This window comes from Maylandia zebra, linkage group LG14 (genome assembly GCF_041146795.1).
Source record: "Maylandia zebra isolate NMK-2024a linkage group LG14, Mzebra_GT3a, whole genome shotgun sequence".
NCBI lineage: Eukaryota > Metazoa > Chordata > Actinopteri > Cichliformes > Cichlidae > Maylandia > Maylandia zebra.
The window spans coordinates 484,521-556,034 of NC_135180.1; the positions used below are offsets into that span (position 1 = coordinate 484,521).

The 71,514-nt window shown below is 44.6% G+C and overlaps 2 protein-coding genes and 1 pseudogene across 5 annotated transcripts; 2 read left to right on the forward strand and 1 right to left on the reverse strand.

The window, feature by feature from the left end:
- The first annotated feature begins 2,671 nt into the window (after positions 1 to 2,671).
- On the forward strand, positions 2,672 to 4,094 carry LOC143412526 (uncharacterized; annotated as a pseudogene).
- Positions 4,095 to 13,805: 9,711 nt separating this feature from the next.
- Positions 13,806 to 26,449, reverse strand: LOC101465784 (porphobilinogen deaminase). 4 transcript variants are annotated; one of them, XM_004537930.6, is made up of 15 exons: positions 26,327 to 26,449; positions 22,452 to 22,718; positions 20,722 to 20,775; positions 20,391 to 20,463; positions 19,255 to 19,304; positions 19,038 to 19,093; positions 18,637 to 18,714; positions 17,958 to 18,035; positions 17,797 to 17,872; positions 17,191 to 17,304; positions 17,079 to 17,117; positions 16,873 to 16,992; positions 16,726 to 16,779; positions 15,701 to 15,787; positions 13,806 to 15,612 (listed from the first exon to the last, which is right to left on the reverse strand). In XM_004537930.6, the coding sequence occupies exons 2-15, from the start codon at positions 22,473 to 22,475 to the stop codon at positions 15,439 to 15,441; spliced, it is 1,077 nt and encodes a 358-aa protein (XP_004537987.1). In that variant the 5' UTR covers positions 22,476 to 22,718; positions 26,327 to 26,449; the 3' UTR covers positions 13,806 to 15,438. The 4 variants fall into 4 exon arrangements, with proteins under 4 accessions (XP_004537987.1, XP_076748183.1, XP_004537988.1 ...); XM_076892068.1 differs by lacking the exon at positions 26,327 to 26,449 and having other exon boundaries at positions 22,452 to 22,779; XM_004537931.5 differs by lacking the exons at positions 22,452 to 22,718; positions 26,327 to 26,449 and adding an exon at positions 21,857 to 22,287.
- arcn1b (archain 1b) lies at positions 25,898 to 37,209 on the forward strand. The gene is made up of 10 exons (XM_004537926.6): positions 25,898 to 26,098; positions 27,749 to 28,012; positions 29,571 to 29,750; positions 30,133 to 30,338; positions 30,432 to 30,593; positions 31,288 to 31,453; positions 32,114 to 32,261; positions 34,601 to 34,709; positions 34,806 to 35,010; positions 35,704 to 37,209. The coding sequence occupies exons 1-10, from the start codon at positions 26,096 to 26,098 to the stop codon at positions 35,791 to 35,793; spliced, it is 1,533 nt and encodes a 510-aa protein (XP_004537983.1). The 5' UTR covers positions 25,898 to 26,095; the 3' UTR covers positions 35,794 to 37,209.
- Positions 37,210 to 71,514: the final 34,305 nt, after the last annotated feature.

Genomic DNA, 71,514 nt, shown 5'->3' on the forward strand with positions numbered 1-71,514 from the left:
TGGATGTAAAAGAAGAGAAGTCTATGGAAAACCAGCCACACTCGCTTTGGAGCCTCGGTAATGGCTTTCCTGTTCAAACAGTCCTATCGAATAAATGTTCTTTTGGTAATTATTGTCCCCAGTAGAGTCACAGAGCATGATGGCTATGTTTCAGGCCTATCTTGGCATTGACACGCCGCTAGCCCACAAGCATGCAGAATCCCTCAGTTCTCTTTCATAGCATTCGTTTCGTGTCTCACTATGGGAACGCCTCCTGCGTGACCTCATCAGAAGCTCAAATACCATTACGCCAGCCCTTACAGGCTGGCTAGGTGACGCCCATGTCAGGAGGGGCCAGTGCCTCCCTATATAATAGGCTGACATAGCGTCAGATGTCATTCAAAAACCTCTTCTCGCTTCTCACAGAAGCCTGTAGACAACTGTGCTATTGGGTGCTAAAGCTAAACTGTCCACAGATTCGAGTGAACAACTCGGTCGCCGGGCGCTTTGTTCCCAGCTTTTCAGTTGTCCACTAGCATACAAGCAGTAGCAATACTGTTCTGTAGCTAGTGCTGGTGCCAAGTAGCAATACTTTCACCCAGGGAAGTAGCAATACTTTCACCCAGGGAAGTAGCAATACTTTCCGAAAGCGAAGTAGCAACACTTTGCTAATAAAGGTACCCCTAGCTTCACCATCAGGTAGCGATACCCTTCGACGCTAGCGGTTTTACACATTAGGTAGCAATACCTGTAGAAAAGTAGCAACACTTTTCAACCCACGTTAGCGAGGAATAGCAATATTCTCCGCACTCAGTGTCAGTCTCGCTAACGTGCGCAACCCTCTAGCTAACCATGGCTACGACGGCCAACGAAGTTGCAAAACTTTGTCCTTGCGGCAAGAAGATTCTGCCTGGGATACACACCCCGTGTGTGCGGCATGCCTGGGCTTATCTCACGCTCAGGCTGCCCTGACACCTGCACACGACTGTATCCACTGCGCGGCTTTCCCACGCAAACTACTCCGCCGCAGGCTAGCTCGCCAGGCTAACCTGTCGGGCGGCGACCCTTTGCTGTGTGAGGCTGCTGCGGCGCAAGGAGAAACTGAGATGCCCGATGATTTGGCCGCAACGCCAGGGCCGAGCTGGGCAGAGGCAGACCCTCAGCCCATCGCGACCGCTTTCCCGTCGCTGGAGGCACACGGAGATCGTGTGTTTTTCCGCGATGCTGGAGTCACCTGGGGAGGAGATGCTAACGAGGACGGAGATGAGTCGGCTGACTTGGAGCTCCTGCTGTCTGACGACGGCGAGGAGGAAGATTCCACCTCCTTGGCTAGCATCAGCTGGGCTGCAAAGCCCTCGGCTACCGGCGAGGTTGAAAAACCGACACCGCCGTCTCCCCTGGATCTCGACATGCAGGACATGTGCAAGCGCGCAGCCGCTAGGCTCAACATCCCGTGGCCCGCCATACAAACAGAGGTTGTAAAGTCTCGTTTTGACGGTAAGAAATTGCCGAAGGCGAAAAAGACGGGGAAGCATGTGTTGCCTGTTTTCCCTGAGCTACTCGATGAGATAGCGGTGACGTGGAAAGCAAAACCTTGCAGCGAGAAACACCCCGTCGTGGGGAGCTCCCTGCTGGATTGTGAGGGGATGGAGTCTATCGGCCTCCGCCGGATGCCACAAGTGGAGCCGTTGGTGGCGAGCCATCTTCACCCGAAGACGTCTCTGTCCTCATCGGCCCCATCTCTCCCCTCCAAAACAGACCGCTTCCAGTCTAGCCTTACAGATAAGTGCTACAAGGCAGCGGCTCTGTCAGTAAGAGCCCACAATGCCTCTTCTATGCTAATGGCTTACCAAGCTGAGCTAGAAGAGGACATGACAGCTAACACAGATACCACAGTGTGGAAAGAAACCTGCGTTATAACTGACCACGTCCTCCGCCTCCACAAGGTAGCCATACAGGCTACTGGGAGAGCCACAGGCCTCATGGTTCTTCAGGAGCGAGCACGCTGGCTCGGGCTCACCAACCTGACGACTAAGGAAAAAGAGGAACTCCTCGACCCCCCTGTCGTCCCTCACGGTCTCTTCGGTGCGGCTGTTACATCCATGCAGAAGAGATGTGAGGAGAAAAAGAGAGATGATGAGGCTCTGAAACTCTGCCTGCCGAGGAGGGCCCAGCACGCCACCCCAGCAGCGCCGCGCCAGTCATTCGCGCAGGCAGCGTCTCGCCCGGTCCCCGCTTTCAGGATTCCCAAAGTGCCTAAGACGCAAGCAGCCCCCCAGGCTGCCGGGGCCCCTAAGAATCCATGGACTCGGAAGCAGTCTCCCCAGGCCAGACCTCAAGCGGCCCCTCCTCCTCCCCCCGCTGCCGCGATCGTGAGGAGGAAGAAGCGGCCGGCCTGACAGCCTCTCCTCTAGGCGGGAGCGAACCCAGTTTCCCCCCTTCATGGGCCACCCTCCCGCCTCCCAGCTCCATTCCAGAGCAAGTTCAACGGGACATGTTCCACACAGAGTGTTTGACTCGGGCCGGCGTTCCTGTCACCGGACCCGCCAGAGGGAAAGAGAGCCAAAGTTCGCAGTGTTGTTTCACGAGCACTTCTCTCATGCATTCTGTATTAAAAAAGCCCCGACACGAGCATCCAGGCAGTTTGCCGAGGGCGCTGTCGAGTGTTGCAAAACACATGAGAAAATCAAACATGCTGAAAAACGGAGCACCGTCTGCCATAACGCAGCCCGTGGAGACTCGCGTTTCCACGGCTGTGATGATGCAGATGAGCCCGTCACCTCGCTCGCCTGTGAGAGAGGTGACGGGATGCCGAAATGGCGTATGTTTCGCGCTGCGACCACAAGGGGGCGCCAAAACGCCATATTCGGTGAAGTGGCCAGTGAGCGCTCTGTCTCTCCACATGAAGAGCTGGGCCACCTGCACTCAGTCAGCATGGGTGCTGAGGACATTGAAAAAGGGCTACAGGCTGCAATTCAGTGTCGCTCCACCACAATTCAAAGAAATTGTTTACTCTCGTGCTCCGAGCGAGTCTGCCAGTTTTCTCCTGGAGGAAATTTCCACCTTGAGAGACAAAGGAGCTATAAGAATTGTCCCTCCCGAGGAAATGCACAGCAGATTTTATTCAAGGTATTTCCTTGTGCCAAAGAAAGGGGGGAGGGGGATGAGAGCCATTCTGGATCTCCGTGCCCTGAACCGGCATTTGAGGACATACAAGTTCAGGATGTTGACGCACGCCTCGCTGCTACGGTTTGTACGAGCGGGCGACTGGTTCACATCAATCGACCTGAGGGATGCTTATTTCCACATCCCCATATATCCCCCACACCGAAAGTATCTGAGATTTGCTTTCCAGGGGATGGCATACGAGTTTGTAGTCCTGCCTTTTGGTCTCTCACTGAGCCCAAGGGTGTTTGTGAAATGCACCGAGGCAGCAGTGGCCCCGCTCAGGAAAAAGGGCATTCGGGTGGCCACGTACATCGACGATTGGCTGGTGGCAGCCCCAACCCGCCAGGGAGCGACTTGTCACACAAATGCTCTCATACAGGGGTCCCCCAAGTTACACACGCTGGCACACAGACTGATAGTCTGGAGCAGTGTTCACCAGCTGTCACTGAGAGCAACTCACGTGCCGGGGATCTTGAACTTTGGAGCAGATCTTCTCTCCAGGGGCAACCCGCTGTATGGGGACTGGAAGCTTCACCCGGAGGTGGTGAAGCAGATCTGGCTGCGATTCGGTCTGGCGACCGTGGACGTTTATGCATCCAGGGAGGATGCTCAGTGTCCCCTGTTTTACTCGCTGAACGATCAGAGAGCTCCACTCGGGGTGGATGCTCTAGCTCACGAGTGGCCGAGAACCCTCCTCTATGCTTTTCCCCCAGTGGCCCTCATTTCTCCAACTCTGGCCAGAGTGAGGGAGAGAAGTCACTATATGATCCTGATAGCCCCGCACTGGCCAGGGAAACACTGGCTGGCGGAGATTTTTCAGCAGCTGTGCAGCCCACCTTGGCTGTTACCACTACGCAGAGACCTCCTGTCTCAGGCACAGGGGGAGATATTCCACCCCCACCCAGAGGCTGGCTCTGTGGGCTTGGCCCGTGAGTGGTTTAACCTGAACACGGTGGGGCTCCCTCATAGTGTTATCGACACTATTCAGTGTTCTAGAGCATCGTCTACTCGGACGCTAAGTGGCATGTGTTTGAAAGCTGGTGCTTAGAATCACAGGCCATCTCTTTTCAGTGCTCGGTGGCTGTGATTCTGTCATTTCTTCAGGCCCTGATTGATAAGGGTAAAGCCTTCTCCACCATCAAGGTGTATTTGGCAGCAATTTCAGCCTGCCATATTGGTTTTGAGGGAAAGACTGTTGGCCAGCATCCCTTAATATGCCGTTTCATGAAGGGTGCACGGCGTAAATTGCCTACGTCTAGGCCATTGGCTCCATCATGGGACCTTCCCACAGTATTGGCTGCGCTCTCCTGTTGCCCATTCGAACCCCTGGAACAGGTTGAGTTGAAATTTCTGTCCTTGAAGACGGCTCTTTTAATTGCTTTAGCTTCTGCTAAACGTGTGGGAGAGATACACGCTCTCTCAGTGCATCAGTCATGCATTCAGTTCTCCTCGGATAATACGTGGGTCTGTATGCGGCTCAACCCTGCCTTTGTCCCGAAGGTTGTCGGCACATGTTCCCCTATAGAACTGCCGGCCTTTTGCCCACCGCCTTTCTTCTCAGAGGAGCAACGGCGGCTGCATACCTTGTGTCCAGTCCGTGCTCTGCGCATTTACATGGACCGAACCCAGAGTGTCAGACAAAGTGACCAGCTGTTCGTGTCCTGGGCTAAACCACATATGGGAAAGCCTGTGTCTAAACAGCGCCTCTCCCATTGGATAGTAGGGGCAATTGCCTTGGCCTATACTAGCAGGGGCCTTCAGCCCCCTGCTGGCTTACGTGTGCATTCCACTAGAGGTCTGGTGACCTCATGGGCTCTCTTTAGGGGAGTTTCTATTCAGGAGGTGTGTGCAGCTGCATGCTGGACCTCACCTCATACATTTGCTAGGTTTTACAGGTTAGATGTGACAGCACCTAACCTAGCACATTCGGTCCTCAGTGCAGGTTCTTCCCGGGTGGGGGCCTCTCCCCTGTGAAGTGCTGTTGGGGACAGTTGTCTTCTTAACAGGCATGTCTGGCAATCCGGGAGTCAGTATTTCTCCCATAGTGAGACACGAAACGAATGCTATGAAAGAGAACTTAAGGTTATGTATATAACCCCGGTTCTCTGAGTAGCATGAATGAGTGTCTCACCAGACTGCCCTCCTTGCTATGGAAGCGAGGAAGAGGTGGGCTTGTTTTGAATGACATGTGACGCTATGTCAGCCTATTATATAGGGAGGCACTGGCCCCTCCTGACATGGGCGTCACCTAGCCAGCCTGTAAGGGCTGGCGTAATGGTATTTGAGCTTCTGATGAGGTCACGCAGGAGGCGTTCCCATAGTGAGACACTCACTCATGCTACTCAGAGAACCGGGGTTATATACATAACCTTAAGTTTCAACCTGAGTTTCATGTGACGTCAGAGAACGACGGCTAAACAGTCAGCTGGAGGTCTGACTAACCTGCACGCGTACGTGACATCAGAGGCTGCGTCCGTTTATATGACGCCTAAGCCATCACTCAAACTTATCTCAGGACACACGCTTTTTTGCTCACAGTCATTTGTGGTGTCGCTGACTTCCTGTGGTCTCCACATCACTGCTAGCTGTTTCCTACATGGACGCAGTTTAAGTCCACATTCTAGTAAAAGTGTGTTTTTCTGTTACATTTGTCAATATAACACTACAAATCTCTGTTTCTACGATACAGTTTCAACTGAGGGAAACGACTTTTCTATGTTAAACTGTATAAAAGCGACCACGACGCTATTTCTGAAGTCCAAATCCCTGAGAGAGGAGTGTTCCTGCCTCCACCATCCTGGTTACAAAACCAGGATGTGACGAGGAGGGGCAAGTCTGACTGTGAGACCACATCCCGGCTGGTTGGGTTGTTAATCATGAGCTGCTAACATAGTATGTCCAAGCTTTATTAAAAATAGTTCACATGTGTATTCAGGCGGACAGTGATCACTGAGGCTGAGACAGAAACCTGTTTCACAGAGTCTCCTGTAGAAGCAGACTGCTTTTCTTCACAGCTGTTACCTCACAAAGATTGCAGGCTTAAGCATTTCCACACTGGCTTCATTTGTCCCACCCAGAAGCTCCGTCCATGTTTTATATACCATCTATGGTCCATATGGCATTATTAGTGTGTTACTATGGCAGCTTCCTTACAGTCAGTTTTCATTCGCAGTGAATGATGTGAGCGAGAGGAAGGATGAGGGGCAGCCCGACCAAACAAGAAAAGTACGTTGAGAAAATGATTCCCCGTCAGAAGTATTAGAAGTCAGCAATACTTCTGTGAACATCAAATTCAAATTCAAATTCAAATTCAAATTTTTATTTGTCACGTACACAGTCATACACAGTACGATATGCAGTGAAATGCTTGGACAACTGCTCGTGACCTAAAGAAAACAAAAAAGGAAAAGGCTATGAATAAGAAAGGAAATAAATATGAAAAATTAAAAAGGGTAAATTTAACTAGGAAGGAATAAGATAAAATATATAAATTAAAGTTGAAAATAAAATAACTGTACAACAAAATACACAATATAGAACTATATAAGAATGTATGAAGAAATCTAAATAAATATATACACAATAACAGCAGCTGTACAAGTATTAACTGGAAATGAAGAATATAATGTCCAGTGTTGTGCGATCCACATTATGTCTTGTGCAGTGCAAATATGCTTAAAGTGATTTAAGTAATGAAGTGAAACAATGTCCAGAATGTCCAGTGTGTGTGTAAGAACCATATGTGTGGGTCAGTACTGTGTGGTGGTGTGATTGAGAGACCGTATCGCCTGCGGGAAGAAGCTCCTCCTCAGTCTCTCTGTGTTGGTCTTCAGGGAGCGGAATCGCTTTCTTGACCTCAACAGAGAGAACAGTCTGTTGTTGGGATGGCTGAGGTCCTTCACCATCTTCCTGGCCTTGGTCCAGCACCGCCTGCTGTAGATTGAGTGCAGGTCAGGGAGCTCGGAGCGGATGGTGCGCTCAGCTGACCGCACAACCCTCTGTAGAGCTCGTCTGTCCTGCATGGTGCTGTTCCCGAACCAGGTTAAGATGTTTCCCGTCAGGATGCTCTCTATGGTGCACGAGTAAAAGTTCCTGAGCACCTTGGAGGGCAGTTGGAAGTCTCTCAAGCGTCTGAGGTGGTAGAGACGCTGACGGGCCTTCACTCCAACAAACGTCACTCGTTGGCTGATATTAGTTGTTTTGTGTTGACTGTGATGTGTTCAGAGGAAAGAGAGCGAGCAGGAGAAAACAGGCAGAACAGAACGACCAGGTAAGGTAGAGTTTTACAGGGACAAATATTGATCATTTTTACTGTTATTAAACCAACCTAAGATGGATTCTGTGTAAAATGTGAATAAATCTAGGATACAGTGATTTGAAGATTTCATAAATGCATTTTGTATTTCCAATCGAACGTGGAAAGAAAACCAAATGTTTAAAAATTTGATACAGCAGCATCAAATCGTAAGACGGCTGGAAAAGGTATGAAAAAAACAAAGAGCTTGAGAAACGTAAACATGAGCAGAGGTTTACCAATCAAAGGAAACAAGAATAATGTTCAGTGTGAAGACTTAAACTCATGTGGCTGTAGCAGAAGTCAACACTGGGCACCCCCAGAAGGCCCTCACTCCATAGCTCTGGGGGACTAGTTGTGTTTTGTGCAGTTGAAATAGGAACAGCTAATGTGGTCATAAAAAGCTTTTTAACCATTTTATGGCCCTTTTCATGTTCGTAGAGCTGCAAAATGAAACCTACTCTCCACTGCTGGCTCCAGAGGATCCTCAACCACAACCAGAACCGTCACCAATCAAGGATCAAAGGTTCCTCCTTTTCTCACACAAATACAACAGCATAGCTAACCATGTGCAGGCTGGCCTCGATAACAGAGTGCTGGCCCTCTACAAGAAGTCCAAAGTCTTCAAAAACAACTTGCCACATCTTGGAAAACTCTGTGTCCCCTCTGAGCACCATCCTAACCCACAGTCCTGCTCCTCCACACTTCAGACTAATGCTGCTGAGAGCGGGTTGAAAGGTGGACTGTACAGCTCCCCTGCCAATGTGCCCTCACGCTCCATAGTCCAGGCCACTTGTCTGGGGGGAAGTCTAAGCAGTGACTTGGGTGGTGACCCAACATTTAATAGTACAGTGTCCGCTGCTCATATTCAGCGCTCCACACAGCTGCTCCAAACCTCGGGACCAAGCATGGCCGAGTGGAGAAACAACCTGTACAAACTCATCTCTCTGCATGGATTCCAGTCTGCACGGGCAGCACGTTTACACATTTCAGAGCACGCACACACATTTGCTACTGACGTGCAGCTCGTGGCAGATATTCCCCCACCTCAACCTCAGCTGGCAGCAGCACATCAGAGGGTGGTTCAGAAAATCGAGCTGAAAGACACCGTAGAGACAGCCGGCGGTTGCTTCTACCGTATCATTCCAGTGAGTTCCCAGCACAACTTTGTCACTGCACAGCTCTGCGGAAAGACCCGGTATGGACGCCTGGAGTTTGGTTGGACGAGGGGATGTGAGGAAGAAAAGCTGCTCAGGGTGTCATCACGCAAGTCGAGGGACCACAGAGCGGAAGATTAAAACTGTGTTGTCCCATTAAATGTGAACATAACATGCGGTACATTCGATTTTGTCTAAATGTGCTGATTCTGATGCTGTTAGCTTCACTTTCTTTATCAACACAACACAGGATACATCCTAGGGACTAATCCTGCCGCTTTTCTGTCAAACCCAAATCTTCCACAGCAAACTCCCACGAAATGTAGACACCACAGAATGGCACTGTTTATGTTTCCAAGATAATATATCGGGAGGTTTTTGTTCGTTTGTCCTCGAACCACCAGCGGGTATCCATTTGGAGCTCTGAGTGAAATGTGTCTTAGACGCTGCGCTCTGGACTTACATTCACATCGTCAGTGAATGAAAACAGCACCTTACAGGTGTGACATTATTGTCAAGTGCTACCAGGTAAATATTAAGCCACAGAATAACTTGACGTCCCTCCTAGGATACATGTTTGACAGATTGTAGTCTAATAAGTCATTCACAGCAGTTTAAATATGGGCAGTCGTTTGTAGGCAAATACCTAAAATCCCTTTTTGGCACAACAGCAGAAATACCGAGCGGAAGATCAACATGTAGAAAGTCATCTAACAGGTGAAAGGCAGAGAGCCTCAGGGACTAGACTGAACGTGGCTGCTTTTGCACCCAAACGTTCAAAAACTGCCAAACAGAATTTGGAACGTGTGGACAAACTGAGCCGGTCACAGCGTTTCAATCAGGATGGACCAAGTTTACCTTCTTGTGCACCGAAGACACCAAAAATGTCAAAGTTACTTTTGAATTGAATTTATTTATTTAATAATGCCGCTGAGCTCTCATACGGTGGTAGCAATAGCACGGTGGTGCTACTCACACGGTAGCACTTTATGACAATGTCACACAATTAAGCATTAGTCAGGTATTAGTAAGCACTTAATACATCATATATATGTCATGACTCCTCCTTAGTATGTCATTCATAAATACAGGCATGTTTGCCAATCTGTTACAGCATTTACAGCTATCAGCGCTGCTCGCAATAACCACAGTCATAATTATAGTCATAGTGATAAGTCTGTATTTAAAAATGGCATACTAAGGAAGAGTAATGGCATAAAAATCATGAATTACAAACTTACTAATACCTGACTAATGATTAATAGTGTGACATTATTATAAAGTGATACGATTTATCCGAGTGAAAAGTGCCTTTAACATTAAATGTGCCTTAAGTGAGATCTGAGAAAGAGAATTGCTCAAATACAACATCACAGGGCTATAAATATATTATAGATATATAATAGGTCGGTGATTCTTGAGATAAGGGACAAAACATGTTCGCCAGATAAAACCCAATTTTTGGGGTTAAAAATATGCATACAAGTGTTACCCAACTGACTAAGAGACAAACCAAGGCAATGTTTACACAACAAAAGTATGATTTAGCATTTTTTATACATATATATTTATTTTAAATGGTACAATTCATTACCAGTACCTTAAAAATCCATTCTCCAGAAGCAGGTGTGATAATATTAAAATACAGAAAAAAATTAAAAGTAATGTCAAATTAAACATCACGGCTCTCGTCACTAAGCATTTACCTTATATAATATCAAAATATGCAATTGAAATTTTATTTTTACGTATTTTTTAAGTGATTAAAATCATGTCCAGAGTTTTTCTCAACACCATCTGATTTTTTTAAAAGTACAAAAAACTCGGGAATTATTGTGGGCAGCTTACACTCTGAGGACCCCTTTACCACTTCCTGTTTGATACTCATGCCATGAGGTCTTTTTATTTTTATTTCATTTATGACACACCTTTAAAACTGTGTCACAACCACAGTGCGTCAACACCAAAGTCGATGAAATGCAAGATTTAATTATTGTTTTTGTGAAAAGAGCTTCATTTAGGTAGACTGTAGAGGCCGTAAGCAGCTGATGAAAAACAAGATGGCTTCTGTCAGAAAAACATGTGTTTTGAGAGAAAGTTGGGTATTTTGTCAGCACCATCAGGATTTTTGTCTGACGGTGTTGACCCTTTTTCTAATGGTGTTGACAGAAAGTGTACTATTCATCATTCATTCATTCATATTAAGTTATTTTTATTAATATTTCAGTCATATTACTTCCTGTGTATTTCACTGATATTTCTGCTTTACAGATGTGTCGAATATTATCGAATTTGCCATATCCTGAATCTCATTGTTTATGTATACATTATTAATCCTGTAATGCTTAGTCCTCTGCATTTAACCCATTCACTCATTCATGCAGTGGGCAGCTACCAATCCAGGATAGCCACTATTCATTGGATTTGAACATTCAACCTTCCAATCATGTGGCATCTACTGAGCTATCTCTGCCCCGAGAGCTGGTCTTTAAGTGCTGATGTATGAATCCTGCTTCCGGACCCAAACTACTCTGTGTTTATTAAGCCTGTTGTGCTGCTAAAATGTTTTAATGCTTTTTATCTTGTTCTATTTAATCTGAACAAGCCCCTAAAAACAGTCAGTGATCAGCCTAACCATCAGAAACCCTGCATTAACTTTTATCTGGTGGAAAAAAAGTTGGTGTTCATCCTCCAGCTTCACTGTGTTTATGCTAACATAGCTGTGTCGCTAGCACATCACTATATAGCAGCTAGCCCAACTTCAGTAACCCGACAAACGTCACTGCTGTTTAGTTTTCTAGAAAACTAAACAGCAGTGACGTTTGACGTTTGACAGCTGTCTTCATTCATGTTGGAATGTAGGAGGAAACCAGCGAGCTAACTTCTAACTCACTGATCATTTTATTAAAGATGAAAGAATTTAGACAGTTTGTAACTCTCAGTGATGCCACAGAGCTCCTTTGACTTTGGGATCTGCAGCCGAGTTTCAACCTGGATTATTGCTTAATACATAATTGTGTTGTGAATATTCATCCTTAATCTGTATAAATGCATATGGTTCAGAAAAATTATAGTAATTACAAGATGGTACATTTCAGGCTAGAATGGCAAAGGGGAAGCTGTCAGAGGAACGAAAGAGAAGGAACAGGGAGGATCAAAAAAGGAGAAAAAATTTACAGCCAACCTGAGTTGAAGAAAGACTTTCTCATAAAGGGAAAGATGGAGAAAGAGAGTGAAAGAGGGAAAAATAAAGAAAGAAAAAGGGCAGAAGAGAAGGTTTTGGAAACAAGCACAGAGACGAAAGGAGAGAAAGTCCAGCAGCGTCTAAACACAACCACAGAGAACTTTAGGAATCAGCAGCAGGCGGCTGCTTGCTGGTGAACTATTAAGATGCAGAACTTGACGTGTGCAAAAACAGAATTGTTATGATGCGTCTTGTGATATTACAAAGGTTGTTAAGGTTTAATGGTCATTTTGAAAGAAATAATATCTTGCTTTCTACTAGTGTGTCATCACCACCGTCAGCACCTTGTCAACTCCATAATATGGAGTTTTTGTTTATTTTTCTCTTTTGGAGAAACATATATTTTCCTCCCTCATGATCTTCCAATAAAAATACTCAATTTTCTCAATAAATGTGTAATTTGCATGCTGCTAAATATGATTGTTTCTTATAGAGATTAAATACAAGCTTCTGAAAATATGTATGACTGTAACTCTAATAATAAAAAGCCAAAACCATCTTACTTTTAAACCTGGTATAATTAGTTTGAAAACACATGTGCATAAGCAATAGAACAAAGAAGCTGCTAATAGTCAAAATAGCTGAAACAACTTCATTTAAAATATATATATTTGCATTTCTTTGTGTCTGACCGTGTTGACAAAAACCTTGCACTTCTCCAGCAAAAACATAAATTATTAAAACATCTTACACCTGGGAGACCAAAACATGGTGAGACAGACACAACTTTGTGTAACAACTATATGTAAATATGTTTTTGAAAAATCAAAAAATATATTTTAGAAAATTAAAACCTGTTTTGTCCCTAATCTCAGGAATCACTGAGATATATTTTGAGTAGCCAAAGGCACTAATTTCATAACGGACTCATTGTGAGATTATCCAATGTTTCACAACACACAGAAGGTTTAGCATCTTTAGACTGATTTCAAGTAGGAAATACTTGCTTCCTTCTCAGTTAGCACGCCCTTCACCCCGTCCTCATTTCTACACATTTATATGTCAGTGTAAAGATGTAAAAACTCTGACGCCTCCTTCCATTCAGAGTTTAATTGCTGGGATACAGTGAAGTGCAACATGTAAAGATCCAGGGTTTCTAGTCCTTCTCTAAAACAGCTGCTTACAGGTTTAGGCCATGTCACAGTTCCTCACAGTGGGCAGCTGAAAACAGCATGCTCCCAGTACAGATGCAGAATCGGAGTCCAGTTTAATTCATCCCATGCTCCCATCCGCGATTCAAGAAAACCCCAAACATCCAGCAGTGGCTGGGAATCCTCTGATCCTCACCTCTGATGTCCCTTTTCTGAAATGCTGCGTTACTTTTATTCCAGATGTTTGTGTCCCACAAAGGTTCTGCTTTTGCCTCGTCAGTGCACAGAATGTTCTCCCAAAGTTAAACCTTCTGGTTCTTCCTCTGAGCACTTCACACAACATTCACCCAAACACTTGTTTCTGTGCTCTGTCCAACATTCATTCATCATCAAGGTGGTTTTTTGGGAGACGAGCCTTTATGTTGGACTATCCGTCCACCCCGTCACATATGCAGTGGAGAGATCGTCGGAGTTATGGGTCTGTTGTGACCTGCTTGATAATTCATTGACGCACTCAATGTAATTTTGGTGAGCCGCTTACTTTTGATAGTTTCCAGGTTTTCTCCACGTGTGGATCCTGGCTCTGACTGTGGGCCTGTAAATCCTGTCAGGCTGATAGATGTCCGTCATCGTGTTCCTTGGCTGTTTCTTTAGATCGGGCCACAGCACGTCGCTCTGTGAGATCGTCACCTTTCACGTGAGACATTAATAAGACCTGGTCGTGGCTGATAACACTGAACTCGTTACTTTTCCCCATTAATAGAGTAACATTTAAAAACTGCATTTTGCATTTACTCGAGTTATCATTGTCTAATATTAAAATGTATCTGATGATCTGAAATGTGCATGATAAAAAAATAAGAAGGAGCAAATACTTTTTCACAGCACAGTAACTTTATTGCTTCTTGATGACGACCTTTTGTTTTGAACAGTCGGCGCTGTGGGAAAATTACTGAGTACAACAGTCTTCTATGTTATAAAGAAATTAAAGCTGAAAACAAATATGGCTAACATGACCTCTCATTGTCTCAGGAGGTTTAAATCAGATATGCAACAAAAACCTAGAAAAAGAACATTGAATTCCATGAACACTGGATATATGATGCAGAGTGAAGACTGCTGCATGTAAGGCAGGTGTGCAGTTTGTAGGCAAAATGAGATAATACTTAGACAATCACAGTAAAAATCATTAACACATTGTGATATATGGGGGGGGTACAGCATGTTGCAGCGTAAACCTTCTATGTGCCGCTAACCTGACGTCTGTGAGCTGATGAGTCCTGATCAGTAAAACCTTCAAACCAACTCATCAGCTTTCAGATACTTAAAGTGATCGTGACATACAGACTCCATAAATATAACAGAGGTGCTCTAATAATCAATCTACTGTCAATATTACATAATGATCTAAATCCAGAAAGTCAGAACAACGTAACAGGACGAAGGCCGTCACCACAGCATGAGTCTTCATCATGACAAAAACTGGGAACTTTTCTAATCACGTGTGTTTTCTTGTTGATGATGCGTGTCCAGCTTTGGGGAGTCTTCAAGCATCGCTCACAGGAATGAAGCTCACAGTTCATCCCCATCATCGGCTTCCAGCAGGGATGCACTGGCCTGTCTGAGAGCTCATACAGGAAGCTTCCTTTGTGTCGTTTTGTTATTCTCCTTGAACTTACAGCTCCGCATCACACCATCACTGAACGTCGACTAATGTGAGAAAACAGAAATGTCAATCTGACACACATCAGTGAGTACAGTATGGATATCAGTGCATCCCTGTGGCCAGCAAAGCACTACAAAAGACCACAGTGCATGCTTTAAGAATCAGAGCAGGACAGTGAAAACGTGCAGGCGCTGGAGCTGCAGTCATATTAAACCCACACACACGCCACATGTGCATTACTACCAGTGTTAAAGAACGCACTCCTGAAGCCCAGTGTGTGGATCAAATATGCTCTCTCTGCTAATGAGGAAGCAAGCAGCCCTCCACAGCTGGATGTCACCTCTTCTTTCGTGATGGCAACAAATGGGTGTGCCAAAGTGAACATAAGCGTGAACTGAAATTTTGCAGACAGTCCGCCTTAATGAACAGCGCTCGTCTTTGGCACCGTCGAAACGAGAAGATGCTGTGTGAGTTACGACAGCAGATGTGGATGAAACGGTCTGAGCTTTGGGAACAAATGATTAGACGAAGGCAGTGCTGACAGACTGATATCAGCCAGCACTGGTGCTGTTAAGTGTTGACAACAACGTCTGAAGGCCACTGCGTGTTTCTTACCAAACGTGGCTCAGGTTCCATGAGGTTCTCTGCGTGAGAACGCACAGGAACCGAGACAGCGGGGACTCTCAGTGAGCGGATAATAGCAGCCAGTTTAGCAGCTTTCTACAACCCTGACCACAGGTCCTGACCTCATGCAGCAAACAGTCAGCAGACCAACATTAGATGGAGCTCAGGTTGCGACTGCCTGCATGCTCTGGAGCCCCGCTGTCAGCCAGGAAGACCTATCTGACGTCGTTGAGTTGCCGGGCCACCGTCAGGATCTCCTTGGCTCCTTTGCTGAGCAGTAAGTCGGCCAGGTCGACGCCGAGCTTCTCGGCCTCGTCCTGGACGCTACCTGGGATCTTGTTGGCCGTGACTCCCACTCGCTGGACCTGCTCGTCCACCTTTTCTGAGCTCTGTGGCAGAAAAGCACGTTATTATGAAAACAGGTTCCTATGTGCAACGAAGGTAACGTGGCAGAAACACAATGCACGCAGCTCTTACCTGGGTCCCCACAGCGATGCTGACCTGCATGGTTTCCTTCAGGCTGTTTGAGCCATCCAGACTGTATACCGCCCCCGTCAGGTACAGCTGCAAAAGCATACAGGATTTCTCCGGGTTACTCACACGTTCAAACAACAAGCTTTTAAAATCAGATGAGAGCGGGCCGCTGCTGCAGAATCAAATAGGTACCAGTACAGGACTTGGTTTGTCTCCATATTCATGCGACTGCTAATGATTTAAGGATAGTGATCAGTCACAGTTAAACTTCTGATTATCATATCCCTGCATTTATAGTTCAGTCGTCTTGCAGAAGCCTGCTGAGGCCCAGCATGCAGCGCCCATCAGCTGTGACCTGAAGCACGCCACTGCATCAACAGAACCTAAAACTGTGAAGCCACAGCAGATACAACAGAGCAGTTTTCTTTGATGAGTTAAACTGAGCAGGAAACATAGCAGCTGTTTGATATCATCACTTGTGTATTAGGGGCGATCGTGGCTCAAGAGTTGGGAGTTCGCCTTATAATCAGAAGGTTGCCGGTTCGAGCCCCGACTCCGACAGTCTCGGTCGTTGTGTCCTTGGGCAAGACACTTCACCCGTTGCCTACTGGTGGTGGTCAGAGGGCCCGGTGGCGCCAGTGTCCGGCAGCCTCGCCTCTGTCAGTGCGCCCCAGGGTGGCTGTGGCTACAATGTAGCTGCCATCACCAGTGTGTGTGTGAATGTGTGTGTGAATGGGTGGATGACTGGATGTGTAAAGTGCTTTGGGGGCCTTAGGGACGAGTAAAGCGCTATACAAATACAGGCCATTTACCATTTATTATTGATACTGTTGTGATACTTCTGGCCATTAGTATAAAATATGAGTATTTGCCACTTGGTGCCAATAGTCTGTTGAGACACAGCAGAGTGGCAGGAAATACTCCCACAGCTGCTACGAGTGGCAGATAAAGTGTGTACAGGGCTGGATCTGTAGCTAACAAGAGCACGATGTATAACAGTGCTGAGCCACAGTCACTAACACTCTTACCTGGGAGTCCTTTACTTGGGTGTGCACAGCCACTGGGACACTACAGCCACCCTCCTGCAAAAATAACACACAAATAAATGATAGAGTCATCACAGATTCACACAAGTGTGTGTGTGTGTGTGTGTGTGTGTGTGTGTGTGTGTGTACCAGGCGTCTGAGGAAGGCTCTTTCAGCTATGCAGCGCAGCACAGTGTCAGGGTCATGAAGGATGGACACCATCTCTAGGATGTCTGCATCTCTGGCCCGAACCTCCACTGCCAGGGCCCCCTTAAAAACACACATGCACCTTATTGGGAGCCATGAACAACCACCCGCCCTGTGGATTCCTGACCTTTCCACTCGGCAGTTCCTACCTGTCCCACAGCATACATACAGTCGTCGGGCTCCAGGATCTACCAGGGGGAAAGAATCACACTGTAAGACTAGAAGTGCCACCCACATGCTGCATATAACCACACAGTGTACCTGGCTGATGCGGCTTTCCCAGCCCATCCTCCTGAGGCCGGCAGCTGCCAGGATAATGGCGGCAAAGTCTTTTTTCTCATCCAGCTTCTTCAGCCGTGTATTCAGGTTCCCACGCTGAACACTGCAGCTCAGGAAAAGCCCACCAAACCCAGAAACTGCCCACTCAAAACCCACTGGATAATGGCCGTCATCATCATCAACACAAGCGCAGTGTGATCACAGTTTGGGACTGTTAGCAGCTGGATATATTTCCTAAACATCAGCTGATGTTAGCCTCTAGCTTGGCCTCTTTGTGTGTACTTGTTTAGCCCGACTCTGTTCACACACTAGTCAAAACCAGTTTGTGAGTGTTTGTGACCTGCACTCCAGCGTCTGTAATAAAAATAGTATTCGCTAACACTACACAGTAACCACACGTGAGAAAATGATCATTTACCCAGAAGATTATGGCTGCTTGTGGTGTAGTAACATCCAGGTAATTATTGTCCTTCTAATTAGCCATTATGGTGTTGAGACAGCAGAAGGTTGTGTGTATGGGGAGCTGGTTTCCTCTGTGCAAACAGCTGATAAACACAGGAACAGCGCGACTGCTCTCAGGAAGGATACGATGTCTTTGAAGTCCAGGTGGGGGAACCTCTTCTTCAGCTGAGCAGCTCGGCGCAGCGAGCTGGTGCCAATCACACTGCACAAACGAAGTCCAGTGTGTTAGCCGTGAGGAAAGTGTAAGCAGATATAAGAATGCATCAATCAGGTCCCTCTGACTGCACCTGTTCTCTGGCAGCGTGTCCAGAGTCTTCCCTGCATGGCTCGGATGGAGGACCACTGCATCGTGGGGGTTTTCTCTCCTGTAAGACGCACAGATCACAACCACAAATGCTGCAACGATCTATGACCCCAAGCATTATTTGACTTATTGTCCCAACAAAGGACGAGCTGGTGCTCCGCACACTGCGTGGCACCTTTGGTACACCTAATCCTCGAAATAACTTGTTTTTCATCGATTTTAAACTGGCACAGTGTAACTGCACACACTACACCAGGGGTGCCCAGTCCCCGAGAGTTACCGTCCTGCAGCTTTGAGATGCATCTTTGTTCTGACACACCTCAATCAAATGAATGGCTTGTTATCAGGCCTTTGCCACACTTGATGGCATGCTGAAGAGGTAATCAAACCATTTGATTCGGCTGTGCTGGAGTAGGGACGCATCTAAAAGCTGCAGGACAGTAGCTCTCGAAGACTGGGACTGGGCCCCTTGTACTATACCCTTCATCCTGTGAATCAAAAGCATGAAGTGGAGCCCCGGAGTCATAAAAGGTTATCTAAGAGCAGAACGTATTCGATTACCCGTGTGAAGACCTCGAGGTGCCGGGTGCACTGAAATTGTCCTGAAAAGAGTAAATGCATCCAAAGTAACTGTAAGAGTCAGAAGTGTGTGAGTGACTCACTTCAGCACAGCTCCGATGGTGAACCCCGGAGGCAGAGTGGTGGGAAGGTCTTTGAGGGAGTGAACAACCAGGTCGACCCTGAAGCACACACAGGATATGCACTCGCATGTATGAGCTCCACAATGCAGCCATTTACGCAGCAACCAGAGCCCACCTGCTACATCTGAGGCTCTGCATGCACTTCACATGCTCCTGTGGACTAACACCACACAGCTTTTCTGTATTTTCTGTTGCAAAACTCTTGAAACTAGCAGGTTCCTATACTGGTATTAGGCTGCTTCTTCTTTTAACCATTAAAATGTGCACATTTTACAGGCTGCTGAGTAACTATTCGAGCTGAGCGCTTCTGAAGAAGAGAAAATAGGAAGGAAGTGTGAAGCAGTGTCAGAGGTCACACTTACTCATTCCTCTCCAGTGCATTCTCCAGCTCTTTGGTGAACAAGCTCTTCTCACCAATCTGCAGGAGACAGATTCCCATTAACTGCTTCACATTTATCAAGAACCTCCATGCAGCGTTTGGTCTGCACTGTTGCTCATGAAGCAGTGAGCTCATGTCAGCGCTGACAAGACTGTGTAGGTGGCAGCAGTCATGTCCGTTACACTTCCTGGAAGCCTTACCTTTGACAAAGCAGTATCGAGGATTTTGTCTCCTGTTGTTGACATGGCAACTGGAACACAAAAGATTAGATCATGAGACGAGTCGACAGTAACGCATGCTGCACTTTTCCCACCCTATAAGACAGGGCAGTGAACGCACCGTCTCAGGCAACGGACTGGAAACTAGTAACAAATGTAAAGACACAAAATGTTGCCATTAATCCTGTTTGTCTACACAATGGTGCTGTTGGTAATTTAGCTTCTAGGAACAAGTTTCAAATCCTCAAATTTGAGAACTTTTTTCTGAGCATCAAAACCTGAGAAAAACTGGCTCTCCCTCCTGAGAGGGATCCCTGTGAGCACTAAGCAGCAGGCATTTATGCAATATTTGGACATCATGTAAAGCCATTTTGTTCCTGCTGAACAGCTTTAATGCTGACTTCTTGCAGTGGGAGGGTGGACGACAACAGAAAAAGTAGAGTTGCTGAATTTGGTAGCAGACTTCCAGGTGGTGGTATCGATTAAATGTGCAGATCCATATAAAGACTGCTGCATCCGTTTTGTGTTGGTTCAGTCTCCAGAAAAAGGAAAAACCCAGGAGAAAGTACTGAACATGAAAGTAGGCTGACTGTCTGCAAACACTGAAATACTTTTTAACGTTTTAGTTACTGTTTTCTAAAAAGTTACCATTCCTCTTTATTTTAATCAGACTTAAAAAAGAAGAATAAAACTGGCATTTTAAACATGGTAATATTCTGGGCCAATCAAAATCGCTATCAGTGCACGCCGCCTTTTAATAGGACGATATATTCAAAATCACTGCTTGTTCTATGTAATATGATGGATTTCCTTTTTTCAATAATTCCTGGTTTTTAGTTTCCATCTGTGGCTAAAAGCGCAGGAACAGTCTAACTGGACTGCTGCTCGCGTTCAGGTTCAGTGACGTTTTCTGGAAACACACGAGGTCACCAGCTGCTTTGAACAAAGACACAAACTTCAGTGTGTTCAGTGCGGTGAGGATGGAGTGACAGCGTGGACAGATTCAGACTCAATTTTAAGACTTAAGCTGTAAGAACATGTGTGTAATCCATTCACTCTGAACAGAAACATGGAGACAGAGCAGAAACGCTGCACAGACAGAGGGGCTGCCTTCTTACCGATTTCTAAGTGGATGTCAGGGTACAGCTCTTTCAACGTCTCGGCCACGCTGTCCGTCTGGATGCGAGCCAGCTGCAACAGAAGATCAACTCATTGCATTCACTGTCCTTTCACACGTATTAAATCAGCAGAACAGAGCAGATGACAGACAGTTATCATAAAAACACACTCGTCAGGCAGGATTGTTTTATCTCTGTGGAAAGGAGGTCCAGGCGGCTTTCAAATCAGATAATTCACAACCGACACTCGGGATCTGTAAGTGCAGCTTTACATTAGAGTCAAACCTGCCTGAATTTGAAGCTCCTGATTGGATAATAATGTAATACTCACCTGGCTCTTGCGGGTTCCCACTCGAATGACTCGGCTAACTTTGCCGTTTCCATCCTGCCGGAACATAAAACCAGATCAGCCACAAGATTTTACAAACACTCGCTCGCTTCCGAGATGTATTCCTCATATGTTCAATCAGCACAACACTGTTACACTTTCTGACTTAAAATACGAATGAATGATCCCTCTCTGCTGGCCTCACCCTGATGTACTTGTAAGGTCCTTCCTCCATGATCCACACTGAGCTTCTGCACTGTAGAGGCTATTGTGTGCTGTGTGTCTGGGACTGACTGCTGCGTCCTGGTAAGGAGCTTTGCTGAGGTCATATAGCCTCTTGCTACTAAACAGTGTCCTTTCTTACTGGACCCAGCTGACTCCTCCCCCACTAAGGACCTCCACCTCTAATATCTCTGGTTCCCACAGATAAGTGTGTCTTTTCAATGAGTCCGTTACAAAAGGCAGTTTAGGAGGGTCCTGGTTACAGGGTGTGGTCACAGGGAAGAGTGTGAGTGGAAACGTTCCTCTTCAAACAGAAATATCCAGATAACACTGCTGGCTGTTTTTAATCAGGGACACACAAGGCTGAAATAAATGCAAAGATGCAAACACTGCTCAGAGTAAAGACTGATCTTAAGCGTGTCACTGGAAGTCTTTATTTCCTTGTGATCCTGGTCAGACTTTAATAGCAGTGGCCGAGTAAAACAAAGTAATACTTACGGGAGTATTTCCGTATTTGCTAATATGATGTAGTTTAAAACTAAAAATGTTGTTTAATAAAAATAAATGATAATCTTCAACAGCACACCAGATGTTTGATTTGACTGTTTCTGACTAGATGACTTATTATACACGTTTTAATTATTAATGAAAATAACTGATAATTCACTCATTTCTGTGCGCGCTACATGCAGATTACATCGTTAAATTATTATTCTTACTATTAAATCTGAATTATTTGTAACATTTTCTTTCTTTTTACTCATTTATTTTTCACCTGACCCGTGCACGTCTCAGACATAACCCTGGGTATTACGAAGGGTAAAACAAAGACTGAATTTCCAGCCGTCTGTCCGAAAACTGCGTCCAAAAATCGATCAATTTGTCATGTATTTACTCAGCGCCTTTAGAAACATACCTGTTATAGTGTAGCCGATGTTAGCAGGTGGCGAACATCCATTCGGCACCAGTGACATAACAGCCAAGTGTCATTTTAATAAAATGCTGAACTTTTAAATGCGTTCACCTCCAAGTTTATCAACGTAACTCTGAGGCAGGAGCAAAATCAGTGCTGCCCATTTCACGAGGGAGGAATATAAAAGCTTAAGTGAACTCAGTATCAGTGTCTCTGAGTGACTTCAGTCTGAGAGGGGAAAACAGTGGCGGTGGGGTTTTTCGGTGTCTATAGCTAACACGCGGAACTCTAAGGCTAGCAAATGAACAAGCAGGCAGCCTGTAAGGTTAGCGTTCAGTGTTTCGGTGCCAGCACTCTGTTTGGCGGCCTGCTTCTAACCAACGCTGATCTTAACCTTCCCAAATCAAACTAAAACGTTTAGCTTTTTACAGCTACTGTCTGTCACGTTTGACACCGCCCCCTGTCCAATGGAGAGCAGAATCCGCAGACAAGCACAAACGTCAGCCAATCAACGAGCCCTACGTGATGACGAAGTTTACACACAACGCGTGAACGCTGAATGAGCAGCAAGTCTGACAGAACAGTGAAGAAAACCTACCTGAGAACTAGCTTCTTCCGACATGTCGGTGATTCGGTTGAGTCCGCCGGTGTTGCGCGAATCAGCAGCGTGTTTTTCTGGACACAGAGACTATTAGAGACACCCAAACTCCTGGATGAGCTCCGAGCACTCGTCTCAAACAGCTCCGCGTATGAGTGAGCGTGGTGGCTATGATGTCATCGGACCGGCTAGAGGTCATTTCCTGGTCCCGCCTGACCTTTCTGCTTCTGCGGGCGTGGGTGCTCACATCCACGACTTCAAGTGTGACTATGTTGGAAGTTTAAAAGAAACAAAATTGTTATTGTTTAAGAAGGGAAAGCGCAATAATTGACTTCCGGCTGCTAAATATCCGCCGGTAGTATTAAAATGATTACTTTAAAAGCTGACGTCTTGTGTCATGTTTTTGTGATCTGACGACGTGGCCATAAAAACCTGTCTGTCAACTTTGGACTTTTATGCCAACTACCATACACACCTGTGGGCGTATCCAGTGCGTCAGTGAATTCACTGACTGGGAGTAAATATATTACACGCATATTCTTACGTTGTTACTGTTAGGTATTTTAGTACCATGGGAGCATTTACTGGATATTGTTTTATAGTGACATTATGCAGGAAAACTCTGTCATTCAATAAGGCCCCTTTTGTTTTAGTTATTTTTCTCTTTGACCCAAGAATTGATGTGTGAGAATCACAGGCTGGTACAAGGTTGAAATACCACAGAGATCACTCCCTCAGCTACATTAGTTTCTTAATCTTTTAGACGCCTGTTGAAGGCCAAATGGTTTGTTTCAGATTTCACTAATGTAAGAACTCTTCGTTTTGTGCCTTGAAAATATGTCGCTGAGATAATCACAATTGTAGCTGAACTAATAAACTACACAAAGGATGCTTCTTCACCCAAGGGCAGGAAGACGCTGCCTTATCTTGGTCTGTACTGGTTTAAACTGATAATCTGCTGTCTCATGAATTTTACCCTCTATATAAACTGTTGTACTTGTGAATAAAGTTGAGTCACTTTGGGAAGACAATCTAAAGCAGTCTCTGTTTTCTTGTTCTCCCAAGCTGCTCCCGAGCTGCTCGTACTAACACGCTGAATGGCATGCTTGAATATTACTTGAGAATATATTTGACTGTGTTACAGACTAAGGGACATTCTCTGCTGATAGGTGAAGGTACATTCTCTGCTGATAGACGTCCACGCCTCGGAGGAAGCCGATCCACGGAGTAGGCCCTGGAAACAGTTTCCTTCAGTTACTGTATAATTTAATGGAACAGTGAAATATCTGTTGATTGAAAAACCAACATCCTCCGCAGTGAGATAAATACAGGATCGCGCGTTCCTCTTCCTTTTTTTAAATGGCGACACCTAGTGACCAAAATAAGTTACTGCAACACTGTGACGTGTGTAGTTTTTCATGCTAGGGGTCTAAAATGAGAACCATTTCCCCTCCCCCTGGGTGAAAGACGCATCGATGTGTTCACACTCCAGTGACGCAATCAGACAGCAGTATCACGTCCAAAGATACTCAGGTATGCAGACTGGAGAAAAGAGCAGGCAAGGATCAAACTACCAACCTTCTGACTGGTAGAGGACCTGCTCTACCGCCCGAGCCACAGGCATTGCGCATGACAAACATGTAAACAGTATTCCCATATGAATGTTGGATTTATGTCCCTAAGAACATTCTGAATATCTTAAAGTGTTCCTGCCACCAGCATCTTGCTTACGTGTGCATTTACATTAAATGAAAAATACTGTCTGCTCAAACTGCAGCACGGTGGCACAGGGGTTAGCACTATTGCCTGAGTTCAATTCCATCATCAGGCCGGGGTCTTTCTGTGTCGAGTGTGCATGTTCTCCCCGTGTTTGCGTGGGTTCCCTCCGGGTACTCCGGCTTCCTCCCACCGTCCAAAGACATGCAGCTTGTGGGGATAGGTTAATTGGATAATCCAAATTGCCACTAGCTGTGAATGTGGGAGTGAATGAGAGTGTGAATGGTTGTCTGTCCCTGTGTGTTGGCCCTGCGACAGACTGGCGACCTGTCCAGGGTGTACCCCGCCTCTCGCCCTATGACAGCTGGGATAGGCTCCAGCGACCCTGAAAAGGTTCAGCGGAAGCGAATGGATGGATGGATGGATGGATGGATGGATGGATGCTCAAACTGTCTGCTTAAAATGTTCTACCTCATCTATAAGCTATCAAACCCATTATTTTCCATAAACTAAAATATTTCCTGCTACACTCATCCCCCATGCAAATAAAGAAGTCTGTATTCTTTTCACTACGTGATCAAAATATTAACATACTAATTAATATCAAATATAAGTGAATATTATTATGTTAATATTAACCTAATAAATCATGCTAATGAAAGGCAATTTTTTTCTTCTATATGTTTAATAATTTATTAATTATCTCCAGTAATTAATCTTCTGTCTGGGCATTAATCCCACAGTCCAAAGACATGCACAGGTTAGTTTAATCAGATAACTCTTTATTGTCCATGCACAGTCACACCTGCTAACAGGAAGTTGGAAATTGATTGTATGTGTGAATGTTGTCTGTCTGTGTGTTAGCCCTGTGACAGGGTACCCTCACCCATCAGAACTGGAATAAGCTCCAGCTTAGTCGTGGAACTGGAAAAGCAGAAGGATGGATTGTTGGAGTATGTTTACTTTTCTTTCTTTGATAATAATAATATTATTATTATTAAATATTATTATTATTATTATTATTATTATTATTATTATTATTATTATTATTATTAATAATAATAATAATAATAATAATAATAAACGGAATTCAACATTTTTGTAACTTAAACTTAAAAGACAACATTCAATTCCATAATATATCTGACTTTGTTAAACATGTTAGTCACATTCCTCACACGCTTCACAGCCATCGTTAGTTCGTTGCCCCCCGTCCGGTGACAAATGCCCAACGAGAATATTTATGTTTACAATTAAGGGTTAAAATGTAACATAAAGAACGTAAGGAGGACAACAAAGAGAAAAGACTAATTGTATCATATGTTGCATTAGACTGTGACGTGTTCACATCACGGAGACACAGATGGGATGAATTTGGTGTTTTGACGATGGTGGTGGAGAGCGCTGCCTGCACTGAGGACTGTAGCATATCATTCTTTTTTATACGACCCCCTGTGTGCTTTGTGGGTGAAGACATTTTCATCCCGGAGACCAGCCCCATCAGACGTGAAACGCTATCACTCAGAACTACTCTGACAACCTCTCTGAATAATATTTATGTGTTTGCCAGGTTACTGATACGCTGATAAACGTTAAAAGTAATCGCGTGGAGGTAATTTGTGGTCAGTAGTCAGAAGTCTGAAGAAGAAGAAGAAGAAACGCTGGTGGAAGTAATCTGAGTAACTTCTTTTTGCAACAAGGCCAACATTTGGGGGCCCACGTCATTGGTTTCCACGGTGGGCTGATCCAGCGGCTCTTCCGGTGGAGACGTGGCTCTGCGCTGCTGCCATATTGACGCTAACTAGCTAACAATCACACAACTAGAAGTCAGCTGTATATTCGCACCTTGCTATTCCAGAGGGACGAGGAATCACCAAAGCAAGAAACGCGAGAGACTGACGACCGTCGTGCCGTAGAGAGAGACCACAATGGTGAGTGACAGTCGAAAGTGACCATTATTTCCCTGCCTTTTATCGGGCCTAGCAGCTATCATAACATTGGCTAGTAGCTAAAGCTAGGTATGAGCAAACTAGCTTCTCCCCCCCTCATGAACGAAAGAAGACAATTAATAAACGGTGCTTTTTTTATCGGAGCCACAGTGATAGCGACATGTTCAGGTGCTAAAATCGAGTAAATGAGTCGTCAAAGTTGAATTTCACCTGAGTGAAGCGCTTTAGCTGTGCAGTCCGTGCTGACGTGAACTAGCTTTGCGGGCTAGCGCTAGTTGTCTCCTGTCAGTAGCCGGATCCGTGCAACCACTGCCTGCTGTCAGATTGTAATAAGCCAGGTTAAACCGACCCCGGCTCTGCGACATACCCCAACTATACGTACAACTGTGTTATTATAGTTAGCTAGTGTCGATGACTTCGATAACCAGTTGCTGCGCGTCTTTATCGAGTTCACATCGGTGCGATCGGCTCTTCCATTTCTATTGTCAACGTGTAATCAATGCAGTTCCTCCAGTCATTTAGCACAGCCACGTAAAGCGTCCGTTTATGTCAACCATTGTTATACTCATTATATTAAACGACCCCTGATTCTTTTATAAGATCATTTTCCATTGTGCTAACATCTGCACCAGTAAGACACGCTCACCTAAGAGAAAGGCAAACAGCGGTTAGTTCATGTGCATTTAGTAATGTCCTCAAACAACTACAGCCGTGTGTAATCAGGAGAGCACCAATATATCAAATGACAAGTACTCTTGTCTGGTTTTTCTGACTTCACTGTATCGCTAAATATCAGAATCAGCTGATATTGTCCTACCTGAGTGTAGGCCACATCAGGCTAGCATTGGATAATGGCTGACTTAGACTTCTACAGTGGATATTTGAAGAGCCAACGATGTAACCTATGCAAGTGGCCAATGTTATCAGCATTTGTGTGCTGGTGCATTATGTGCTAATTACATTGTGCTCGTTTCCTGGGTTTTATATGCAGTGTCACCTATGACGAAAGCAAATAAGACTTTTTGCTCCTGAGTCTCCACTCTTCAATGTGAAGCTTTTCCTCTTCTTTGTACATTTCCTCATGTTCACTCTGATAGTTTTGTCAATCTTCCTCCTGTAATTTGGTGAAATGTGTGTTCTTATTTACTATGATTATTATTCCTTATATGTAGATGATTGATAAATCAGATCAAAGACTACAGCAAAAAGTAGCAGAAATTCACAGGAGGGATCGGTGGTATTGAACAGTCACGGTTGTTTCTGGCTGTGTCAACATGACGTTACATTTTTAGGCAGGAGCACATCAGGTTAAGATGTAGGGTTTCCAAGTAGTTTGCAGTCACAGTGTACCTATGTGGTAGATTTCCTGCTGATGAATGAATCCTCAGTAAGTGTGATGAAGATCTGCAGTAGTGTAAACAGTTCTGTTTTTTTTGTTGTTTAGTTTTTTCTTGTTTCTTTGGAATAAAAGAAGAAAATATTACATGAAAAAAAAAAAAATTGAATGTTGACATTTGCTGACCTCCCTTTTGTTATTATGAGCATAGATGTTGGTCCGATTACTGCATCTTTAGTTGTAATAGTTCAGGTCTGTGGGAAACTAAAGTAGTGAAATTCCTCTGTACCCCTCAGGTGCTGTTGGCAGCGGCGGTGTGCACCAAGGCCGGCAAGGCCATCGTATCGCGGCAGTTTGTGGAAATGACCCGGACACGGATTGAGGGTCTCCTAGCTGCGTTTCCTAAACTGATGAACACGGGCAAGCAGCACACCTTTGTGGAAACAGACAGCGTTCGCTATGTGTACCAGCCACTGGAGAAGCTCTACATGGTCCTCATCACCACCAAGAACAGCAACATCCTGGAGGACCTGGAGACACTCAGACTGTTTTCCCGTGTGGTAAGCGCACACAGGCAGGCTTGGATAGAAGTCAGTTTGCAAAGAGCATTTAAGTACATGTTGTCTGACATGTCGACGAGGTGACCGGTCTGGTAACAAAGAAGAATAAATGTAGAGACGTGTCACTGTATAAACCTGTACGTTCTGAACGTTACAGTAAGTGTACATGATGGATGTAGCTTCTTTGAAACCAGCTGTGATGAACTAAGGGTGATCTCACTGTAAAAAGATGACTAGCTAGCAGCATGTAAATCACAAACATTAGCCGATGAGCATACCTTGGGTAATCCTCACACCCAAAATAACTCATATTTACATAATGGGCTCAATATTTTATTCATTATGGCCTGAAATTAGTCACCGAGCCCATAAACTCACCAGCTGTTTACCTGGAGACGCCCCCTGGTGGCCGCTGAAAAGAAAGCAAAGAAAGATTACAGACTTCTCTTTGTTGCTTTCCCACAGTTTGTTGTAGTTGGGCATGAAAGGCACGTTTGTCTTGAATTAATGAAGAAAGAAAAAAATCTAATGACTGAAATGATGTTAAAGTGCGAGAAGCTGAAATGTGAGGTGGAGCGATGCTTTTGCTGCCAGCCTTTAGGCAACACGGCCACTGAACTTCATGCTGACTGAAGTGATGAAGTCAACAGTGTTAGGCTGTTAATGCAATACGACCATACGTTTGTATTACAGTAGATGTTAAGAGTCAGGCTTCAACAGCAAAAAATATAAAGGTTTAAAATACAGTTTTAAAAACACTGCATGTACAAACCAGGAAAAAAATAATAAAAAGTAATTATTGAAGTTCTTACGTTGAAACTGCCCTCAGCAAGCAGCTGCTCTAATCAGTGTTACTGCATCATGAGACTCAAAGCTCCTCTGAAGCTCTAAACACTAAATAACAGCAGAGGACAAAACACTGAAGATGTCTTTGTAGCCTAGCAACAACACGTGTTAGGAAAAAGCGCTCTGAGTGTGAGTCCACGTTTCCTTCCAGTGCAGGAAGCACTGCCTGTGGACACACAGCATTACGCCACATTTTCTTATTCATCACTGTGTTTAAAAGGCCACTGTGGGCCTTGTTTACCTACAGTTACTGTTCAGCACAAAGGCCCCTGTCTCCAATAAGGAGAAACAGCTGTAACACCTGGGTCCCTGTTGCTGTCTGTTTGATAGGCCAGCCAGTATCCATGCGGTAAACATGTCACTGTTGGCATATATCATTTTTGCATCCTCTGCTGCGAACTGTGAGGACACGGTAAGAAGGAAATCTACATACAGATGTCAGTTTTTCATTGTGGGGAAAAGCTGTGAATCCAATTGATGCTTTGTTGTATTCAGTCACATGTTGTTGATGGTGATAGAAGTGGGGCAGATGATACCAGTTAATCTGTATGGAAGCTGGTGTGCAAATGAAGATTAGGTTCTGGGAATAATGGGTAAATAAATGGTGTTAGTAAAGTCTGTCAGCAAGAACTAGGCTACAGTGGTGCTTAATGTGTCCTTATTGTATCCTTATCCATTAGTTTAAATGAATCGCTCCTCCCGTCTGTTCCAGATCCCAGAGTACTGTCGTGTGCTGGAGGAGAGTGAAATATCGGAGCACTGTTTCGATCTGATCTTCGCCTTCGATGAGATCGTTGCACTGGGCTATAGAGAGAACGTCAACTTGGCTCAGATCCGCACCTTCACAGAGATGGACTCCCACGAGGAGAAGGTGTTCCGCGCCGTCAGGGAGGTGAGATGTGGCTCTGCCTGCCTCGTTGGATTCCTGTTGAATTATTCAGGCAAATTAGAAAGAAGCACATGGAAAGTTATATTACACAATTATTATTTGTCTTGTAAAAGAAACAAAATGCAACAATTGGAGTTTAGTGATTTTTCAAAGCTTAATAGAAGGAGGGAGATGAAGGAGAATATGAGACGTACACACTGTACAGGCTAAGCAAAGTGTGATGAACCCGCATGGTTGACAACACAGCTGCACTGTCAGTATTTAAAATTTAACACAGTCCTATATTTTCCCTCCTTCAGAGTAACTGTCAGCTGTCGTGCTGTGACTGTATTAGCGCTGAGCGTGCTGTTCTGATCCCTGCTCACTTTCTTTTGTAATCCTACAGACTCAGGAGCGCGAGGCCAAGGCAGAGATGAGGAGGAAGGCCAAGGAACTGCAGCAGGCCAGGAGGGACGCTGAGCGCTCCGGGAAGAAGGTGCCAGCTTTTGGCGGGTTTGGCAGCGCTGGCATGACCAGTGTGTCCTCAGGGACCATCATCACAGACACCATCATCGAGCCAGAGAAGCCCAAGATCACAGCGGCTCCAGTCAGGTACAACTCAAGTTTGTATGGGAAGATTTTGTTGTGGTTGCACAAACAGTGGACTGATTAGGCTGATGGGACATGGTGTTTGTTTCTGTTCAGACCAAGTGGACCCAGTAAGGCTCTGAAACTGGGGGCTAAAGGGAAAGAGGTGGACAATTTTGTTGACAAGCTCAAGTCTGAGGGTGAAACCATCATGCCCACCACAGGAAAGAGGGGATCCGATGTTTCGAAAGTTCTGCCCCCACCAGTCAACATGGAGAGGTATGCCCTCATCATTCAGTGCTGTGTATTCTTCTGGGACTGGCTGTTTTCATCAGGCTGTTGCAGTAACGACATCTGAACTGTAATCACGACACATTTATTTACTTATTCTTCTCATTTGTGGCAATCCAATACTTTTACCTTAAATATATAAGTTTCCCTGTTAAAGTCAAATAACAGAAGGATAAAGGATGATGTCATTACAGGTCGAGCTTGGCATCAGTGCGCCCTCACCTAGTTGTAAAACTGGTTGCGTGTACATTAATTAATCTCCTGCTTTAATGCACCACTCAGTTAGTGACACAAAACAAACACACCCACAGTGTGACAGGTGCATGCTGGGTACAGGTGTGTGCTGGGTGCGGTTAACAGGCTCATAGATGTCTCTCAGTGGATCCTAAACTTATAATTGTTATAATTGTATTATAACTTAATTCTAACATTGTAACAATGTAACATTTTCATAAGTGAGGCTTTTTAATTTGTAACAAAGTGTCCAACAGTGCAGCACGCCTCACAGACAGGCTGCTTACAGACAGGTGAAGAAAACGGACGGTTACAAATCTCCTGTTTCTCAGCGCATGTGTGCGTGCGTGTGTCTCACTGGTGTAACTTCAACTTCATGCTAAGATTCAGTCACAGTGTCATCTCAGTGCTGCTTTCTTAAAGTGTGTGTGGGTGATTTGACCTGCAGTGTGCATCTGCGTGTGGAGGAGAAGATCACGTTGACCTGTGGCCGTGATGGCGGCCTACAGAACATGGAGGTGCTGGGTATGGTGACGCTCCGAGTCACAGACGACAAATATGGACGCATCCGCCTGATTATCAATAACAATGATGGCAAAGGATTGCAACTGCAGGTTGGTTTATCACACACACGTGTGCAGCAGACAGTGCTCCACTGTGTATGTTATGTTAAACACATAACTCAGTTTTATTTACATTACATTTGTTTTTAACCATAATCGTAATTTTGAAGTGCGTTTGGATTTCAGCTGTGTACCTGAACGTTGAAGCTACAGTTATATGAGGAGTCTATATCCACGGTCCCCTATTTACAGGGGCTCAAACACAATCCAGCAAACAAAGATAATTATTATGTTTTAAGAAATATTTCTGTGAAAGCACACAAACTATGTTAAACGCTGTCACGAGCATGCCAGAGCAGCAGGTGGCGCTATAAGCCCGCATTCAGAAAACACAGAAGTGAGCAGTGTAATGTTAAAAATGAGATGAAGGCAGACACAGCAGTGTTTTTCCTGGTCGACAGGTAAACACAGAAATTCCTTTCAGGTTTGGATGACTGCATGTTTTTGGTTTACAGCAGCTTGCAAATGCAAATGTCCCTCTTCAAAGCAATTCCAGAGACTTAAGCTCTTCACTTTGTTAAGAAATGATGAAATGGTAAGAAGAGCGTAAGCCTCTGAGTCTGTTCTGTTTAAAGTGACCCAGGCTGTTTTGCTGTGATGTTTGACAGTAAAAGATCTTTATTGAAACGCGTCTCGCCCTCTGTTTCTTAGACACATCCTAATGTGGACAAGAAGTTGTTCACAGCTGAGTCTGTGATTGGCCTGAAGAACCCGGAGAAGTCCTTCCCTCTTAACAATGATGTGGGTGTGCTGAAGTGGAGACTACAAACCACAGACGAGTCCCTCATACCTCTAACCAGTACGTCCTGATGTCTGCAGCTCCTGTCCTCTTTAAGAAAGCACACTGACAGTGGTAGTAATGTTTGTTTCCCACAGCACAGGATGGCATCTGTAGACAGTGTTTAGCCGTACATGTGTGCCCAGTCTGAGCTATTCGGGTTGATGTATGACAAATACAAGCGTCGCATATCCTCAGTGAAGAAGTTAAATTAGCACGCTGTGATTTCTGCCTAAATGTGAATATTTAGTTAGCTGAGTAGCTGCGTAATGATTTCATTAGATAATGGGAGCCTTGATGTTAGATGGCTGTGTGGGAAATGTTGAAGATTGCCACTGGCACTTATTATCATTACCAGGGTTTTAATAGTTTTGCAATTTTCATTAGTTTTTATTTTTATTTAGTTTTGACTTCAGATTTTCAATTTTATATCAGTTTTAATTAGTTTTTACCATTTGTTTGCTAGTTTAGTTTTTATTTTTTGAAAATCCTTAGTTTCAGTTTAGTTTTGATTAGTTTCAGTTATAGTTTTAGTTGTGTTTGCAATAATTAAGTGCAACAAAATCCCAGTTTCATCACATCAGTCATGCTCTTCTGCTCATCCTTGGGTATGTTGCTATTCCAGCTACCTGCACCCTGCACAGGTCGCCTGTCTGTCGCAGGGCTAACATGCAGAGACAGACAACTCACATTCCCACCTATGGGTTCTTTAAATAAATAAATAAATAAATAAATTAGGGCAGATGAACAACCATTGCAACCAGGCAACTATAAAATGTATATCTTGGCCCCAATGAGACTATTAACTCTCGCAGCACCGGGTGTTCGTAATTTTGGTTCAAGTGAATTGATAAACTCTTTGAAGGCAATTGACTCACACAGTTATGTAGATATCTCTGTCCTGTTGTCTCGGGATGCATCACGCTGCCTTGCCTGGTGTTAGCTTCTGTTTCTGGGGATGAGGGTTGAGTGTGCTCCCTTCTCAAGGTAAGCTAGGTTAGCCTTCTGGTGTGAGCTTTTCAAGCGCACTTTAAGGTTTGTGGGATTTTTTTTCACTTTTTGTCCCTCATAATTTGTCTCTTTCCACTACAAGACACTTGCTTTATCCAAACACAGTCATATTCAAAGTAATCCCAAATTGGACTCTGGCGCTTTCTCCCGACTTTTCCTGACATGATTCTGCGCGTGGACGCAGCAACACAGATGACTCGACTAACGTGCTGCCACTTGCTGGCATAATGAGACACAGCAAGAAAAAAAAATCTGGAAACGAAACTTCTTTTTCACCCTTGACTATTGTATGACACGCACACATCAATGAAACTAAACACATTTTTGCTATAAATTCAGTTAATTTTAGTTTTGTGAACACTCATTACTGTTTTAGTTAGTTTTCCTTTTTTGTTTTTATTTTTATTTCCATTAACGAAAATGTTTTTTCACTTCTAGTTTTCGTTATTTCGTTAGTTTTCATTAACGATAACAACCTTGATCATTACTGGCATGGCTGTAATACTGCAGTAAATATTGCGCTGCAACCTGACCGACTCTTCCTCCTCCTCACTGCAACCTGACCGACTCTTCCTCCTCCTCACTGCAACCTGACCGACTCTTCCTCCTCCTCACTGTAACCTGACCGACTCTTCCTCCTCCTCACTGTAACCTGACCGACTCTTATTCCTCCTCACTGTAACCTGACCGACTCTTCCTCCTCCTCACTGTAACCTGACCGACTCTTCCTCCTCCTCACTGTAACCTGACCGACTCTTCCTCCTCCTCACTGCAACCTGACCGACTCTTCCTCCTCACTGTAACCTGACCGACTCTTCCTCCTCCTCACTGTAACCTGACCGACTCTTCCTCCTCCTCACTGCAACCTGACCGACTCTTCCTCCTCCTCACTGCAACCTGACCGACTCTTCCTCCTCCTCACTGCAACCTGACCGACTCTTCCTCCTCCTCACTGCAACCTGACCGACTCTTCCTCCTCACTGTAACCTGACCGACTCTTCCTCCTCCTCACTGTAACCTGACCGACTCTTCCTCCTCCTCACTGCAACCTGACCGACTCTTCCTCCTCCTCACTGTAACCTGACCGACTCTTCCTCCTCACTGTAACCTGACCGACTCTTCCTCCTCCTCACTGCAACCTGACCGACTCTTCCTCCTCCTCACTGTAACCTGACCGACTCTTCCTCCTCCTCACTGCAACCTGACCGACTCTTCCTCCTCCTCACTGCAACCTGACCGACTCTTCCTCCTCCTCACTGTAACCTGACCGACTCTTCCTCCTCCTCACTGTAACCTGACCGACTCTTCCTCCTCCTCACTGTAACCTGACCGACTCTTCCTCCTCACAGTAAACTGCTGGCCGTCAGAGAGTGGGACTGGCTGTGATGTCAACATTGAATATGAGCTGCAGGAGGAGAACCTTGAGCTCAATGACGTGGTCATCAGCATCCCTGTACCGTACGTACTTATTCACAAAATGTGTATAAGAAGAAAACTGTTACTCTGTCACATCCCTGTCAGTCCTGTATGACCGACATTCCCGGTGCTCCTCAGGTCTGGAGTGGGAGCTCCGGTGATCGGTGATCTGGATGGAGAGTACAAACACGACAGCAGGCGAAACATCCTCGAGTGGTGCCTACCTGTCATTGATGCCAACAACAAGACGGGCAGCCTGGAATTCAGCATCGCTGGGCAGCCCAATGACTTCTTTCCTGTCAGCCTGTCCTTTGTGTCTAAGCGCAACTACTGCGACATCCAGGTGGGTTGCATATGATGGAGGCTGACTTCAGTGTGAGGGACAGAAGCTCTGTTTAACTGAGGAGCACATTTTCCACAGAAGGTCTTCGGTTCTCTAAAGTGAATCGGCCTTTAGTTTAATACGTGACAAACGTCAGTAACTTCATAATTCAGTTTTATTTATATAGAAGCAAAGAACAAGTCCCCTCAGGGTGCTTTTAAAGTAAAGAGCCTACAATAACAGGGAGAATACCCCAACAATCACTGTGCTGTGAGCAAACGCTTGGTGACAGTTGGAAGGGAAGAAACCTCCAGCAGACCCAGGCTCAGGGAGCAGCGGCCATCTTCCGCGAGTGGTTGGGGGTGAGGGGAGGAAGATGGGAAGAGATCATTAATAACTGGGACTGAGTGCCCCTGGGATTTGGGACAAAACACATGTTGTCCACATAAGACTGTTTTGTTACATAGTAAGGCAGGCTAATGTTAGCTGTTGGCTAACATTAGCCTGCCCCAAAAAGTCACTCTGTGGTTTTTGTTTGCTTGTAACTAAAGAAACAAAACAATCCAAGTTTTCAGTGGATCAAAAAGCTGAATGGATGTTTAAGAGGCCACAGAGTGTGGCATGAGCTTAAAATCCAGATGACAGTGCTGTGTGTTCGTCCCTGTGATAGACGGAGTAGCTGCTGCTAACAGACTCGTGTTTCTCTGTCCACAGGTTACCAAAGTGACTCACGTAGACGACGACAGCTCCATTAGATTCTCTTCAGAAACCTCCTTTGTCGTCGACAAATATGAAATCCTGTAAACCTGTTCAAAGAAAAAAAATTGAAAAAACAAAATCACCAACAAAAAAAAGTCTAAATCTATGCTTCACAGAAAGATTGAAGATCTCTCGCCTGCCCACCCTGCATACACTATGAGACTGTGAACATCGACAGGACTCAGTCAGCCCTGGGGCGAGGCCTCTTCCTGTGGTGGAGCGTCGCAGCGGTGGTGTATTTATATGTTTGTATGAGAGGATCATCTATATATAGAGTTAATTGAACCGGCAAACACACACACACACACACACACACACACAAACACACACACACAGAGCAAACTTGTGTCCGCCAAGCAGAACTGTAAATGGGACAAAGTAGAGGATGACTGCAGGGGTGCAGGAGAGCCTAGCGGTCAGGTAAACCCTGGCGGTAGACCGGGCCACTACACTGAGCGCTGGTTGTTTAACTGCCCACCCTGGTGTTCATGCATCCTCCACAACGCTCGCTCGCCGGGATTCTCGCTCTTTCTTTTCACGTTTTCTAAACTGCAGAATAGTAGCTGTCTCAGTCGTTATAAGCCTGACTTTGTTTAATCACTAAACTGTTGTGATCTGATGTCTTGGTGTCGTTCTTCATTCAGCTTCTTTTGTTTCTCTCTCGTGCTTTGAATTTTGTTTCTCCCCAGATTTCTGTACACGTGCTTAAAAAGGAAAACATGGCTGTACTCAGTATGTCGCCTGTACTGTGTGAGGTCATCATCAGCAAAGTTCTCCTTTTATGTTCAACGTGGATACATTTTTTACTGTTTGCTGTATGTTTTTGATTGTTTGCCACTAATCTGGAGGTTGACAGTAAAGAGCAGGATTTGTGAGGGACTCTCGGCTGCGCTGTTACCAAACAGCAAATACATTTGACTGTTGCATCTGGAGAAAATGGTTTTTTTTTTTTTTTATGGTAACACCATTACAGCCACTCCTTATTTTGTCAAGAACAGACTGTGTGTTAACCTCTGGTCCATTTAAGTCCACCTCTCAGCTATCAGATATCCAAAAACAGGACTTTGAAGAAAAGCCCAGAAACAACACCCCAGCCCCTAATCTACCATCCCACAGGAGCGCTCACGTCTCCGATGGCAGTGGGTGCAAGTTGGCACACAGATCAGAGGCTGCCAGCCTGATGCTCCACTCGCTGCGCTCACATCCCAGCTCAGCTCTTCTGTTCTCACAGTCATCCTTTACTTTATTATTCACCGTAATGAGTTTGTCTTTCATGGGTTTTTTCCTTTTTTCCCCAAATTTGTACTCACCAAATTGTCGCAGTGGTTTCGTAGACGTGAGGTGGAAGTTGACGACACGCAGCGTTTTTAACTACATTACTGAAGGGGAATCTTGACATTCCAGTGTACAATTAGAAAAAAAGAATCTTTAATGGAATAAAATGTATTATGGAAAATGTAAGTCTGACTTGGGTTTTTGTTTCAGTGGGCCTGTCATAATTAGGTCGTTGTGTGAAGAAGAAATCGTGTTTGTCCTGTTTGTGTTGTAGTGCTCACTGCGTTGGTTACTGTGTGAAACAGAAATAGCCAGCACGCCTGTTATTATCAACAATCAGATTAACCACACCCACTCAGTCTGCTGGCATTTGAGGCGTTTTTCTCCTGATGACCAATGTTTGCCTCTAAGCCCCCAGCTGCTCTGATCCCACAGGACTTCACTCATCAGGATCATGAGTGGGGGTCACAGCAGCTTCTGCGTGGCTTTTTTATTGAGTGGTTGTTACTGTTCCTATCAGCTGGAGGCAGCATCAACAACACATTTTCACCCGGAGCGCTGCTGCTCACTGGATCTTCTCTCTTGTAGAGCTGGTTGTGTGGGAACATCCCAGTAGATGAGTAGTTTGAGACCAGGCTGCCTGGCTCCAGCAGCTGTGCCGTCAATCTCCTCATTCTGATGCTCAGTGTGAACTTCAGCAGGTCATGTGTCCTCACACGCTCCTCGCCTGTGCAAAGGAGAGACAACATTATATACATTGAATAAAATAAAACAATCTGGAAATTTGACGTTGTGCGAGTGGGTGTTAAAGAGTCGAGTGCTGTGGTGAAGGTGAGAAGCGTCAGGCTGGGGTGTGTTAAGAACGAGTCCTGTCTCGGTCACTTATGCAGGGGGGTTCTGGTTTAGGAGGGATGGCCTGAGCATAGAAGCTCCTCTTCAGCCTCTGTTTTTGCCCAGATGGTGTGGAACCTTCTGCCTGATTGCAGAAGCTGGAACAGTTCACTGCTGGGATGGGACGGGTCCTTCAGTATCTGAGCTGCTCTGGTCCAGCATCTCCTCGTGCAGATGTCCTGTAGGGAGGGGGAGCAGCCCTGCAGCAGCGTTCTGCTGTACGGGTCACTCTCTGAAGAGCTTTTTTGTCCTTGACACAGCTGTTTCCATACCAGGATGTGATGTTCTGTGTGAGGATGCTCTCCACAGCACCTGCATAGAAAGTCCTGAGGATCACTGGAGAGAACCTGAACTTCTTCAGTTGTCGGAGATGATACAGGCGCTGCCTAGCCTTCTTGGACTGGACCTGAATGTAGGCAGACCATGTCAGGTCTGAGGAGATGTGGACATCTGTGCACCCTCTCCACTGGAGCTCCACTGATGATAATGGGCTTGTGGTCTCTGTGCTGACTCCTCCTGAAGTCCACCACCAGCTCCTTGTTCTTGCCAACGTTCAGTTGGAGGCGGTTATCCTGGCACCACGATGCCAGATTCTTCACTTCCTCCATGTAGGCCGCCTCATTGTTGTTAGAGATGGCGCCCAACATCACCATGTCATCAGCAAACTTCACAGTGGTGTTGGAGCCGTGGCCAATATAATTATTAAAACTAATGATTGATGGTAAAGATCCAGAGCATGGCCTGTACAGTGACGCATCACACAGCCTGCAAATGTGTTTGTGCTTCAACAATGGTTTAAAAGTTGAATGCAGCAGTTGTATTTGTAAGTGAGCACAAATCATCTGCAGCACTGGGCCGAGTCTACGAGGTTCTGTGTAAGATTCTGTTATATTAGCACGAGAGGTGGTTTCTTTAAAACAAACCTGATTCTTTTCTGCTTTGCTCATTTTTCTCCTGATCAGGCCTTTGTTTGTAAATGTACATGTAAGCCAACACAAGTCAGTTTGTGTGTAGAAAACAGATTTACAGGCTGAGCGTATCATGGATGGCCAGCATGTTTCCTCCACTGAGATGTATTAAAAGCTCTGGAAACATCGATACAGTTTCCCTCAGTGGTCCAAGGAACGGTGAAGCAAAGTAAAACTGCCACATTACAGGATGTTCATGCAAAGCTGAGAGCCGGTACTGCCACCAGACTCCACTAAAGTCTGTCCATCGCAGAACTCTGAGTCCAGCAGACACACTGATGCTGTGTTTGGATCATATGTTTGTCCTTAAAAACCTTTACAGATGGAAACGTGCCCGCTAAGTTTCAGGAGCTCGTTCTGCGTCTGACTGCGTTGTGTTGACAGACAAAGATGAACAGCTGTGAAGATGAAGTCTGATGTTGAGCTGCTGTGGGCAGCAGATGGGTAAATGTTGGGGAGTGGGGCGGTGTTTGAGAGAGCTTACCACCCGCCTTATTTAGCCTGTGGGGCGTTGTTGGGGGGCGGGGGTGTTAATAGTGGCCCTCCAGTCATTAGGAGGAGGGTGTGTCTGTTTTCCGAGTGAATGAGCTGATAAGCTCTGCAGAAGGTTTGAGGGGAGAGCAGCACTGTTGTCTGTGGCGTGTTAAACACAGCCGGCAGACGGACGCCTCGCCGCAGAGCACGCTGGGATTCTTTTTGGATCTTCTGGCTGGAGTTTCGGTGGATTTTCCTGAATGGAGGCTGGAATTCTCTAACCCTTAGTTTCGTTTAATTTCACTTGGAGTAACGATGCTCAAGAAAGTACGATTCAAGGTAGGAGACTCCTGCAGTTTGTATGTTTCGGTTAAAGCTCGTTGAGGCTTTGTGCAAATACTTTCTTCTTCTTGAATAATTGATACATGACTGTTTACATATCTAGATATTTGTCATGGACACAACCTGCTCCCAGTCTTCACATTCTTCCAACTTAGTCTGTTCCTGCGTCAGGTTTAAACATTTCACTGCTGGGAGCTCTTCTGCCTCACAGGAAACCACGAGCTTAACTTTCCAAGTTTATTTGGCCATCTTAACAGCCACCATGTTGCACAGGGTTAGGGGTTGCGAATATTATAGCAAAGAGCCGCACAGAGAAAGAGCGGCGTTCACAGAAAACTCCTGAGTAAGAAAGACAGCAGAGCCTGACATCAAAGATCATAATGGTCTTTATGAAGCTCAGTCCATCGCCCTGTGTCCACATCCCCCTGAGCCACACAGAGGAACTCCTCATCCGCAGGCTTTGTGTCCCTTTCAAGAGAGCCTGCGACTGAGCCGACCTGTGCAGGGCCTCTGGTGGCTCTTCATCAGCAGCGGCAGCGCAGGCTGCAGTTCCGTCTGTGTGGTGGTGACATGGAGGTGATAATTACAGCACAGGGACGGGAACAGGAGGAGCTGCAGCCGCTGGCTGTCACCCGCTTTTAATACGAAGGTGTAAACAAATCGCATCAGTGTTTGCCATGAGCGCTGTGCTTCTCAAGACTCACTGAAGGCACACCTGTAATCAAACAGCCTCCGCAGAGTCTGAAACCTTCTTCATTTTCTTTGCTTTGAGCCACCAGGTGAATCCACCAGTGTGCAGCCTGTGGATCCAGCACGTCACCTGCACGTTTTTATTTATGTTCTTTCAAAGGCCGTCACCGCTGTGCATAAAATCCAACAAATACAATCAGCTCTTTCAAACTGGCCAAGTTTCTCTCAGACGCAATGTTTGGCCTCCTCTTTGGCTCACTTGGCACTGCATTAGAATTAGGCAACTTCCCCGACACCATGACACCGTCGGGCCGAGAGCTGCTGGCAGGCAGGCCTTTCACAGTGCTACCACTTTCTCTCTTCTTTGGCTGGTGGGTCGTCTCCCCTGGTGGTTACGATTTGATGAGGAAATGAGCAAATACAAAGTAGTGCGAAAACTATTGTCGTTGTCACCAGAGCCTCGCAGAGCTGGAATATTATAGTTCAGGAATCTGCGAACCTGGAAAACCAACTAAAATAAATCTCCTTAGTTTGGTAAAAACTCTATTCATCAGTACATGATTATTAAAACTCTGGATGTTGACAATTCAAGGCTTGTACCACCGTGAGCACACCCGGTCCCGTCTGGTCTCAGAGCCTCAGAGCGCCTGGAGGAGGCAGAGCAGCTCATTGCTAATCAGGCTGGTGGTTTGATCCCTGCTGCTCTGGTCTGCATGTCCAAGTATCCTTGGGTACGATACTAAACCCTGAGTTGCTCACACTGCATTCATTAGAGGCACTGGTACTCTGGATGCTGAAGCCCTAAAAGTGTGGCATAAGAATCTTTGTTTTTATTGTAATACCTGTGCTGAGTGTCCTACCTCTGACACATGCTGTCCATACAGTCACAGTCACATGACTGAAACGAATAAAAACTAAACAGACAATAAACTAAATTCTAACAGAGAACGACTCATCTTTCAACAACTGGACTGAATCAAAGGTCAGGATGAAACTCCCTTCTTCTCCTTCATGTATGACCTCAGTCAACAGTCCGCCGATGCAACATGAACATCTTCATTTTGTTGCTAACACATGAACACGCAGTGGCCATGAGTGTTCTCCCTCACATCCACACTTTGTCTCATCGGGCTTCAAAAACAGAGCTAGACAACGGAGAAAATGTCCAGCGTGAGGCTGGGACTCCACTAACCAACAGGTGGAGTCAAAGGCGTTCCCTCTCCTCTGGTCCACAGAGGTGCAGGTGGATGTTACGTTAGCATTGTGAGGTAACCTGCAGTAGCTTACATCAGAATAATCTCTGAGCCAAATGAAAACACACCGGCCTGGTGTGTCTTTCCACATTTTCACTTACTTCACTGCAAGCAGGTCCTGGGTTTGAAGCCACCCCCTGGGTCTGTGTGGACTTGGTGGGGTTAGTTAGTGATTCTTAGTTGCACATGGGTGTACGGTCTCTTATTTCTTGTTTTCTGTGTTATATTCTGTACTTTTGTGCGACTCTGCATGCTCCATCTGCCCGTCTTTGCTGCTGGAACACACGAATGTCCCCAATGAGGGACAATGAAGGATATTTCTGTTCTATTGGCACGTAATTGGCTTGTGGGGATAGGTTAATTGGATAATCCAAATTGTCACTAGGTGTGAATGTGCGAGTGAATGTGAGTGCGAATGGTTGTCTGTCCCTGTGTGTTGGCCCTGCGACAGACTGGCGACCTGTCCAGGGTGTACCCCGCCTCTCGCCCTATGACAGCTGGGATAGGCTCCAGTGCCCCCCGCGACCCTGAAAAGGATAAGCGGAAGCGAATGGATGGATGGATGGATGGATGGATGGATGGATGGATGGCACGTAATATCAGAATTATTTCAGAAAAAGAAACTTATGGGGGTAAATATTATCAGCCCCCTGACACACACACTGATTGCTGATTGTCACAAAGGAAAATCAGGATATGGATATATGACGTTATGACAAGTTTTCCAAGTTCCAAAAACTGGAGTGAGAAGGATCATCAAGAAATTCAAAGAGAGCTGAAAGTACTGAACAAACTACTGAGAGATGGGTTTAAAGACCCCAGAAGACAGGAGTGAATGACTTCGCCAAGTTGGGAATTGTAGTCTCAAAGAAGAAAATCACAAAAACCCTAAACGGGAATAGACTGACAGGGAATCTCATCAAGATGAAAGGAATCAAAATATGTGAAGGCAGCAAAACTGGGTCTGAGTCATTGCTCTGGCCCCAAACATGTGGCACTCCTGGTGAAGAACTTCGTCTAGAGGTCCAAAGTGAACGTTACTGTGTGGGCTCCACAAAGCGCTCCTATTGAAGATCTGTGGGGTGAACAGAAGAGCACGTCCATGTCAGGAAATCTAGAGAAGCTTGAGAGATTTGCCAAAGTAGAACGGGCAGGGATTGCCATCAGAGGAGCAAATCATTTATTTCCATCTTTTGGTATTTGTGAAATAATTTTGTTTCTGTTCTGTGTGGGTTAAAAGTGTGGAGAGCCACCGTGGCTAATATGTGTGCTTGTCCCACACTTCTTCCTTTCTTTGTGGTTTCAACCGGTCAGCATCAAAGCAGAGCTTCGTCCACAATCTGTTGTTCCACTGCAACGGACCCATGAGGTGCCTGAGCAGTCAGCTAGCATTAGCCAAGAATCCAAGGATTTGGCTAATGAAATAAGAAACTGGCACCAGGACTGGCCAACAGCAAATCTGACTTGATGATATGTTTTATTTATTTAATATAGATTTCTTGAATAAATAAAACTCTTCCAGAATAAATACTCCCCCCAGACTGATCGGGTTGATCCTGGACAAATCTAATTATGATGATGCAGGCTGTGTTGCTGTGTTTCATTGGATTGTAGCTTCATGGTGCTGTTCTTCTACAGTTGTTATTTTATGTCTCATATTTGTGTCTTCCCTTGTGATTCATGTTTGACTTCTTCGAGGGTATTGAGGGGGATTTGTGGTTGTATCATTGTGTTATTTCAGGTGTCTTTGTGCTCGTGTTACTCACTAATTCCATCATGGCTGGTTGCTTTGCAGCCCCTGTTCCTGGCATCAAGGCTATAGTGCATGTTTTTGTAGCACCACCTCTATGGTAACCTGTGAGCACATAAATCTGTGTGTAACCTCCGAGTCATGCTTTGCCATGACCTTTGTATGACCAGGAAGCATTCGTCTTTGACTTACACAGAGCCGTTTGCACTGAGTAAAGTATTTCACCGACTGTGACACATTGGATGAATTCCGTGTCCACGTGTGAAACGTGCTCGCTGCGACTCTTCAAACAGCTCGGTGAACCCGTGCTGCTCTTTGTTTCCTCGCCACCTCTTCCTCGTGGAATTTGTCACCTTTCAGCTTGAATCAAAGTGTGGATCCAAAGTGTTTTGTTGTTACATTTAACTGACTTCTTAATACTTTTCATTCTAACAGTAACAAGTTTCTGTCTTGAAAACTGAAAGAATATTTTAATAAACAAAGAGCCTGCAATAAAAGGGAGAAACCCCAGCAGTAACATGTGCCCTGTGAGCAAACACTTGGAGACAGTGGGAAGGAAAAACTTCCTTTTGACAGAAAGAAGCCTCCAACAGAACCAGTTATTATGTGGGCACATATTTGCATGGCAGCTCCACAGGTAGAGTTTGTCATAATGATGCTTTGATTTTGATGTGTGACTTGTGTTTGCATTGATCATATTGCGTTGGGTTCTGCACATCACTGCAATGCAGAGCTGCTCGCGTACACCTGAGTGCTTTTTTCTTTAACACTCAGTGTCGGAGACAAACTGTGGGTTCAGTATTTTACCCAAAGATACTTGGAAACCTACTGAAGGGATCGAACCACCAATCGATGACCTGCGCTACCTCACTGAGGTACAGCCATCCCCAAGTAATGGTAACTAATTTATCTGAAGCTGTTCACATAATACACTCGGACCTGCCCGTACTCTTGCATTAGTATCTGAAAACAGGGCAGATATTAAGGATAGAAAGGAAAATTCACTGTAAAAATGTGAAGTGGTGTAAAACACTTATGAGACACGTCGGAGTAGAAACGAGCAGACCCACTGGTGCAATGTGAAAATCTAAATCCCATTTATTTCCTTTATGACTCTGCGCTCCAGTTTGTATGTGCCTCTGCTGGCAGAGCTTCAGCGTCCATGAGAGGCACTAGATGGCGCTGATGCTCTGCCGTTCCTCTCTGCCTCGGAACGACAGAAAGGGAAAACGCCTGAAGCCAGATTCTCAGCAATCACACATGTTTCAAAGGAACCAGTGCTCGCTATCGTCACACGGGAACATGTCGGCTCTGACAGACAGAGCATGACATGAGAACCGACGTGGACGTTATTGTCACTCAGCGATAGTGTTGTTCAATCAAACGTTCCAGCAGCGGCACATTGTGGCCCCGGGCTTCAGGGGCAACACGAGTCTGATTCGCCGCCCGTCAGCTGCGAGCACATCCTGGCAAAAAGCGATGACCCATTTCCATCACATCTTTACATTCCTCCTCCTCTGCCGGCCCTGCTATTTGAATTTAGACCCGGTCGATGGTGTAAGAGGAGACGTCCGAGCTTTTTGCTCAGCGAGTCAGACGCTCCCTTTGTCTCAAAGGATCGAGTCGGCGCCCATCGAGGCCTTTGATGTTCATAATGAGCGATTCCCTCAGCTCAGCCCCGCAGCGCTGTGCTGTATGTTTCTGTAAAGGATGTGAATGGGTGTGCGTGGGTGCTGGTGCAGTGGGAGGGGAGCAAACATGTTCTTCATTAAAGATGAAAGGAGAGGGAGCTTTTACTGTCTCAGACATTTATGCCAAGTGTGAGGACGTGTGTGTTTACAGAAAGGAGAAATTGACCTCTGACCCCCGCACTCATTCGTAGTTACCTACAGGCTCATCCACACAGGGTACCTGGAGTCATGTGTGGAGTGGATGTGACTCAGTGCCACACTGGGCGCATATTCATGGGTGGACATTTTCTCAGGTCCTCAAGCTTTTATTTTAAGCTCATATATCCGATCACTCCACTACATTTAGTGAGCACATGCAGCTTTTTACCATTAACATTTGTGGGGGCAAAAGAAGCACAAGCTTCTGTCAGTGAGGGACGATTATCTGGCGCCCGTACAGTTTGCTATGTGGTTGATATGCAGTATTTAGAGACCATCCAAAACTGCAGTTCTAGCATTGCTGGATATTTATTTACAATTTACTGGTTACATAACAAAATTAGCTGTCAAAGTAATCCAGTTACTTTGGAGAAACTGTTACAGTAATGTTGAGTTACCAGAAAGAAACAGCCTTTAGCAATTAGCTTGCACATGATGGGGGGTGTAGGCTACCGTACCAAGCTTATTCGACGCTGGCAGCGTTAGCTACAAGCTAGCTAGTGTTGTGAACAGTGCTGTGGAGCGGTGTTTAGTTTGCAACAGCTCGTTCAAAATGTGAAGAGCTCCTTACCAGCTTATTAACTCAGTAAATGCATAGTTACATTTTTAAAGTAATACTTCAGCAGTGTAACAACCATCCACTCAGGGTTTGTTGACGAGTCATAGTTCAGTTTAAATTATTTCATGATGAGCTGCAGCACAAGAAGCACGAAACAATCATACAAACAGTGAAATGACTAAAAATGTTTTTTAAAATAAATATTTTAACTAGGATTTAATATAATTAGTTTAATTTCTGCACCTTTGGCCCTCTGTGGAGCACATGAAGGCGACACTGTCGTGGTTTTGGGTCTTGTGTAATCATTGTTGTATTCCTAGAGTGACTTATATGTATTTATACTTCCTCGTTCAGTTTTCTTACGTTTATGAGCTTTCTGATTTTTGTGATTGTTGTGGTTCTGGTTTAGTTCCCTTTAGTGTTTCCCTGTGTTTTGTTCTCAGTGAGTCGTGTGGATCTCAGTCTGGTTGTCATCGTCGTTGTCTCTGAGTTCTGTCTTTAGCGTCCTTTTAGTCAGTCAGTTAGACTTAGTTTCGTCCGTTATCTTCTCCCATGTTTACTGATCTTTACCTTATTGACAAGCTCGTGCGTCCTTGTCTCAGTCTTGGTATTTGTGCTACTTCCTGTCTTACTTTGATAGTCGTTGTGTTCTCATTACGTCTGATTTGTTCCTGCTGTGTTTCCACTTCCCTGATCGCCCCTCAGTGTGTGTCTCCTGGTTCCTAGTGTTGTCCCAGGTTTTCATGATTAGTTCCTCGTTCAGTTTGCTGTTCTTATTTTTGTTCTGTTTCCCAATCAGCCAGGATAAACGGCTCACCTTTGCCTCCATACGATCTGCTGGCCGCAGGTCTTGACCTACACTGCCACACAGACTGTTGTTTCATGCTAGGTAGCCTAAAGCTAAGGTCTACATACTAGGGCTGCTCGATTATGGCAAAAATGATAATCACGATTATTTTCACTGAAATTGAGATCACGATTATTTGACGATATTTATTTAACCCTTTAAGACCTAAATGGTAAATGGCCTGTATTTATATAGCGCTTTACTAGTCCCTAAGGACCCCAAAGCGCTTTACATATCCAGTCATCCACCCATTCACACACACATTCACACACTGGTGATGGCAAGCTACGTTGTAGCCACAGCCACCCTGGGGCGCACTGACAGAGGCGAGGCTGCCGGACACTGGCGCCACCGGGCCCTCTGACCACCACCAGTAGGCAACGGGTACTATAGAACCAAGTCCACCAGAGCTTATATTATTTTTTTTACATGTTGTAGTGCCATTTGTGGGAGCATTTCAAGTTGCTATACATCAATACAACTGTTATAGCCCATATTTTAATAATATGTATGCATTAAGTCCATAGTAATTACATAAATTGCAAAAAAGTGCAATAAACTACAAAAAAAATTGAAAATCGCTTTTGTTTTGTTTACATATATTTCTACTTGGAGAAATTTAAGAGGTTTATCCCTCAAAACTTTAAATACATTAAAGTTGCAAAAAATAGTTTACAACAACAGGAAATTTATTTTGAGTGTCTTCATAGTTTTATTTTGGAGATACAGCAATTTTTATATACTGCAGGAAAAACGAAAAAACAATCCTATGATGCAAATTTGCAAAGAAAACAGCAGGTGCATCATTTCACTGTGGGAAGTGTTACGAACAGCTGATGGATCGGCAAAGCGTGTTTCTGGAGTATTATGTTTTTGTTCCTGCAAGCGCTTTTTATGCAGTTTTTGCAAAGCTATATGTGGAAGGAAACCGTGACCGAGGACAAGCTGATGGCATCAGATGTAAGTACAACTCCTCTGGTTTCATATGCAAAACAAATTATTGCGCTAGCTTACACGGTTCAGGTTCTACAGGGATTTAAAAATAGTTACACAACACGGAGCGTGCTGCTCTGACCGGCTTTAAAGGGTTAACAATGACTTTAAAAAATAATATAAAATAGTGTGCAACACCACTGAAGTTTTTTTACCTCTCTTTTCAACCAGCGGCAGTCACTCTCCTCTCCAAATAACTTCTGCTTAGCTTTCCGAGCTTCCCTCGGGTCCTCTTAATCAGCGGTCTCCAACCTTTTTTGCGCCACGGTTTATGCCCGACAATATTTTCACGGACCGGCCTTTAAGGTGTCGCGGATAAATGAGGGAGGGGCTAATAATCGGCTCAGTAATTTTTAATGATCGTTGAAATTCCAGATCGTAATCGTGATTAAAATTCGATTAATTGAGCAGCCCTACTACATACCATGTCAAAGGACAGTATTACCAACTAGGAATGTTGGCTAGCTGATTACAGCCAAGACAGATGTCTAGTAAAAAAGGCTTGTGAAGCCACCTGCAGCGCTACAGCCTGAGAAAAGGCGTATGTGCACTGTTACAGCATTGCAGAGCAGCATTGCCACAGCTGATAATGCGAGTGTGTGATGGTAGTGGGAGTCGGCGCTAAGCTGGTTTCCAAAACAGAGTATGAGACAAACGGGGAGTTTTGATAGCCGAGCATTTCAGTGCTGATTATCGGCCCGTGTCGATAGATCACAGCTGTGTGTCTGCGAGACGATTTCCCAGCAGCTGCCAGAGCCATATCAGCATTTCTTTGGATAAACATGTTGAATGTGCTCTGCAACAGCCAGGCGGACAGATTTGGGCTGATAGTGTGCTTTATACAAATCATGATAAATCCCACACGGCCTCGCAGCAATGTTAGGCATGTGCACTTTGTCATATAATTCAAAATGAAGCTTTCTCCGGACGCAGACATGCAGGCAAGTGTATTCACACACGATAGAATAGAATAGAATTCAACTTTATTGTCATTGCACATGCACAGGTACAGGGCAACGAAATGCAGTTTGCATCCATCCAGAAGTGCTTTAGTGATATAGATATATTACAATATATATTAGCAATAATATAGATATGTGAGTATATTACAGAAATGGGTCTATTATGGTATGTTATAATGTACACGGTATGAAGTATGTTGTGAATATGCTATAACTATAAGTATGTACAGGCTGTAGTGAGTACAAGCTATGTACAGGATATGGACAGGATATAAATATGAAAAACTATACAGAATATGAAATAAATAACTTTACAGAATCTGGGATATACAGCTATACAGAAATGGGAACTATGCAAGTTGTAAACAGTTGTAGGATTAAAGATGATCGAATGTACAGAATGATTATTTACACAGAGCTATACAGTAGTGCAGTTAAGATAAGTGAGGGTGTAGATAGTTTCTGGATGGATGGATGCAGTGGTTCAGGCTGGAATTGAAGTGAAATTTATTTTGGTCAACAACAACAACACAGATGATCATTTTACATAAAAGTACTCAATCAATTCAGTGCACACGTCCAAATCAGCAGTTTGCTGAGAGACGCAGCAGCTGTAGATGACAGCCTGCAGGGGTTCTGCTCTACAAACAACATGCTGTCACTGATTGTCTTCATTAAGGTGAGTCAGTTTCACACTGTTGGCACAACAAGCACAGCTCAGAGCCCACTGCACTCACATCTTTCCATACTGTGCATTTACATCCTACATGTGTTGATTCTGTGCCAGGACATTAAAACAGCTGAGAGCATACGGCGTCCCTCAGTCTGACCATCGTTGGTTTTTCTTATTTGCTTGCTTATTTCAGTTTTTCTTGTTTGTAAATGATCTGTTTCACTTTCATTCATTTCACTGTTAGTTTTATTATTATAACACAGGCGGTGTTTGGGAGGGGCAAACCAAACAAGCTGGGTGATCTAATCGAACACAGCACCACCATGAAGACGACTGGCACATTTAACAAAGACTCAGTCTGTGGACATTCACTGCATCCCTGCTTCCTTCACATTTGGTTCAAGTTAGCTAGAATAACTGGTGACCCACCGAAGAACATGTAAGAGTGAAAAACAGTCGTGAGTTAAAGGATGACAGGGTGAGGAGGTTATTTATGGATCAGTGATCATGGGGAATTCCTCAGATGCCGTTTGTATTCCTAGAGCCCAAATCCTGGTGTTTGGAGTCTTTGATGTGTCTTTGAAGTGATCCCACCAGTTTGGCAGCGGATGCTTTAGACCTTCTCAGGTTCGCTGCTACACGTTTCTGAGGTACTTTCCCCAATTTTGAATAGTTAAAGCTAGCTGGTGAGGCCGGCGTTACCTAAAGGCACGCTTTCTTTTTCTTTTCTGCCCGTTTACTGTTGGGTCCAAATCAGTCCAATATACTGACAAGTGAGACGGAGTGTAAATGACTCGTCTTCCCTGGATTCTGCTCATTGTTGTGCTGAACAAACTGGACCAGAGCGCCGCTCTCACAGGCACAAACCTGTGCTCGGAGAGGCTGTGTTTACAGTGGAAGAGAATGAATGGCTGTTCTGTAGTGAACAGCTGCCTGCTCACTGTAGTCCACTCAGGACTGCAGCGTGTTTACCTCCGAGTCAGGTTTCATTTCTCTGCAGCTCAGGAACAAAACTGCATCGCTTCACCCAGAAGAAGGAGCGCCTTGTGTCGCTGTTTGGGGCGCGGCTGGGAGGAGGGGCAAGCTCAGGGGGTGAGGGTGCGCGCGTGTGCGTGTGTGCGTGTGCGTCTGTGTGTGAGAGAGAAAATGAAAGAGTGACCATGTGATTCAGGAGGGGGCGAGAGGGCGGAGACAAACAGGCAGACAGTGTGTGTCAGCAGAGTGTTTGGCACATGGCTTTAGCCCAGTGTGTGTAATGACAGCCACAGAGTGTGTGTGTGCGTCTCTGTCTTTGTGCGTCTGTGTGTGTGTGCATCAAGGAGACACAGTGAGTGAGAGACCCTGATGAAAGGAGAGAGAGCAGCTTCCTGTGTGCATCCTGCTCACGTTCTTTGTTTGTGGCTTTTTTGTTTTTCGGGGTTTTTGTCACACCATCAGCGACATGTTTGTTTAGACCTGTGGTTTCACTGGACCCTCCCACTGCACAGACCCTCCCACATCTGCATCAGGTAAATTCAACATGAGCACTAACATTGGAGCAGAGGGAAGCAGAACATGGTGCAAACGTGGTGACGGACTTCACGGCGTGTGAGCTCATGTGGTTATTGTGACTTCACACGTCTACAGTAAGTCGGAGCTGCAGTCTTGCTAACTGGATCAATTCTGAACCAAATGGCGCTCCAGGTGTGTTTGTGATAGTCGAGCGGTGGCGTCGCTCCAGTGAGAGGCGGTTCATCAGCTCTCTGTGGTTTCAGTATTTCTTAGAGAAGGGGCTGTTCATATTTCTTGGCAACACCAGAGCGACATTTGGTAACATTTTCCAGCTGTGCGCCACACACTGACGTTACTATCAGTGACGAAAATAAATGAGGTACTGTATGACATCATCTTATGAAAACACTTCTCATAAGTACCTGGCTACTCGTTTGTACTGGAAGACATCCATATGAGATTTTATAACCCAGTAACAGAGACACTGATGCTGAGCCTGCTGCAGCTGCTCCCTTCAGATTTGGTCTTTGTCCTGCCTGCACGGTTAGTGTCTGTGATACAGACTCAACAGGCCGAGCTTGGCGGTGGGACCTGTTCTCTGCAAAGCCTGAGCCAAACAAGCAGCGCTGGCTGACATGTTGCACTTACACTAATCCAGATGTGAATGTGCTGCGTTCAGAGCTGCTCTGCTCCATCAAATGACTGTGTGCATATGAAAGGGTGCCTTGTAGTGACACAGAGTATGTGACCAGACGGAGCATCTTCTCATCAGCACCGTGCACTGACTGCTGGTTTTTATTTTTCTCAGGCCACTAACACTCTGTGGTAGGGAGCAGGTGGACGAGACTGGGGAAGTGGAGGCATGCTCTGGAAGAATGACAGTCAACAGAAGCGAGACAGAAAGGTGAACGCACATGGAGTAGATAGTGAAGATGGATGAGATGAAATACCTGGGGTCAACCATCCACAGTAACGGAGAGTGCACAAGACAGGTGAGGAAGAGAGAGCGTGGAGGTGAAGTTCAGGGCAGCAGATGGCAGTGAGACCTGCTGTTCGGTTTGGAGACGGTAGCACTGACAAAGACACAGAAGGCTCACGTTGTTGCTGCGAGTGAGCAGAAGAGATGTGTGTATATATATATATATATTATCGTTTTAAAGCCTGGATCTGCTGGAGCAAACAGTCAGCCGTGCTGGTGTGTGGCCAGTTCAACGACGCACATCTGGACCTGGAGAAAAGTCCTGTTTGTCTCCAGCTTTGCCTCTGAAATCTGACACACACATTTTTGCACTTTTGTAACTCGAGCACATTTTTATTTTATTGATTTATCTTTAATGAAATGAGTTGAATTCCCCTCTGTCAAAGTTGGTGCCTGTCGCGATCATATGGTCTGCCTCCACCTGCTCCCCACTCTCACCACAGATCGCAGGGACTCATGCATGACCCCATCTGCTGACCTGTCCATCATCACTGCAAATAAGGAGTTCAGAGCCATCTGTTATTCCTACTGCACGACTTCACTGTGTCACTGCCCTCAGCCATGTCCTGCAGCAGCCTCACATCCTTCTCTGACACTCCTGACCTCCTCCTGCAGAAGCACAGTTCCTCTCTTGGTTTCTTTCACAGACACAGTGAAGCTCAGCGTCTCAAGGCTAATTCATGAGAGTAACTGTTGGATTACTACTTGCTAATGTAATAGCTAAAGGACCCAATTCTGGCTGATCAGATGTGTAGATTAAAACAAAAAAATAGCACATATGCAACTTTAACCGGATGCAAATGCAGCTTTCTGTGTTTGATCCCATGCATATATATTTGCAGCTTCAAACAGCCACAGATACATTTGATCCTTTCATCCTGTGACTCTCAGGATTTAGTTTCACAGCAATCACCTGCTCACATAGCCAACCAGGCGACATGTTTACTGAAAAAAGTGGACTCTATACTTATACTTTAGTGCCAAAGCTAGCTAACATTAGCCAGAATAGGCTACTGATCCTACCACAGGCTAGACATCCTGGACTGAGCTCAGGAAATGTAACTAAACTGAACATCAGGCGTCTTTTCACAGAGTGAAACACACAGTGTCGAGTCAATACTGTGTCCAGCCAGTTAGTGTCTTAGCACAAAGTTGCAGTTGTACCTGCAGGAGCCTGGGCCTGTGAGAGGCAGCTGTCTCTGAAACATTGGCTGCTTTATGGACCAAAGGGGAGAGAGAGACGCATACAGGCTGTGCTGTTGTCAAACCCATCAGAGCTGGAACGCAGCTTTCTGGGTGCCTGGCAGAGGAAACAGCAGCGCGGGGTTCCCACACTGCAGCAACTCTCCAGCTAGTGATAATAAATCCTTTGTTATGTGAGCTCATTCTGTGGAGAGCATAATCAGGCCAGGACAGAGGCACTCTATCCACCCCCAAACATCCACCCAGTCCCATTCTCATACCGATTTCAGCCGTGTTGGACCTGAACACGCTCCTGGAGCTCTACTCTTGCTGACAGCGATACTCCTGACCTCAAACGTGATCGGTGTTGGATTTATTTTCTTTGTTTTGTGGAAGGAGACGACTGTGCTGGGCATTCACCAGCAGAGGACGGTAACAGCCTTATAATTCATACAAATTATACTGTCTCGTGGCAACTCAGTGCAAGACCCCGTGTGAGTAGATTAATGAATGCTGCCTGTTGTGGGTTACAGATTTGGAGCAGTGATGAGAGCATCCGTTACATTCAGGCCGTTAGCATCAGAGCGCTCCTCAGTGGGAAGCTTCTTGAGTGTAATCGACCTCAGTCCGATTTATAGAGCCTGTGTTAGCAGTTAGCATCATCTGTGTGTGTCGATTACCTGGCGATCGTGTCCAGGTGTTTCAGACACGCTGCACAATCACAGAAACAATACAAAGCTCACGCTTTTGTTTCTGATTTCAGGAATTTGCTGACATTTGTGAGGCAATAACTGTTAGTAACAATAACTGTTACTCAGTAACAGTTATTGTTACTGAGTAACAGTTATTGTTACTCAGTAACTGTTACTGAGTAACAATAACTGTTACTGTTACTCAGTAACAGTTACTGAGTAACAGTTATTGTTACTCGGTAACAACAACTGTTACTGAGTAACAGTAACAATAACTGTTACTGTTACTGAGTAACAGTAACAGTTATTGTTACTCAGTAACTGTTACTGAGTAACAATAACTGTTACTGAGTAACAGTTATTGTTACTCAGTAACAATAACTGTTACTGTTACTCAGTAACTGAGTAACAGTAACAGTTATTGTTACTCAGTAACTGTTACTGAGTAACAATAACTGTTACTGAGTAACAGTAACAATAACTGTTACTCAGTAACAGTTACCGAGTAACAATAACTGTTACTGAGTAACTGTTACTGAGTAACAATAACTGTTACTGTTACTGAGTAACAGTTATTGTTACTGAGTAACAGTAACAATAACTGTTACTGAGTAACAGTTATTGTTACTCAGTAACAATAACTGTTACTGTTACTCAGTAACAGTTACTGAGTAACAGTTATTGTTACTCGGTAACAATAACTGTTACTGAGTAACAGTAACAATAACTGTTACTGAGTAACAGTTATTGTTACTGTTACTCAGTAACAGTTACTCAGTAACAGTTATTGTTACTCGGTAACTGTTACTAAGTAACAGTTATTGTTACTCAGTAACAATAACTGTTACTGTTACTCAGTAACAGTTATTGTTACTGAGTAACAGTAACAATAACTGTTACTGAGTAACAGTTATTGTTACTCAGTAACTGTTACTGAGTAACAATAACTGTTACTGAGTAACAATAACTGTTACTGAGTAACAGTTATTGTTACTCAGTAACAATAACTGTTACTGTTACTCAGTAACAGTTACTGAGTAACAGTTATTGTTACTCGGTAACAATAACTGTTACTGAGTAACAGTAACAATAACTGTTACTGTTACTCAGTAACTGTTACTCAGTAACAGTTACTGAGTAACAATAACTGTTACTCAGTAACAGTTACCGAGTAACAATAACTGTTACTGAGTAACTGTTACTGAGTAACAATAACTGTTACTGTTACTGAGTAACAGTTATTGTTACTGAGTAACAGTAACAATAACTGTTACTCAGTAACAGTTATTGTTACTCGGTAACTGTTACTAAGTAACAGTTATTGTTACTCAGTAACAATAACTGTTACTGTTACTCAGTAACAGTTATTGTTACTGAGTAACAGTAACAATAACTGTTACTGAGTAACAGTTATTGTTACTCGGTAACAATAACTGTTACTGAGTAACAGTAACTATAACTGTTACTCTCTCACCGAGGGATTTAAAAAGTACATCAGAGGAGTCAACCACACTGAACCGGCCAATGGCAGTAGATATGACGAGCAGTTTACATCACAGGTTTCTGGAGGGGTTTGTGGTAATGGCGCATCTACAGCATGGTTTAAACCCCCTGGGACAGTATAAACTGACTGAGATGCATCTGCTCAGATTAAACTGAAGGCCTAAAAATAACGTTTAAGGGAACGCAGGCGCCTCTCCGAGTAGTCTTTAGCCCTAAAACACAGTGAGTTACAACAGCTGTAAAAAAGCAAATAACAACAAAACAAATCAGAAAGAGAAAAATGTGAAATTAAGCTGAAAACAGAAAGTTCCAGGGTGCTGAGCTCACGGGCTGAGCAGGCTAAAGCAGCAGTCCCAGCGTGACTCGAACCACGACTTCCTGCGTGACACACCTGTGCCACCAACATCAACCTCCTGAGGCAGGCTCTGTGTTTACTTCTGTAAACCAGGACTGTCATCTTCAGATCAGTTAAAGTACCTTTGATCAAACCGCCCATCGTAACAGGTAATCGTACAGTGTGATGCTATCGGCACTGACAGGAAGTAGTGTGGAGGAAGCTGCGTCTTTATTCCAGAGTTAGTGGTGAGTTGAGTAAAGTTCCACCATGTGTGACCATTAAGCTACGTGTGGTTGATGTATGTTGAATGTGACATGTGGAAGAAACGCAGGGGAACGATGTTTTCGAGAGTCAACAGAACTGCCATTTACAACAAATGCTTCTGAAAAACATAGGTGTCTTAATAGTGTTTGTATGTGTAACCAAGTTTCATTCAGATTAGTCGCAGCCATGACGGAGGAGGTAGGGTCCAGTTACACACATACACACCTACGACGCCCGGGTAAGATCCAGGTTGTAGTCGAATCGAATGACCCCGTAAAGGTCAGCATTTTGACCCACCACAGTGGAACCTGCACCGGCCTTTCAGTTTAACATGATGGACTGTCCGACAGAGCAGTCGGCAGAGGTTACGCCCACAGCTCGGTGATCTGCTGTTTGTGCACGCAGCCTGCGATACGACCTCTGCAAATTTCCCTTTCTTTCTCTCCTCCCTTCATTGTCTTTTGTCTTTTGTGTGCGGCGTGCCTGCAGGCCAGCGGCTCATCCCAAAACAAAGAATGATCACTCTCAGCCTGCTCGCCTCACTTCAGCTTCCTCTCTCTTCTCTTACCTCTCGCTCTGATGCTCGCACGCTCAGACGTGAACAGATTTTGTTGGTTTCTAATATAATTATTTCTCCTGACCAGCTGGGAGAAACATGCTGCAGCTGTAACCCACGCGTGCAGTTTTCCCACAGGGGTTACCATGGCAACAAAGGATTTTTGGCCACTGTCTGACACAGATGAGCTCGTGGCGCTCCTCTCTTTCACCTGCCTATGTGAGGCTCTCTGATGCTGAAGGGTGTGTCTGAGATCTCAACATGAAACTTTAATGTGAAAGCAGTGAGGAGAATAAACAGGACGTACGCGTGCGGTTTAAAAATGTCCATATCTGCTTTTTATAGGCAGGTGGAGTCCGAGCCGTCGCTCTTCTCTTTTAGACATTAGCTGATGCTAGTGCATGAGTTAGGACTGGACTGAGTTTCAGATGTGTTGATAATCTCTGCACACAGGTGTAAAATGTACAATCAACAGTTGTGTTAGCTGTCATACCTGCAGAGCAGCCAGCGTTTGCATGCCACAGTGTGAAAGGAGGCTTTCTGTTCATGTTACAGGTGAGATTAGACGTGAGAGGCTGAAGCAAAACTCCTTTAAGAACACGTTTAAAGAAATGTCTCATTGCTTCATGCAGGACAGAAAGTCCTTTGTTTTAATCTAATATGTGAGGAGGGAAGAAAGTGCACAGAGAACGTGTGCATTCATTAGCACATTATCCATGTTTTCCACTGAGTGACTGAGGGGCGTCCAGTCAGTGTTTCCAGAGCGTCTCACAGTGAGCGGGGCTGCAGGACTGAACAATACAGACACAGAGCTGTTTGGCTGTGTGTGAGCTCGTCTGCTCTTTGGATCAGTTTCCATGACTCAAAGGGATATCCCACACCGCCTCCAGACCCCCACTCCTGCTCGCTGCCCTTCCTTTCCTTTCCCTCCCCACCCTACCCCAGCCTCCACCCCCTCAGTGTCACTCCCTCCTTTCATAGTTTACCACCAACAATGTTCTTCGCTCACAGTGAGCCTGGTGGAGGACTTTTCAAGACGCGGCTCCCGGATGGATTTGAAGCTTTGTTTTGAGTGAGCATGTGAAGGACAGCATCGAAGACAAAAGCGAGGGAGGGAAGGGTGAGTGACACTGCAAATGTATGCGTGTTGAAGTGACTGGCAGCGGGACGGACACATGGTGTGGCGTTTGTCTGGTGACGAACGGGAAGATGTCTGGACCTGCTCCTAAAGATGGTGGTGCTTCTGGGTCGGCCTTCAGACATTAAGGCTTTTTGTTTGTGAGGCTGTGATGTCGGTGTCATGTAGACTGTTTATTAGATGCTCCAGAAAAACGGAGCCAGGAGTGCAATACCATAGTCGTTTGATTACTGATGCATTACTGTGTAAGCTGCCTTTAAAAGTAAAATTATTACCTGCAGTAATATTTAGATTACATTAGTATTTGATTACTTGATGCACATTTTATTTGTACAGTGTTACTATACAAAGTAAGTCATCAGATCCACGTAGGTCTTGTTAGCATAAAGTACTGGAGTACTGCCACTGACCCTGCCTCATCCTTCATTCAGACTCTAGTGGGGTCTATGATTAATAAAATGAACATGGTGAGCATGTCAGTGGTTACCTGTCCAGAGTGTTACCTGGCTCTCGCCCCATGGCAGCTGGGATAGGCTCCGGCCCTTTTGTGACCCTGAGTCAGATAAGCTGATGGATGGGCTGTTTTCACACACACTTCTGTGTAACCATGCCAACCATCCATTGGCCCCAGCCCGACTGTGACTCCACCAACATGTTGGTCGTTCCGATACAGCAGCACTGAAATAACAAGCAATGGGAAGATGCCTAAAATCAACAAACTTGTGGTGCTTTAAACAAACAGCTTTAAGTCTCACAGCCACACATACGTGGTTCTGCTCCGTGTTTTGTGCTCCACTGAGCGTGTGCGACCCTCGGTGTGCGTCGTCCAGCGCGCTGCAGCAGGCGGCGGCGCTCTCGATCCTCTTCCTGAGGATTACTGCGGTTCAAAGGGCCTCTTTGTCCCCACAAGCCTGGAATGCCTGTCTTTGGGAAACACTGAGCCAAGAGTCAGCAGAGCCACTGAGCAAAGGAATACCACGCTGATCTTCCCCCTGCGCCCCTCTTCTCCTCCACCTTGGACATGAGCGCTCCAGATGGGGCGATCGTGGCTCAAGAGCTGGCAGTTCGTCTTGTAATCGGAAGGTTGCCGGTTCGAGCCCGGCTCGGACAGTCCCGGTTGTTGTGTCCTTGGGCAAGACACTTCACCCGTTGCCTACTGGTGGTGGTCAGAGGGCCCGGTGGCGCCAGTGTCCGGCAGCCTCGCCTCTGTCAGTGCGCCCCAGGGTGGCTGTGGCTACAATGTAGCTGCCATCACCAGTGTGTGAATGTGTGTGTGAATGGGTGGATGACTGGATATGTAAAGCGCTTTGGGGTCCTTAGGGACGAGTAAAGCGCTATATAAATACAGGCCATTTACCATTTTACTTTCTGATACCTGACTCGAGATACTCAGGTATCAGAGCTAAAAAGGATCCTGATCACAGAGCATCTGAGTGTAAAAGATGTTTACTAGAATAAATATGATCAAAACTAAGAAATATCTTACGATGTTTTAACTATACTCTACTACTGCATTAAAACCTTTGCTGGGCAGCAGAAGTCTGTGTTAATATGAAGGAGAGGAGCATCCTGTTCTGTTAATTATTATTAGGACTCTAATGTGGCTAAAATCACATTTCCAAAAGGTTGATTCTGACGTTTTCAGTTCGGACAAACGTTTCATCATCATCCAGCTGACTGCAGGTTTCTCCAGTCTTATAAACAGGACATTTACACAATAACTGAAACCAGCCCACTGAAGGAACGATGGGCTGGGAGGTCAGCTTATGATCATTAAGATGCAAATTGGCATTGATCAACAACCATTGATCATTGATCAATGGTCCAAAAAGTCAGAATGGTCCAAGACGTCACCTGGATGAGTGACGTCTTGGACCAGTAACTATAACTATCCAGATGAACAGAATCAACCATTTGGGATTTGCTTACCTGGATGATTGAGCGTGCAGCAGGATATTTGAACTGGTTATGTTAGTCAACCAGTTTCAATCTGTGCATTGATTTGGTGGGAAGAAACAGACTAAAAGTCACTAAAGCAAGCAGAAGAAATGATGAAAACAGTGAAGGTAAGCTTGTCACATTGCACACATGTTGATCCAGCCACACTCAGCAGAGGCCTTCACTGTCATATAATGTCATTTAATGACCGCTGGCTGTGTGACGCAGGCTGTTCGTGTAGGGCTAAACTGTAGAAATCAGGAGTTCGTGGAAAAGCCCGTCTCTGTCAGTCACCAGCTGTTTGTGTTGAGTGAAGCAGGCATGCATGGCTACTCTCTCCTGGTAATTCAAACAGCTTCCAAAGCTGAGAATTTCTCATTGTCTTAAATGCTGAAAATGGAAGCTTTTTCTTGCTGTGGAGTTACAGGAACATGCCCGTGGGAAACCTAAAGAAGAGTGTACCTAAAGAAACGGCACCTCAGTAATTTGTTATTCCAATGCTGTGACTGTGAGGATCACAGATTAAGAGCTATTTTTGTACTCCTTCAGCCAATCCCTGAGCCTTGTTGCCCTAAATGGAAGACGTTCTCTCCTTGTTTCGGTTGTTTCACTGAAACTTTCAGCTCTCTGAACCTTTCCAGCATCCGGTGCAGTATTCCTGTACAACTCGCAAGCAAGTGGAAAATATGAGCCGACAAACTCGGTGGGACAATGGCAATGAATCAACAACTTACTGCAGCAAACACAAGGGCGCTTTTCAAAGAAGTAAAAAATGTGTTGTTTTGCAGTTGCTTCCACTCGTACGTTGGAGTAAAGCAGCAGCCAGAGACACTGAGTCATCTGTGCTGTGGGTCCAGCTCTGCACCTTAGTCAGAGCTGCCTTTTAGCAGCGCTGGATCAGTGGTTTGGATAATGACAACACGGATGCCCTGAGGTATCATCGCTGCTGTCACTGGAGATGTGCACGTGATAATGACAGCCCTCTGATCCTCACAGCTGCTGAGATGCAGTTTCACACTTTGATGACAAACACAGTTTTTCATGTCTGCTGTTTGTTCGGTGTAACCAGCAATCATCTGCAGTCACCTGAGCATCAGGCTATGCAACACCGTCAGCTGGTACAATGGTGTTCGTGCCAAAGGGCACGCTGGTAGATGCACGATGACATAAAGACCCTGTTTGTGCATCCAGGTGTCTCGTGCTTTTTTTAATGGACACGATCCCCAAAACCCTTTGCGGTTGTCAGTCTCGGGCTCTTCAGCTTCACTGTGGACATCGAGCTGCTCAGAAACACGTGAGCAGCCTCATGTTGTGGATCCTTCATATTCCTGTGACTGAAGTTTGGTTTTAGGCTGAGAACAACTTAACCCTGATTCCACATCTCCATCGTTTTTCTGTTAGCCTAGCCGCAGCTAGCTATAGCATGAACACACGTTCATTTTTTGCTTGTCCCACTTGTCCCACCGGGGCAGCAGCCATAGCGTCACCTTTATTGGTTTGTTTTCTTTGGGAATGACGGAGCATTTAGAGCCGCCGCACTACGTCAGACTCTTTCACTTTGCCCTCATCTTCTACCACTTGTGTGTGTGTCTGCGTGTGTTCTTACCGCTCTGTGGTAACACACGACAGCTGGTGTGTTTAGCTGCCTGCTGATGATGGCGTCCCTCCAGCAAGCAGCGTTTCATGCCAGAATAATAAATCTGTGTTTACGCACGCTATCAGACTACAAGGGCTACAGCAGGATCTCAGTGTGCAGAGATTTACATTTTAATATGTGTGGCGCTTGGCTTGGTTTTATCTGTGGAACAATATCATTTAGACCAAAAATGGGACGTGCCATTGGCCAAGCGATAAATATGAATGATCTTTATTCTGCAAAAAAAAAATCAGCCCTGGAGCGTTGTTGTTTTCGATTCATTGATTTGAACAACACTGGGCTGTGAAGCCAGTTTCTCACACATTTGGTTTCCAAACCAAATCTTATTTTAAAAAACAAACAAATCTGCTGCTGTACCAGTGAAAGGACACCGAGGAGCTTGTCTAAGCAGATTAAGTTTTGCTTAGGATAACTGAGCCTCATGTTTACAATAAAAACACTGAAAAAGCAACGACTCTGTTTCCACAAACTGAAGTGCATTTGCTGTGGCCTCTTGGGGGCACTGGAACAACCTGTGAGACAATTTATTTTCTAAATTATTTTCAGATATAATAAACAGTCATCAGTTTAAATATATTTATGACACTTGGGGCAGAGCTTAGCCAACAGTGACTCAAAGATGAGATTTCTGTGGTTACATTATCGACCAAAGTGAAAAATAACGACAGAAGACGTATCTGCCACAGGTCGGGCAGAAACTGTGCTCATAAACGAAGCAAGTGTTATTCACTTTGCAGTCACACATTATGTCATCTAACTCTAGAGAAACAGCTGAATATAATTCTACCTGAGGCTGTGCTGATTATAAATGAGCTAACATTACCCACACATCGACTGTGGCCAACACTGTGCTGAAATCTCTGCTCTGTAGGAAACAGTTGGTCCACTACTTTAAGAAGTACCTTGAAGGCCTCGGTTCAACTTTCATGTTGGAGCCGTTTCTCAGCCACGACTAGAAGCCTACAGAAACTGCCAGCAGCAGATTCTCGACGTCAAAATATTGGTTGAGTAACATTAAAATGTATTTGGAGCGCGGATGAATGTAAGACTGATATTCACTCTTCTGTCAGCCGTGCTCTGGCCCATCACTGAATGCTCTCCTAAGTGCCTTTGCATGAGGCTTTTTCACCACTACGTAAAAACCACCAGCTACTTGTTGTCACTGGGCCAGTACAGGAGGGCAGAGCCGTGGGCGCAGCCTGCTGCTGCTGCATGGCCACCATGTCAGCCATCGTTTGGGCAAGTGCCTGGACTCTGTGCAGGGACTGCAGGTTACAGTTGGGCACAACCGTATGTTCATTTCTTTTGGGGACATCTAACTGACATAATACTCTCCCTAGCCCCTAACCATAAAAAATGAAGGCCTGACCCTAAACCTAACCATAACCCAACTGTGACCCTGTCACTAAAACCACATTTTGAGTCTCACAAATGTCTTCAAACTAGTGGGGACAAAGATTTGGTCCCCACGTTAGTATGATTAACATCAGCTGTGGGCCAGCCTCCCACAGCACTGTCCCCTGAACACACTGCTCCACCACTCCCCACAAACCACAATCATATTTAAGACAAACACAATAATATAATAATCTAGCTCTCAGATAGTAGGAGAAGTATGCAAGACATTACAAAAGAAGGCTAGCTTTAACAGCCGATTAAAAACCCAAGAAAAAGTCCAACAAGGAAAAACCCCACAAACAGAAAGGGATAAAAACAGCTGATCCCAGGATAAGAAAGGCAGCTCCTGGAGGAGCAGAACCAGGACAGGACTGTTTATACACAATCGGAGGGGAGGGAGGCACAAGTGAAAGGAGTTAAAATGCCAAAGGACAATCAGACGATGACAGAGACAGTAAAACTAACACTCAGAAGAAAACTAAGCAAACACCAACAGGAAGACGAGAGAGAACTCAAACTGCTGCCAATAAAAAGCATCCAAAGATAAGAGAATAATAAAGAAATGAAAACAAGGAAAAACAGAACAACACTTTGTGAATTTTCATTTGTGTGAATGAACCAAGAATCCAGAAACAAGTAAACAACCTTCAGGCTCAGAAACTCTGCACCCACACGGGTGTAATCTGTACTTTGGTTTTCAGACGTGTGCAGCAGAAGGCCGTAATTCCAGTGTGAGCATAAGAGGAAAAACAAAAGCATCGTTACCACGTGGAGGCAGTTTGATCCCTGTTACCCCTGCAGCGGCTCTTCCAAACAGCTCCAACCAAATTATAACAAACTTTCATATTTGAGGTCAGACTGGTCCCACAGCAAAGGCTAACCCCGACCTTGGCCTGTGCCACCAACAGGAAGTGGACCTTGGCTTGTCTCGCTGTACAGGAAGTCTACATATAGTGACACTCAGACAGCAGAACCAAGCGTCTCTGTGTATTTTTGTCTTCCTCTATCTTCCACACGCTTCCTGCTGCTGATGTCTTTAAACTCCTTCGTCATGCCCTTCATCACAAACACTGCTTTACTTGTTCAGAAGTAAAGCTTGGACAGTCGCGGAGATCATTTTAATGCAGAGCAGCTCTTTTTGTTAGTCTGTTTGAATAAACCACCAAAGTTCATTACTTTTATTGTCTGCATCACCAAAAGTGTCGTATTTTTAAGGAGTGTAAACTGAGCTGGTGTTTCAGCCTTTGTGTTGTTTGGTGGCTCCAGAAGCCGTCAGAGCGCTTTGAAGCTCTTTTGTAGCGGTCGTTTCTTCGAGCCCTGAAACACCACAAGTAAGGACGCCTCTAACCAGAGCTATTCAGGATCGCCTTGTAAAACTTGTAAATGCTATGTTTAGGTCTGGGTTTGAATGCCAGCACCAAAGTGGGAGCTGTGGTGCCTGTGCAGGCTGGTCTGTTTTATGAAATAAAACCTATTATGTCTACAGACCTCTTCATAACATGTACCAGTGTACAGACACATCATGTTAAAAACATGTTAGGCAGGACGTCTGCTCTGTTGTGCTGACCTGCTTTGTGCTCTTCTGTCTTTATTAGCACTTTTATCAGCAGTTAGCAAAGCTGCTTGACCTGTTAGCATAAATGGACAATTGTTCAGTCAAACAGAGCAGCTAGAGTTCAAGTGGACTCTTCATTACGTTTTTGTAGATGACGTCACGTTACATCTGGTTACATAACGTGTCCACAAAGGCAGACTGTCGTTGTTGTTGTGATGCTAATGGTCAGTGGTCAGGTCAGTTATGTAAGAGGGTCCGGTGGAGCCAGCGTCAACCTTTTAGGGAGTTTTCCTCTTGATTTGCAGATTGTTATACAGCATTTATGCTGCCGTTGGATCCGCCCTTCGTTTCTCTCCAAAAACAAAATGTGTCATTTGGCTTGGGCTCCATCCAGCAGAGCAAACACCACAGCATGTAAACAGCTTGAAGTGGCATGAGTGATCTTGGAGCGCCGGTTTCCTGAGGACGGACGATTTCATGCGACTGCTAAAACCAACTCTACATTTTGCAACATGACTTTTTGCAGGTTTTATGAGACCATGCAGAACCACTGCACTGGGTATTGTTTCATATTATTTCTCAGATATATGACATATAAAGTTAGCATAAACCACGCAGGAAAAGGTGAGAGAACATGCAGCCAGGGGCAACCTGAGAGCATTCTAAGAAGGAAAGATGATTAAGAGAGCGTCTAGTGAAGGAAGGTGGAGAGACAGAGAAGACATGGAAGGATATCCCTGCAGGGGGAGGATTAGCCAGCTGACTCCATTATCAGAGCCCAGAAGACAGAAGCAGAGCTGCGCTGTGGCAGCTGGCTGAACAAGATAGAGGCTTGAGAGAAATGACATCCTGCTATCTCTTCCTCACGTTGCTCCTCATCTGCCCTCATTCGTTCATCTCATACGGAGTCCATCAGGCCCCCGATGGGCTCCGTCCTCTGGCTGTTGGAGCCCACAGCTCTGGGAAACCAGAATCATGTGTGCTGTTATGTTCACATAGGATTTACACTGGTCACCACCCTCAGCACATAACAGTGTCAGCTTTTTATACAAGTGGAATATTCATTATGGGCTCAAACGCCCACTCACTTCCTGAGCTGTCTGACCTCAGTAAGTCACATGATAGGGCGGGGCTAGGTTTCACCTGAAACCTTGGCTGATTGTGACCCACACCTGTTTTCACACCTTGGCTCCTGTGATTAGACAGAGGACCAACAGGGGGTGCGTGACCCTCCTGGGGGGACACTCCCATAGGGCTTAAATCTGGGACTCTCCACCACTGAACTGAAGAAGCATCTCGATGAAACGTCTTCAACAAACGTAAAGAAGTCCAGATGCTTTTCTTTCCAAGCTCCTTATTTCGTCTGTTTTACAGCAGGCTGCTTGTCACTGAGAGGGCAGACGTAAACGAATGAAACAGTATTATATGTTCCTCTTTGTAATTGGCATAGAGGTCAAAGGTGACTATTGCTGTGATCTAGCACTATATAAATGAGCCAGTATTACAGTATATCATAAGTGTGTTATGTGTTAATCTTGTAGGTCCAGTCCAGCCCACACTGGAACCTGTTAGTCGAACATTAGCAGGAGGTAAATAATTTAATTGTTTATCAGTGTTTAGTGCAAAAATGAGCTGTTTGTCAAGGCTGTAGGACTGGTGACACAACAACATGCTGAGTAAATAACTGAGTATTATTATTATGTGTTGGTAAAGTTCACAATCAAAAGTACCTGACATTACCTCTGAGCGGAAGCAGCAGTGGTATGTAGCTGTGTGCAGCATGCATAAAGATGTTGGAGAAGTCTTTTGTAGGTCAGAGAACAAAAAGCGAGTTTTGATCTCAGATTATGAAAAGAGTTTGGTTTACGGAGCACAGCTGCTTAAGGAGTAAGGACTGGATGGGATTATTGCTGTCTTTACTGTGGTGTTGGATACTTTGTCATCAAAGCGACCAGGTGTGTTTGTAAGGATGTTTGTGGCACACCTGCACTCCTTCCCCTCCATTCATTTATGTGCTGTTGCTGTTTCCAGCATTTCAACACGTGATCATAAACTTCCCTTCAGCACAGTGTCTTGCCTGTGGCTACAGACTGCATCTATTCTCAAGCCAACACATTCAAACACATGATCCAACCTGCTGTGTGTAGCACGAGCTGTCAGTGTAGTTAGAATCAAAGGCAGGTGTCAGCCTCTGCACCCTCTGGGTTTAAATCTGAAAACAGGGTCTTTAAGTCAGTGAGAGAGCGTTATTCTGACTTTAGCATGTGTAACGCACCATTCGACAAGAACGTATCAACAACTACTTTAAAAACAGCTTCCTCCCACTCTTAGCATGACATCAGACAGAAGTGTTCATTTTATATTCAGTTTCCTCTTGAGTCAGACATCCTGTCCGTTTCCATTGCAGTTTGTTTTTTCCCCTAATGAATGTGTTTATTGAAATCAGGTCCTACACTGATGTGGCAGAACTGATTAGCTTAGTCCTGCTGTGGTCAGAAGACTGAGTGGTGAGAACAATTTATATCATTTGCTAGCTCGCTACCTCCATATCAACTGCTTGGCATTCCTTCACATTAGTTTTAATAAAGTTACCCTTGAAGTACAGATGTAGCTTAAACACCTGTAGAAAGGTCCTACAGACGGGTTAGGGGACTTTACTCCTAACTGCTGCTGCCTGCTACAAACAGCAGGTAATCACATTGTTAAAGAAACAACATTGTAACATCCAGTACCCAAACAGAGGGCTCGAGGTGTCCTCACCAGTGTTGGGACTAACGCGTTATTAAGTAACTCGTTACAGTAACTACGTTATCATTGTGGTAACGAGCACGGTAACTAGTTATTATGCCAAAATCATGAACGCGTTACTCGTTACTGGGATTTAGACAGGCTCGTTACTCGTTACTTCGTGTGGTGGCATCGCGGACCTTCCACAGATTCAGTAACAGGTATTCAAGTATCAAGTATTCAGGGGAGGCAGGAGGAGAGACCCGAGGCGGCTGCCGGTGCGAGTGTCAGGTGAACTTCAGGTAAGAAGTTATGACCTGCAGTCTGTGTCAGATATAAATCAAGTTTAGGTGGAGTTTATTTTTGTTATGCTGACTTTTTCGTACTGCGTGCTAGCTAGCATGACGGGGTTTCTATACAGCTGGGTGGTGCTATGTTACTGATGTTGAACTTTATTTTGTTCATAAGGTTAGTTAGTAGAGTTGCCAACCGTCTCGTAACATTTTAACTTTTAACGTTTAGATTTAAATATAATATTTAGATTTAATATTTAACATTTAGATTTAACATTTAACATTTGATGAAAAGTTACAAATATTTTACTAAATGTTGTAAAAAATTACTCGAAAAAATATGTTTTTGTAAGGTTTTGAGCTAAATGTGGAAAAATGTTGCTGTTAATTTCAGCATGTTTCACTTTATAAACGGCGCCCCATAGTGCACAGCATGACAGAGATGAAAGAATAAAAACATGTTTGCATTGTTCTCTCACTTTTAGCCTTCAGCTTGTTGTTGTTGCTTTGACTAACCTTTATTAGCTTTAGCATTAAAATAGCTAATGCTAATGTGAAACCAACAAAAACAACTACTGACAGAAAGCAACAATTTTTTGTATCATTTCCCATTTTGTTGCAATTTTGTGTTTAATGGACATAATAAATACTAATGTCTTTCAAGAGCTCGTCAACTCAATAAACTGAAACAGCACAATTAATGAAATGTATCATATTTCTTTTAAGTGGAGAGATCAAGTGTTGTAACACAGAAGCAGAGAGCGAAAAACCTGTCAGAGACGTCTGATCTATGGCTCATAACCACAGGGAAATTGGTTTTATTGGATGAAATGAGCGCGGGTCTGTTCATAGAGTAATATCTGCTACGTGATGTTAGGCTAACAGAGTGCTGGATGGACGCTGTCCTTTGATGAGCATAAAGCCCCCCTCACTTTTGTCAGTCTTCACATTCCTGATTATCTCTGCATTCTCAGAGAAGGCCCAGACTGTTTAAATCATCCGTTTGTTGGAGAGGAGCCCAGACTGTTGTTGAGTTAGCTACTAGCCACACTGTACTGAGTGATACTGGTAAACCTGGCCATATTTTTAGCGCCACCATTCTCAGCTAGATTGTTAGTTGCACCCCCAAGAGGACGAACTCTTTCACAGCCAAACTCTGCAGTGTGAAAATAGCTAGTCTCCAGCGTTGCTGTATTTTACCTTCTTTTTTTCTCATCTATTATGTATCGGCATGTCATCTACCTATTTCATACTTTTACCCTCCATCTACTTGGCATGCTGTGAATGCTTTGACACTTTTGTATTCCAGCTATTTGGGGAGCTTCCCTCCCCCACTTTTTACAACCTCATCAAAAACCAGATTCCCTCATGTGTGAGAGCTATATCTGCTCATCAGAAAACAATGTCAGCCTTTCTGTCCTGGCATGAGAGGAAGAGTGAGGGATCGAAAGATGGAGAGTTCTTTGTGTTTCCACTCAGAGTTCGAGAGAAAGAAAAGCCGCTGTTGTGTCCCCCCCACATCTCATGGTCTGAGAGAAATGGCCTTTGAAGTGGAGGGAGCTAACACCATGCTCCACAGTGGCATTTAAATGGAGAGCAGAAAATGTAACAACGAAACAGGAAATCTTGTCAGAATCTAAGTAAATGACGATACGTTGTTGTACTTTTCCACATTTTCTGTGGTATTTTATTTGAAGACTCGCAGTGTTGTGATTGGCTGAGCTCAATAACAGCATGACTGTGTTATTGTGTACTTGTCAGATTAACATCCACATCTATACCAGCACTCAGTAGAATATTAACTTAATGAGACGATCAGTGTTCACTCTTCATCGCTGATGAGGTTTCATCTGTCGGTCGTTGTGATGGTCTGTGTGGGGTCTTTATCAGAGCGTCCCTGTTAAATCACTACTGTGAACTGGATGTTCTTAGTGGCAACAGCTTGTTCACACAAAACACAATGGGAATAGGAAAAACGGAAATAGGAGAAAGAAAAACAGAAATGGGAAAAACAAAAATGGAAAAAGGGTAAAAATGAAAACAGAAATAGGGAAAAATGAAAACGGAAATAGGAAAAAAGAAAACGGAAATAGGAAAAACGAAAATGGAAATAGGAAAAATGAAAAAGGAAATAGGAAAAGCGGAAACGAAAATGGAAATAGGAAAAACGGAAACGGAAATGGAAATAGGAAAAACGGAAATGGAAATAGGAAAAACAGAAATGGAAATAGGAAAAACGGAAATGGAAATAGGAAAAACGGAAACGGAAAAGGAAATAGGAAAAACAGAAACGGAAAAGGAAATAGGAAAAACAAAAACGGAAATAGGAAAAACAGAAAACCGAAATAGGAAAAACGGAAATAGGGAAAACGGAAAACGGTAATAGGAAAAACGGAAAACGGAAATAGGAAAAACGGAAATGGAAATAGGAAAAACGGAAATAGGAAAAACACAATGGTAATAGGAAAAACGGAAATAGGAGAAACAAAAACAGAAATAGGGAAAAATGGAAATAGGAGAAACGGGGAAAAACAAAAAACGTAAATAGGGAAAAATGAAAACGGAAACAGGAAAAATGAAAACGGAAACAGGAAAAATGAAAACGGAAATAGGAAAAACGGAAATAGGAAAAACGGAAATAGGAAAAACGGAAATGAGGAAAAAAGAAAATGGAAATAGGAAAAACGGAAATAGGAGAAACAAAAATGGGAATAGGAAAAACAGAAACGGAAATAGGAAAAAACGGAAATAGGAAAAATAAAAAGGGGAAAAACGAAAACGGAAATAGGAAAAACGGAAATGAGGAAAAAAGAAAATGGAAATAGGAAAAACGGAAATAGGAGAAACAAAAATGGGAATAGGAAAAACAGAAACGGAAATAGGAAAAACGGAAATAGGAAAAACAAAAAGGGGAAAACGGAAATAGGAAAAACGGAAATGGGGAAAAAAGAAAATGGAAATAGGAAAAACGGAAATGGAAATAGGAAAAACAGAAACGGAAATAGGAAAAACAGAAACGGAAATTGAACATATAAATGAGTTAGTCATGTGATGGCAAGGAGAGGAGGTGGGGCCGGATGGACAGGTTAACACAGCTTTGTACTTAACTTTCTTTTTCAAAAACATGACAGGTTACATGTGTATGAATGAGAGAGAGACATCTGTAACAGCTAAGGTACAAGGGTGAGAGGTGGTGAAGGTGGATGGCTTTAAATGAGAAAGGTGAAGAAGAAAGTTCAGGCAGGGTGGAGACGAGTGTCCAGTTCTGACACAAAGAAAGTTAAGGTTGACATGGTAACATGACCTGCTCTGAGGTGTGGTTTGGAGATGGTGACCAGAATGGACAGGATTAGAAACAGGAATGTATCAGCACCTGAGATGGTTTGCACCTGTGCAGAGGAAGGATGAAACAAACATTATGTTCCCTGAACTCTAACCAGCTGTTCACTATAGTAATCAGTTACTAGTTACATTACAGGGTAACTACTGAAAAAGTAATATGTAACATTACAGGGTAACTAATGAGAAAGTAACATGTTACATTACAGGGTAACTAATGAGAAAGTAACATGTTACATTACAGGGTAACTAATGAGAAAGTAACATGTTACATTACAGTGTAACTAATGAGAAAGTAACATGTTACATTACAGGGTAACTAATGAGAAAGTAACATGTTACATTACAGGGTAACTAATGAGAAAGTAACATGTTACATTACAGGGTAACTAATGAGAAAGTAACATGTTACATTACAGTGTAACTAATGAGAAAGTAACATGTTACATTACAGGGTAACTAATGAGAAAGTAACATGTTACATTACAGGGTAACTAATGAGAAAGTAACATGTTACATTACAGAGAATGAAGTCATTCTGATACTTATACCAAACAGAAAAACCTTTAGCTCATGCATGCTGCTCAGCGGTGTGTTCTGCACAGTTATCACTGGCTGCATTCACTTTACCTGCACAGTGAGTTGGCAGCACTCCGTCCTCCACATAACCAGCAGCACGTTTGGGATTCTTCCTCACAACTTTAGCTCAGAAACTGCTGGCTGCAGCTCCTCTTCAGCAGGCCCTGACGCCAGTGCTGTGGACGTGGTTGGACGTAGTCTCATTAGCAGCTTATGCGTTTGCACAGAATAATGCACCTATACTTCTGTGATGTAGAAGCCATCGTTTGTGTCTTCAAGTGGGACTGAAGACTGCGTGTCCGTACTCTGCTCTTCACGCTCTGTTTGTTCTATTCGTGCTTCTTTCATTCGGGGATTACGGTATATTTGCATAATTACAGTCATCCCCACTTTTTATGATTCAACAACTTCAAAACATTATTCTTCACTCTCTGCTTTTTTCTTCCGTTCTTTTGATCATTGCTTACACACACACACACACACACACACACACACACACACACACACACACACACACACACACTCATCTACCTGCTATCTTCAACTTTGGTGCTGCCAGTCAGGAATGTAGG

What these genes read in the sequence shown, in the direction of transcription:
- LOC101465784 (XM_024804874.2), bottom strand. Translation starts at nt 20,953, where the DNA reads ATGGAGGAAGGACCTTACAAGTACATCAGG. An exon ending in GACACGCTGCCAGAGAACAG is followed by an intron (nt 17,873 to 17,957) that starts GTGCAGTCAGAG and finishes TCGTTTGTGCAG; the next exon opens with TGTGATTGGCACCAGCTCGC. An exon ending in GCATCGCTGTGGGGACCCAG is followed by an intron (nt 15,613 to 15,700) that starts GTAAGAGCTGCG and finishes TTTCTGCCACAG; the next exon opens with AGCTCAGAAAAGGTGGACGA.
- arcn1b (XM_004537926.6), top strand. An exon ending in GTCATCAGCATCCCTGTACC is followed by an intron (nt 34,710 to 34,805) that starts GTACGTACTTAT and finishes GGTGCTCCTCAG; the next exon opens with GTCTGGAGTGGGAGCTCCGG. An exon ending in GCAACTACTGCGACATCCAG is followed by an intron (nt 35,011 to 35,703) that starts GTGGGTTGCATA and finishes CTCTGTCCACAG; the next exon opens with GTTACCAAAGTGACTCACGT.